The sequence below is a fragment of the Diadema setosum genome, chromosome 15 (assembly GCF_964275005.1).
Source record: "Diadema setosum chromosome 15, eeDiaSeto1, whole genome shotgun sequence".
NCBI classification, from domain to species: domain Eukaryota; kingdom Metazoa; phylum Echinodermata; class Echinoidea; order Diadematoida; family Diadematidae; genus Diadema; species Diadema setosum.
The window spans coordinates 33,714,478-33,775,425 of NC_092699.1; the positions used below are offsets into that span (position 1 = coordinate 33,714,478).

Here is a 60,948-nt window from a genome sequence, read left to right on the forward strand (position 1 = left end):
GGTCGTTCTTATATTCAGGTATTCAATTGTTCTTCAAAAATTCCGTCATTTACAGTTACTGCTATTTGTTACCTAAATATATTACTGATATATTGGTGAATTCTATTTTTTACATAAACCTCATGATTTTTTTTTTACGAATAAGTTATATTAATGTTTGTATTGTTTAACTTCTCTTTAAGACACTTTTTAACAGGATTTCTGTACTCTTTATTCTGCACTTTCCTATAGACACTGTTCGCATATGCAATTGGATTATTTCATATACAATCTGTACTGATATTATTTCATACACAATCTGTACTAATGATATTATTTATCGTTTATATAATATATATATTATATATATCATTTATAAATGATATTATTTATAAATCTTATTATTAAACCAAGAGTTTATTTTACTCTTATAATATTCCTAGAGGAAAAAAAGGAATACTTAAAATGTGTCTACAAATCATGTAGTAGTCAACGGGACTTGAACTTTGAATATTCATGAGTTATAGAGAAAACACTGTGTAAATTTGAATATATTTTCATCACTTATAGTACATTATACAGTATAAAAACGTAATTTCAACTGACTAATTGATAACCTTGTTATACAAATAAAGAAGAATGAAAAAAATATTATCAACCATGAATGCAAAATACACTCTTAAAAATATCTAGTCATTTTGTGACTAGATTTTTGGTTCGTATTTTTTCAACTTAAATTCTAGTTATTTTGACTAGAATTCTATCAACTTTCAAGCAAATTTGACTACAATCGAGTCAATCGTTTTTACGCTTTAGCTAGAACCGTCTTGTCAACACTTCTTTGAAACGTGATTGGCTCTTGTCTGCGCGCTGCACGCAAAGAGCTAGATGGCGGCGCGCGCAGGCAGAGAGCAAAAGCGTACTCGATCGCACGATCCGTGAGGAGTGTATGCTGAGCGTATAATTAATGTAACGCATCTATACCCTAGCAAGCGCCACGTACGTACGTTAGTACGTACTAGTACTTGATCAAAATGGAGTTTGTGGATGACAAGCTTTCTGAGTGGGGCCTCGACAATTATTTATCAAAAATTTTGAGGGTAAGTGCTGTATTTATTTTGTAGCATATTTTAAATCGTGTTTAGAAGCTTGTAGTGTTTTGATTCAGTATTATCTAAAATTTAGTAAAAAGATAATTCGCTAAAATTGGGCGAGCTCGGGGAGAGCTGCTGCTGCCTTGGGCCTATCAAGTTGCCTCAAATTGTTCGCGCCTAGCCTAAATGTGTAAAACGTGCTGCATGAACCGTTGCGTTGTTGGGCGGCAATGATTAGCAGCGTAAACATCGGTGAACATTGCACAAAAAAAAAAAAAAAAAAAATCCCCCAAAAATCGGCTTTGTGACAAATGTGGTTTCAAGCAATTGTAAGATATGCTGTTACAATATTGGGAGGTCTTTACTAATTTGGTTAGAGACGATTACGGTGATGTAATCAGATTTACCGCACTTCACCACCTTTCAATTAGCAGAAGGTTCACTTTTCGAATGAATTCACAGACAACCGCGCACTCGCAAGTCACAGGCGAACGAGCCGATCTCCGTCATTTTAGGGGGCTTACTAGTAATTCATTTTGGCTCATCCCTGTCAGTCCCCACCCGTCCTCTTTCCTTCGGTCTAAGATCTATTTGGCACCTAGTTCTAACTGCACTTGGTACAATGGTAGCCGACCGGTGATCTATCTATCGAGTCTCTGTACTGTAGTGTAGACCTAGACCTATCTACCAGTACCAGTAGTACCAGACAAAAGGTCTAGCCTTCATGTAGAAGAACTCTAGTAGATCTATAGTATAAGGATGTAGGTAAAGTACTAGGTCTAGAGGCATTATTGTGAAATAGGTCCTCATTCACTTCTTCGCACGCGTGCACTTGTGTGTAAAGTACCGTACTAGAATCTAGCAGTTAGTCTTGTATAGTTGCTTGATCTTTTCCTGATACGATAAGCTAGAAATATAGTCAAATACACACAGATCTAGATACTTGGTAATTGAACATCTAGTCTAGATCTTCTAACTACAACGTATTCATTTTTGCTAGTCTAAGCCCTTTCAGTCCTCTTCTCATTTGGTCTAGATCTAACTGACACTTGCGCTTGGTACAATGGTAGCCTAGACCTCGGATCTATAGGTCTACTGTAGAAACTACCACCAGTTCCAGACAAAAGGTCTAGCCTTCATATAGAACCCCTAAATAGTGAGAAGCTCTAGAGGCATTATCGTGAAATAGGTCCACACTCATTCACTATGCAAGCGCGCACTTGCGTGTAAAATAGTTTTAGACTTAGTCTAGAATAGCCCGACCAGACGCCGTGCGGAGCCGGTTGAGCGACAGGGCTGTGTGTGTACTATAATTAAGTCTAGAATTAAAAGTCTAATGACACTGACATATCTAAAGGGAAATTCGACAAACTGATGTGGCTCTAAGTACTGTCATGGAACTGGGTTTATAATCCCCAGAAAATGATTGTGTGCCAGTCATGTTATATTATGGTCTCACACTGGCAATATGTACTGTACCCATTAGGAGAATAATGTGATATGGCGGAGGCATACCAGTGGCACAGCGACATTTCTAGTTTTTAAGTTAAACAAAAAAGTATCCTTTAGGACACCTAAATATTGTGCACCTATCAGGATCAAAGTGGTCATAACTTAAAATACATGTATTTCAATTCTATCCCTAAAGATACATTTTCAAAAATGAATTTCCAGAGGATTTCCAAAATGTAATTGAGAATGAGGTAGGATAAGGTGGTAACATCTTATAAATGGATAAATTTGACTTTTGATCCCAAAATGTCTTATTTTGAACATCCTATGTGTTTTCCCTTTGCTCTTACCATGAAATTTTCAATATCTTTTAATAATTAATCATGAAATCCTATTTTTGATGATGCATAAGTTATGATTGGGGTTTGTTAATTTTTATAATGAAAGGCCTACATGTTAACTTCTGATTTTATATATCACAGGTTGATCAAGGCTTTCGGATACTTTTCGAAAGTGAACTCTGCAGATGCCCTCTTCGAAAAATGGCCGAAAATGTCAGCAAGAGTTCTGGAATATGCAGAAAAAAAAAGTGCAGTGGAAGAAGATTCTCAATGTCGAAGATCCACATTCAGGTATCACATATTACCATGAAAATAGCACAATTCTCACGGGAACTTAACCATTTGACTCGTGTATGCATTGTATAGGAGGGACAATGATCTAAGCAGATATTGGGGTCACAATTTTAAAGGTCAAGGTCATTGCGTTTATATATGTGAAAAGGACACTCTTGTGCTAACTATTTATTTGGTGGATCAAACATGAATCATACTTGCATATGAGAGGGACAACGATCATATTAGAGTTGGGATCACAACATTGGCCTATAGATGGGGAATCTGCATGGTTTACGTGCAAACGTAATGTCAATGACCTTCGACCTCGCCCAACGTTGACATTATTTGATCTGTCCGGCAGCCACTATTTGCATAACACACTTGTTATTCACATCACACCCTTCCCGAGCTGCTGCCCCGCCAAAATAGCCCGGGCTTAATCAGGTTAAGTGTTGAGAACCATTAGATCAATATGAAATGGGCCTGACGCAACGTCATTTAAGTAGATTTTATTTTCCACTTTGTGTAATACATTTCAAATTGACACTGTCATATTCCTGATCTGGCAAAGGTGGAGACATAAATTTTGACCCTGTGCAGTCGAGGATTAATCTGTAGTAGTTTTTTTTTTTTTTTTTTTTTTTTTGACGGGGGGGGGGGGGTTGGATCCATTAGAAGAGAAAAATGAATGTGTTCACTCATGCATTAAGTTTCTCTTTGTTTCAAATACCAGGTTAAAAGACCATTGAATGTTCTTTAATTTGATACATAATCTATTGATCTTTTGAAATCCTTGAAAAATATGAATCTTTTCCTGAGTCTTGATAAAGATTTAAAATTAAAAACTCTGATATGAATAAATGAAATAAAACTAATTTTGGTAATAGATTGAGAAAAAATGCAACCCTCTAGAGAATGCAACCTTTATAAGGGATGATTGGAATTGAAATGTGTATCTTCTTTGTCATTTGAATTTTTACAGAGAGAAAGTATTAAAAAGATAATAAAACTCCACGTGCCACATTTCATGAACTTGTTTGCTAATGTTTGTGTTCTCCTTAGATGATGAGAAGAGCAACCTGGCTCTACAGGTTCTTCCTCTGTTGTTTCCAGCTGGGGTGAAGAAACGGGCAGAGAAGTGTACAGCGTGCAACTATGGAAGAGAGCATGCCTGCATTCATCAATGTCGAGAAGGTGATGATAGAAATAGGGATCTAACACTGAAAATAGTGCAATACCCTGTGTTGTGTGAATGGGTCAGTTGACATGCTATGAAATATTTGTCACTTGAGATCTATATTCAGTCAAGTGAACACATTCCTTTTATCCTTTAATTGACATTTAGTTATCCTTTAATTCACCATATAGTCAAATTGCTCTGAAAATGCTTGCTGATTCCTGTTCATTTAGTAAGTAATCGATGGAATTTCTATTAATGATAATGATAAGAATACTAATAACAGTATTACCACTAGTGCTACTACTAATGATAATGATAACAATTACAGTCACCATAATAAAATGTGCTTCGTATGTCCATAGTTTATTGCAGCTGGAATTATCTCACTGTCTGCTTGATATATTGTAAGGCAAGATCAAGTAAATTAAAACCATAAACTGGTGAAGGGCTGAAGATAGAGGTGTGCAGAAGGAAATGTAAAAAAAAAAAAATGATATAAAAGTGGCATGGCAAAATCATGTAGATGAAGGGGGCTTTCATTGGCAATATTTTTTTCCAAATTTAGAAAATGAATGAATCTCCCAATGTTTATGATGATATATCAACAGAATTCATGTTTGATACACTGATTGATGTTTGTGTTTTTATATTGGTTAGATTATTCAAAAGCACTTCTCTTTTATGCCTTGGTTGTGGATCAAAATTTTGAATATTTGTCTTTTATCTGTTTGTTAATCTCTTATTAAAGCTATTAGAGAAATTTCTTTATTTGCTTTTTTACATATAGATGGGACGAACCTGCCTATGTATTTGGAAGGGAAACGAGAACCTCATGTCCTGGTCTTCGGGGGGAGAAAGAATCCGGAGCAGGCATTCGTGGCTGTTGAAGGAGATGCGATCCCTTGCACATCTCTGCTGAAAGCAGTAGATGTATGTTTCAAACTTACTTATGTGTTGGACATCAACTACTGCTGGCAGTGCAGTCATACATAACATATTTGCAAAAGTATGTGTATGGGCTGGGAATGGGTGATGGTCCACCAACATCCTCTGTTGTATTGCTTAATAACTTCGTTGAGCAAGAGTAAAGCCGTAAGGGCTCCACTGTACACCAGCTAGGGCGCTGAATTGAAATGTTCATTGAACAGTAACATCGTATATTGATCTGTTTTTGTAACATATCTATTTCTGAAGATATAGTTGATTTTGTGGATTGTGGCATGTGGAAATTTTCTTTGGGATTGTCCAGGTTTATATGAGCTGGCCATAATAAGGAGGGATGGTCGATTTTGGTGGCCTTATTGTAGAAGCCCTTTTTGTGTTGCCTAGATTAAATAGTGTATATGATGCAAAAGAAAATGACACCAAGATCATAATATTTGGTTGATTCGTTTTCATTCTATGCTTTGTTGGAGTAACAACGTAATTTCAAAGGTCAAAAGTCAAAGGTCGAGTGACAGTGCTAAAATTTCACATTTTTCTTCATATCTTTGAAATGGTTCACGGTATCTTCATGAAACGTAATGCATATACAATGTACATGTGTTGCCTGACATTGCTTCTCTGTGGATGTTTTGGGACATGAAATCAAAGATCAAGGGTCAAAGGTCACCTTAAAATGCTAATATTGCATTATTGAATGCTGAAATTATACTACTTTCTCCATATTCATTCGGAGAAAATATGTATATTCATACATATGAATATACACAAATAAATTAATGCACAATGATTGTGTAGGAAAAGTTTTGGGTCAAGTGAAAATGCTAAAATTTTGCTCATCCATATATTGAAAGTGGCTCTTAAGTACTGTCATGGAACTTAATGTTTAATCACCAGAAATTTATTATGTACCAGTCATGTAACATACGGTCTTACACTGGCAATATGTCCTGCACCTAATGGAGAATAATGTGATATGGCGGAGGCATGCCAGTCGCCATGGCGACATTTTTAGTTAAACATAATTCGAATCTCAAAACCGTCATCTTCCTCAGAAAAATGCTTCATCAAAAAAGGCTTCATCAGCATTGGCAATTTGAGATATGAGCCAAAAAAGATATTTCATTGTTTTATTGTTCAACTTCAGAATCTACAAACCGAATGGAAGTCTGCACAATGATTCAGCATTGTGTATGAGATCAAAGATGGCCGGGTTTGAGCGTACCCAATGAGAACAATCATACTTTTTGACTCTTTTCAAATATTTGATCCCCGTTATCTATACATGTATATACTCGCCAATTGACTGGGCGTGCGAATGCAATGCAGGAGAGCTGTGTGTATGTGGGGCTCCCTGATCAAATCAATCACTCAATATTATCAAATATCAATTATCAAATTGTCTATGTGAACTTTTTATCCGAAACATTTTTTTTTCTTGTAAGCCCATTTCGATCAATTAGATCTCTATCATCATTAACTTGCCATTGTTAAATGTGCTATCAACTGAAAGCCTGATTATTGTAGTTTAAATGATGCCTCGTTTGTTATGATCTAGGAAACTTGAGATATGTGACAAGGTAGAATGTCATGGAAGGCCGAGTGAAAATGAATGTTAATTTTGAGAAAAAAAAAAAAAACGTTCGTGTACATGCCTTGTATTCTACACACATTGTTGATAATGCTGAATTTTCAATTTGCAAAGAGAGAGTCATGAAAGAAAATGAATGAAAAATCATAGATGTTCATGAATCAATGCAATATTCATTGCAAGCTTTATACTCAGTGTTACGAGTAGCATGTTACGATGATTATTGGTTCAGAATAAAATATACATTTGTGTCAGTTAAATGTTACACAATTTGTCATTGCATTCATAATTGATTTGTGACTGATGTGTGATTGGTGAGATTGAAAAGATGTTCTGGTCATTTTGAATAGAAACTAGTTGAATTTGACTAGATTCATGAATCACAACACTGACTACATATCTAGTCAAATAACTGATCAGTATATTCTAATCATCTTTTACTAGAAACCGGTCAAACCAACTAGATTTTCTAGTCATAAACATTGACTAGATTTCTACTCAAAATCTGTGACTAGTTTTTTCTAGTAAAAATGACTAGAACAGAGTAAGTGCCCCTGGGATCCTATAATCTAGTCAAATACGACGAGATTCTAGTCATATCTGACTAGGTATTTTTTAGAGTGTATGCTGAAATATCTATTAAAACAGTAATATCTCTGAATCAATGTTAACACATGCAGCAGTAAAAGTATCATATTTTTCACCCAATACTGTTGTTCTGTGACGCCGTTTTTCTATCATACATGTCATTATAGGCGTACATGTACCAATACTACAGATTAACTTCATCTTCTTGCAGTCATGACAGCACAAGTTAGATACAGATGTATATCTGAAGAAGATAGAGAAAGAATTCTAAGAACATCTAATGATCATAACCTTGACTTCCTAGAACTGGCCGACGCACTGGAAATAAAGCGCTCAACGGCCAGATAAATTGTGGCCACATGCACATCTTCGAACTGGGAGACTCACAAAGTACACTGAAATAGAAAACTGTTGCCCAAATCCCTAAAATGAATACGAATATGAAGTGTAATGATGCTTAGAGAAAAAAAAAACCTTTGTTAGAAAAACAAAGAAAAAAAAAACCCCAAGCATAAACATGTACGTTAAATTGACTGCAAAAGATGTTAGAATGGATGCCCAAAAATGAACTCGAATAAACGAGCGCAACGTAGACGTGATCACGTGATTATTTCATTCTGAATTAAATGAACGAATAACGAAATTGTGCTTGTTCTACGAATTTCAATGGAAAAGTGTTAATTAGAATGAGATTAAAGGTAATTTGAATACTCCAAAATGGATTTGAATAAAGAGATCATAAATTTGAAATACGGAAAATGTCATCTAGGGTCAATTTTGCTAAATTAATTGTAGCAATGAGAAATTAGACTAACAAATGTGCGAAATTGGCCGGGAAAACCTATATTAGCTTTATTCGAGATCAATAGAATTTGCTTTAAAAAAGAGTTGAAATCAGATGTAAAATTATATTGGTCAAAACTATGTTCGCACACATTTGCATAAGAAATGTGTTCATGCAATCTGTTTGAATAAAAAATCATCACATTCGGGTAAAGGCATCATAGAGTATCATAACAGAAATTGCCTGTACAAAATAGACATATAATTCTTTACAGACAGTGTCAAAATGAATCTGACATTGGTGATAGAGTATAGTTTGTTTTGGTGTCAATAGAGGGAGCTGGTGATCTGGAGACAAATATTTTGGAATAATAATTTAAATACGATTTGAATAGTATGTGACAGGAATATATGGTTAGGGTGTGAGTGTGAAGTGAGTGAGCAGTGAGAGTGAACAGTTGCATTTGAGGCTTGCTGGCGAGAAGGTGCGCAGACGGGTTGACAAGCCAAGAACAGGGCCTGAGCATCATTGCATTTAATTCGGCTGCGTCGCTTGGTGCATTCCCCGTAGACACCGCTGGCCGTCATTCAAAAAGGAAAAGGAACCGAGAAGCTGTAAGTTTGCAGAATTTGGTATTATTACTCAATTTAGCACCCGGTAGGAAAGAAATCCTTTTTTTTTAATCGATTAGAATAGTAATAAAGAAATGTTAATGTTAAAGAGTATAAAGTAAATACACCATGTGAGGTTCTTGAAATATAGCTTGAAAAGATGCTTGTTTTTGTGTACGTAATGAGCCAAAACATTTAAGCCAGAAGGAGGACTGGCTTGGTAGCGAGAGGGTTAGGTTATCTGTATTACGTCAAAAATGAGATCGTTTGAGTGAAAGAAATGGCAATTAGATTTTAATCCTGAACGATGAGTTTTGTTGCTGGTGTAATTGCTACGACATTTTTTCTGATAATTGTCATAATCATGATATTAGTAATATTATCGATTTGTGTTGATACACATATCTACGCCAAGGACGATATGTATGAGGATCGATAAAGCGTAGCTGTGAATCGATTCAGACACAGAAGTTAATGGTAAGCGAAAGTATGTTTTCTCTGAAATTCGGATATGAATGTTAAATCGACGAGAGATAAGTGTAAAGAGCATATATGCAAGATTAGTAAAAGCAGCTAGAAAAGAGTGAGCTTTTACGGGAGAGATTTGTATTGTTTGGTAGACTAATTCTATCGCTGGGTGGTGATAACTATCCCATTAATGGTGTGAATTTGTAACTAATCGCAGAGATTCATTCAATTAAGTATAGCTGTGCTTGTGCATTTTATTGTGTGGCAATTTATTGCAACAGAACCGAAATGTGCCATAAACTTTTATATTTTTTTTTGTAAGAAAGGTCAAAATGAACAGGAAAGAAGAAAGTAAATGTGATAATAAGCTGAGGATGTTTGGATATATTTGTACCTTAACACAGTCCTGCAATGGTGAGCACAAATGTTGTATTATAGGAGTTGAGGATTAAAAGTCGGGTAGAAATGTATTTTGACAAGGGATTGTTGTTATATTTGTAGCCGTCCGTATCCAGGCACTGAGTATCCGGACTTGTCCGAGGACGTATCCGGAGTCGGATACCGCCCAGTCTTTGAGTCACCGAGTAATCCCACGCCCAACTGTGGACAGAACCAGGCAGACACACGCGAACCGGACAATACCCACGGCAATCGACAGTGTGTATCCGGCCACGCCGTGCTGCCACACCCGTATACACTTCACACCGCGACGGACTGCAGGAACAGGCGTCAGCCACCTCGCGTGAACCGCGTATCCGACGCCAGGATCCGGCTTCGCCTGAGCAACACTGTACAGGCATCGCGCGGTTATCGACAACGTGAAAGTGCCTTTGATAATGTAGGGACTTTATTCATAGGGGGGTTTTCATACGTAGAAATGCATATGCTTATATAGGGACTTAGCAGAAAGGAGGATAATATAACAATTTGTTTATATATATATATAAAATTTTGTTTTGTATTTTTCTTCCCGATAAACATTTTTCTTTCGGGGACTCTGTGTTGATATTCGGAAAACATTTTACATTGCTCCGACTTTGGTTGAATAAAAAGGTCGGATGACCCAAATGAGTTGAAACGATAATTCCCTGTATTCAGTATTATTGCGGTCGTCTTCCGAGGAACCCTTTGACAATAATTGGCGACCACGAAGGGACCTTTCGAAATAATTCTAAATTGTTAGAGGGGGTATCGGATAGATGACACTATTGTCTCGATGGTTGTAATTAATCTCTCCCAGTTGATAGTAATTTAATTACTGCTGCGAGTATATATTTGTAATTGTAGCCTGATAATCCAGTGTATAATTTTGTGGATATTTTGATTGTGTTTCAGCTTCCACTTAGTTCTTCTTCCGGCCTGTGCCCACGGGGAAAGCACCGTCATTCACGCGCTCGTCTGCTTTTGGAAGTGCCGGGTATATGTTCTGCCGGTGAGGCTCTGTTGGTAAGTCAACCCTGTGCGAGAGTAAGAGAGTGATTGTGATGGATCTAGAAAAGTTAGCCAAGGTAGGGCAGACCTTAGGGTTAGAGGGGACAGAGTTGCAAGAGTTTATTAAGGCGGAACAGGACAAGGCGAGAGAGGCACGAGTGGAAGAGCGACAGAGGATGAAGGAAGAGAAGGAACTGACTGAACTGAAACTTAAGTTAGAACAGGCTAGGTTAGAAGAGGGAGGTAGTAACCGAGTTCAAATAAATACAGTTAGGGCTCCAAAACTTCCAGCATTTCAGTGTGGGAAAGATAATCTAGATGTGTATTTACACAGGTTTGAACGGTACGCTAATGCTCAGCACTGGCCACGTGATGTGTGGACCGTTCATTTGAGTGCTCTTTTGACAGGTAAAGCATTAGACACATACTCGAGACTGGATGACGACGAGGCACAAGACTACGACCGAGTAAAGGCCGCAGTACTCAAGCGCTACTCTCTCACTAGCGACGGCTTCAGACGGAAATTCCGTGGGGCAAAGCCGGAAACGGGAGAGACAGCAGCGCAGTTCGTGATACGGATACGGAGCTATCTCGAGAAATGGTTGGAACTATCCGGCCACCAGCCAACCTTCGAGGAGATGGTGCAACTGGTGCTCATCGAGCAGTTCTACAACGTCTGCTCCAAGGATATGGAGACGTTCATTAAAGAGAGACAGCCGACTGACATAGACGACTTCGTGGATATCGCCGACAGGTTCATTGAGGCCCGCTCGGGATGGCATCTCGGAGGGCAGACGGGTGGTAAGTCCGGAGGTCACATTAAACCTGAATCTCGTGCTAACACTTCCACAGGTGATGCTCGACCCCAACCGGGAGGAGCAACGACTCCCCGCCCGGACGGATGCTTCATCTGCGGAAAGAAGGGGCATATCGCCAGGTATTGCAGAAGCCGAGAGACCAGGAAAGAAAAGGCTGCAGTCGGAATCCATGGTGGACAGAAACCGGATCAGAACCGGACAGCTGACGGCAAGAAGCCCGACAACCGCACTCCAGAAATGCGAACCGGAGCAAAAGCTGGTCGACCGGATGAGACAGATGTTAGCCCGGTATCGACTCGTAGCAGCGGTTCAGAGGGTAAGCGTCAAATGTCAGAGCACGGTAACGCATGCCTCGTAATCGATTCATGTTTTTCTTGTGCAGAGCCAAGTCCGGATATCCGGATAGCGGATTCGGATCTGCCTCTGATGAGTGTTGCGTGTAGAGAGCAGCCAGTTAGAGCCATGCCTGTGAGGAAAGGCATAGTAAAGGGAACGCACGTGGACGTACTACGTGACAGCGGTTGTTCGACAGCGGTGGTGCGCACGGAATTGGTGAGAGCGGATCAGATGACCGGATCGCAACGGACATGCATCCTGATCGACGGCTCCGAGAAGCAGTTCCCAGTCGCCACAGTCATGATCGATTCTCCCTTCTTCGTTGGTGAGTTAGAAGTACTGTGCATGAATAACCCTGTGTACGATGTTATTCTGGGCAATGTTGCAGGTGTTCGTGAGCCTAACGACCCGGATAGCAGCTGGCAGGCGGATAGTGGGCTAGCCGTGGAGACTAGGGCACAGCGCAGGGAGGCAGCCAAACCTCAACGAGCGATGAAAGTGCCACGGCAGGCAGACATTGCCACAGCCGACGAGTTTCGTCGTGAGCAGAGCAACGATGAATCGTTGGAGAAAATTCGACAACAAGCGGAGAGTAGTGAGGTGAAGACGAGCCGAAATGGGAATCAGTCACGCTTCATTGCGAAAAAGGGCTTGCTGTATCGCGAGTTTAAAGCAGGATGCGGCGAGCGGCAGGAAGTCTCGAACCAACTGGTGGTTCCTCGCAAATATCGACGTCAGATTCTGAGTCTAGCACACGAGTCGATACTCGGAGGCCATCTCGGCGCACACAAGACAACGGAGCGGATTTTGCACAACTTCTTTTGGCCCGGCATTGGAGCAGACACAGTCAGGTACTGCAGATCTTGCGATGTGTGTCAGCGTTCTTTGCAGAAAGGGAAGGTGAGCAAAGTCCCCCTCGGAACCACGCCTTTGATAGACGAACCTTTTCATCGCGTGGCAGTAGACCTTGTGGGTCCGATCGTGCCGGTGACGTCACGCGGGAACAGATACATACTGACACTCATGGACTACGCCACTCGTTATCCTGAAGCAGTACCCCTTAGAAACATCGACACCACGTCAGTCGCGGAAGCATTGTTCACGATTTTCTCACGAGTAGGCTTCCCGCATGAGATGTTAACGGATCGCGGAACGCAGTTCATGTCCGACGTAATGAAGGAGGTGAGTAGACTGATGTCCATCCGCCACATCACCACTACTCCGTACCACCCGGCCTGTAATGGTCTAGTGGAAAAGTTCAACGGGACCATGAAACAGATGTTGAAGAAAATGTGCGAAGAGCGTCCCCAGGATTGGGATCGGTACATTGACGCGTTGTTGTTTGCCTATACAGAGAGGCTCCACAGGCGAGTACGGGATTTGCGCCATTTGAACTCCTGTACGGACGAGCCGTACGCGGACCTCTGATGATTGTGAAGGAGCTATGGACCGACGACAACCCAGAGCCAGAAACAAAATCGACATATCAGTATGTCATGGATCTCAGGGAGAAACTGGAGGACACATGTAAAATGGTGCATGAACATCTGAAACAGTCCCATGACAGGTACCGAGAGCAGTACAACAGGAAGGCGAGACCCAGGTCATTCAAAGTCGGAGATGAGGTACTATTGCTGCTACCAACCGACCACAACAAGCTCTTAATGCACTGGAAGGGCCCCTTTAAGGTAGTAGCCAAGATTGGAAAGCTCGACTATCGGATCGACCTCGGGACGAGGACGACGACGTTTCATGCCAACCTGCTCAAGCAGTATCATCGCCGCCACGACGAAGATGCAGCAGGACTGGTAAGCCACGACGTCGCTGGCGTATCCGTCATCGAGGAAGACGAGAAAGACGAGGACGTCGACGACCTCGGCCCCGAACCCACGTCGAATGAGCACCTCATCCAGACGCCAACCCTCAGGCAGACGCAGACGGTAGCCGACGTAAAGTTAGGCAGCACTCTGTCTGACGAACAGAGCCGACAGTTGAGGAGACTGATCGGAAACTTTCCCGATGTCCTGACTGATCTGCCTGGCGTGACGAATCTAGGCTGCCACGACATCGAGTTAACGGATCCACGACCGATCAAGTCCCGGCCTTACCCGCTTCCGCATGCTCTCCGTAGAGTAGTCGACGACGAGGTAAAGGAAATGCTCGATCTCGGAGTGATCGAAAACTTTGGCGATGCGTCGAGGGAAGCTCGCCAACGGTCGAGTGATGAGGGGGGCTCTCGCTCTGCAGCCGTTCCGTTATCGGATCGAAGCTATCAAGGGAAAGGAGAACGTTGGAGCCGACTACATGAGTCGCATCCAGCAGTAGCACTGATCAGTAAGGAGTCAGGTAAACAGTGACAAGGAAGGAAAGGTGTAACAGAGAAATGTTGAGAAATGTCCAAACCAGCGTTTTTTTATTTATACACAGCGTACGTAGAACGATAATGTCACACGGGCAATCTAATTTCACCAAAATATTTTCTGAAAAAGGGGGTAAATTGTCAAAATGAATCTGACATTGGTGATAGAGTATAGTTTGTTTTGGTGTCAATAGAGGGAGCTGGTGATCTGGAGACAAATATTTTGGAATAATAATTTAAATACGATTTGAATAGTATGTGACAGGAATGTATGGTTAGGGTGTGAGTGTGAAGTGAGTGAGCAGTGAGAGTGAACAGTTGCATTTGAGGCTTGCTGGCGAGAAGGTGCGCAGACGGGTTGACAAGCCAAGAACAGGGCCTGAGCATCATTGCATTTAATTCGGCTGCGTCGCTTGGTGCATTCCCCGTAGACACCGCTGGCCGTCACTCAAAAAGGAAAAGGAACCGAGAAGCTGTAAGTTTGCAGAATTTGGTATTATTACTCAATTTAGCACCCGGTAGGAAAGAAATCCTTTTTTTTAATCGATTAGAATAGTAATAAAGAAATGTTAATGTTAAAGAATATAAAGTAAATACACCATGTGAGGTTCTTGAAATATAGCTTGAAATGATGCTTGTTTTTGTGTACGTAATGAGCCAAAATATTTAAGCCAGAAGGAGGACTGGCTTGGTAGCGAGAGGGTTAGGTTATCTGTATTACGTCAAAAATGAGATCGTTTGAGTGAAAGAAATGGCAATTAGATTTTAATCCTGAACGATGAGTTTTGTTGCTGGTGTAATTGCTACGACATTTTTTCTGATAATTGTCATAATCATGATATTAGTAATATTATCAATTTGTGTTGATACACATATCTACGCCAAGGACGATATGTATGAGGATCGATAAAGCGTAGCTGTGAATCGATTCAGACACAGAAGTTAATGGTAAGCGAAAGTATGTTTTCTCTGAAATTCGGATATGAATGTTAAATCGACGAGAGATAAGTGTAAAGAGCATATATGCAAGATTAGTAAAAGCAGCTAGAAAAGAGTGAGCTTTTACGGGAGAGATTTGTATTGTTTGGTAGACTAATTCTATCGCTGGGTGGTGATAACTATCCCATTAATGGTGTGAATTTGTAACTACTCGCAGAGATTCGTTCAGTTAAGTATAGCTGTGCTTGTGCATTTAATTGTGTGGCAATTTATTGCAACAGAACCGAAATGTGCCATAAACTTTTATATTTTTTTTTGTAAGAAAGGTCAAAATGAACAGGAAAGAAGAAAGTAAATGTGATAATAAGCTGAGGATGTTTGGACATATTTGTACCTTAACACAGTCCTGCAATGGTGAGCACAAATGTTGTATTATAGGAGTTGAGGATTAAAAGTCGGGTAGAAATGTATTTTGAAAAGGGATTTGGGGCGGACAGTGTTATTGTCGTCAGGTCGTCTCATTCACAATGGTAACGGACAATGATAGCCACATTCCACACATTGTGAACGTTACTACTTCTATGGCAAGCCGAATTCTCGCTAATTTTGGTGTTTCTGAGAGTGCAAAATGATCACATTTTGAAAATTGCAAGAGTTGACAAAAAGGGTCCTAAAACCATGATGCATGAACCAAAATTAAAGAATTTGGTGTTATTCCTTTGGAAAAAGAATGGCCTTTCTAATAGTATGCAAAATAATGACATATTTGCTACAATATTGCTGAAATTAAAAATCATAGGCGTTCCGTTCTTTTTGCGCCACCCTGTATTATTCAATTACCTTATTTCCTAAGTTTCCTGAAACAAAAAATAAAGTTGCATGATTAAAAGGCAGAAAAGGCAAACAAATATAGTGTTGAGTCTATATTCGGGTAATGCCATTTATGATACTGATATGAAAATACTTTTACTACCAATGTAGTGTTCCAGTTGAGAAGCCTCGACACAGTTTTGACATCTCCCTTTGCAGCGGCGTTGAAAATCATGTTTGAAGTCGTTGCTGCAGCCATGTCACGGAAATTCACTATCAACAAGTCCCAGATGGCCAAGAAGATGCTTCATTACATAAGCTATCGGTCCTGAAATACAAAATCAAATAAAAAAGATCGCCAATATCTACATCCATCAACAAAACCGTAGCAAGACTATGGGAGGTTTTTGAAAGTATAATTCATAATAAGATTTATCTTCATCATTCATTATTTTTTCAGTGCATACACCTAGTAGGTCCATGCTAAATGGTAGTCTGAAAACCTTTCTAACTTTATCACTTGTTTTCCTATGTGTCGGAAGAAATTGAGGATAATGATGCAAATGATGAATGCTAGGAATTGAATATGCAAATTTCTGAATTATTGGGACAAGCTGGCATTCTAGATTGCACTTCATAATAGAGAACTTTAGGATGATAATTGATAATGAGCACAGCCTGACCCTGTCATAAGTACGCTGTTAAAGTACAAGTCCACCTTCATAAACATAAGGATTGAGAGAATGTAGCAATATTAGTAGAACACATCATTGAAAGTTTGAGGAAAATCGGACAATCCGTTCAAAAGTTATGAATTTTTGAAGTTTTTGTGCAGTAACCGCTGGATGAGAAGACTACTGCAGTGTATGAATAACTTAGATGTCACATGCGTACAATATAAGGAAAATATAAAGAGATTTTCACAAAATTTCATCTTTTGAAAAAAGTACACATTCCCTTGACTCGTTACCGACATATTGTTATGGGTAATATTATTCCCCCTGCCCTTAGAAAGAGGCAAGTCAAGTGCTCTTTTATTATGCGAAAAAAAGTGAAAATATGTTAAATTTTCTTTACATTTTCTTTATACTGTTGTACGCATATGACTCATAAGCTATAGCAGTCTCCTCATACAGCGGTTCCAACACAAAAATTTGAAAAATTCATAACTTTTGCATCGATTGTCCAATTTTCCTCAAACTTTCACTGATGTGTTCTACTAACATTGCTGCATTCTCTCAATCCTTATGTTTATGAAGGTGAACTTGTCCTTTAAGATACAGTAAGATGAAAAGCATCATGGCACCTCTGCTTCTTGCACACACGCTCTGAATTAGAACGTCGTATGGAGACTTCCAGAAGGAAAGACTGCGCGTGAAGAATCTAACAGGAATTAGACTTACCGCCTCCACTCAAATACTTATGAGGGTCTGAAGCTGCGAGATGGGGAAAGCAACCAATAATTTGATGCATACCTTAGGATTATAATAATGGTAGGGTTTAGGACAAATTCTTCATTATAAGAGTATAGACTATTGTTTCTGTTTCACTTCTTAATAATTCATAAATATCAATTGTGAAAATGCTTTTCGGCCTACTGACGGATCATATTTAAATTGGTTGTGTTACTGTTGAGAGAGAGCGTCCGCAGGACGTTCACTTCTAGTAAGAACGAAGAACCAAGAACAAAAATGATAGGAAGATTTTGACAGACACAAAAGGTGAAACTTAAATAGCAGATTGAATAAAGACAAAAGAGACATGAAAATTGTTAGCAGAGAGAGTTAGATGATACACAGGATAGGGAGGATCAGAGTATAAAGTGATAGAAAGACTATCCATTTGCGTAGTCGAGTTCTACAAAATTTGGAACTGTTTCAACAAACCGTTTCTGCGATACAAAACGAAGGGAAATGGCATGTGTGTGTGTGTGTGTGGGTGTGGGTGTGTGGATTTTGATGTGTGTGTATGTGGGGAGTATCCAAAGTTGCTACCGCTGGTAGCGTATATCACCTACAAAAAGGGAGGTTTTCACAAATTCTATAGGTGATAACGCTGATAGAGGTGTATCAGCTGTAACGGGATATGAAACTCTTTAGAGGTCGTCCATGAGTGCCCCCTTTCAAAAAGGGATAGTGAGAAATAAAAGCAGGTAGCTGCTAGTAGGGAAAAAAAATTATCACAACCTTGTACAGCTAAATTTCGACTCTCATTTCTACGACCAAAGAATGGACAATAAAGGATGCCAATGATATGGGTGCACGTAACGAGACCAACACCCAAGAGACATATATACAGCCCACGAGTCATGCAGCCCACGAGTCATACATCTCACAAATCATACAGCCCACTAGTTGTACAGCCCACGAGTTCGAAATCAAGTAAAATGAGCCCACGAGTTACACAGCCTATGAGATGGACACTACGCACAAAAGGCCCACGAGATCGACACTAGGCAAAGGAGGCCCATGAAACCGACAGGATGAACAGCGCCACCTACAGACCAAATGATTTTATAGAATCTCCAGACAATGGTATAAGGAACATAAATTGTATAAGGAAGATAAATGAGGGATGGTAAAGGAGTCAGTTGCCCTCCCTCACCCCCTGAACTAGTTCAAGATCTTTGATAGTGTTTGCATGTGTAAAAGTTTGTGAAAAAAAAATAAACACAATCCAGTAAAAGTGCATCAGATGTTTCAACATTAACTTCGAAATTGCCAAAACATCCTCATTTCCCTTTCGGCAATACACCTACTTAGAAAAAAAAATAAAATGATGTGGACATTCACATCTACCAAGTAGAAAAATACCCAACTGTGACATGAAGTTTACAAGAAAATATTTCGCATAATGGTCAATGTTGCAGTGCACAATTGCTTTATATGATATAAAGGGGATTAGTCATCTGCAAAAGTGTCGATTTTTATAGTATAAATTCACAGAAAATAATGTTATCGTCCATTAAGGTGGTGTTAAGGATTCGGAGAAAGAAGATGCATCCATGAAAGCAGGTATTCTATTTCATGAAAACTGTACCATTTTGAGGAACATAATTTTACAAACACGTAAGCCAGTAGAGGTGAATCGCTGCGACATAAAACGGTTTAATCTGTTAAATGTCATACATCGTAGCTACAGAGAAAATTGAACTCCAAGCAGCTTGGTATAAGCATGCGGATAGAATATCTAATAAGGCCTATTAAACTAGTGAAGCGAGAAGAAAAGGGCGAAAAAATACATCCTGTCCACCGTCTACAATATGTAGATATTGGGAAAGACTATCAGAAATGGCACAATGGCATCCAAAATTAAATCCTTCATCGTTCTTGTCCTCTATCATTTTTTCATATATATATATATATATATATATATATATATACATATATATATATATATATTTTTTTTTTTTTGGGGGGGGGGTTCCCATGAGGAGGACAATTTTATTAAAGAAAAGGAAAAATAAGTAACAATGTCGCCCCCCGTAGCGTGACAGAACTGTCCCTAAAAGCATCGCGTGTAGAAATACATACTTGCTGTCATTGATATGTAGATGCTGCTGTTCAATAATCTCTCGCTCGACAGCCAATTGAACGACCCGCCGCCATCAGCAAAGTGGTCGAGAAGTCGAGCATTCGCGAGGGTACCACACGTTTCTGGTAGTCAACCTCTTTCGTGCGCGTGCGCCACTGTTCAATTGGTCCCGTTTTCATTTGTACGCACTGAATGGTGAGGGCTTAACTCTATTACATAATAGAACCTCGACACCGTAGATCGAAAAACTCATAACAGGGTTGGCCAAACTCTGTAATAGAAGGCTCTGTGTCGAACTCGTGAGCCTAATTCTTAACCCAGTGTCGGTTTCGTGGGATATCTTTGCTTAATGTCGGTCTCGTGACTCTCTTTTGCGTATCGTCGGTCTCGTGAGCCTTTGTTGTGTAGTGTCGGTCTGACTCGTGGGAATTCTTTGAATAGTGTCGGTCTCGTGAGCCTTTTGTATGAAGTATCGAACTCATGGGTTGTCTGACTCGTGAGATGCATAACTCATGGCCTGTATGACTCATGGACCTAGTTTTCATGCCCGTCTCGTGGACCGTATGTATCTTGGGTGTCGGTTTCATGGGATGACCCCGTCCAGTAAAATGACTAGATTTAGCAATATAGTTCATGATATACTTTACCTGGATGACCGAGAACTTTCACAGATAACAAGGGAGAAAATTATGGATTACAGTAATGCAACCCTCAATTGTGAGAGGGACAAATACGTGTTGAGTATGGTATTGAATTTTTTTTTTAAGATTAAAGTTGGTGTAATTGAATAGGTTATTGATTTTCACTTTGAAATCGTGAAATCCTATTCTTCAAAGCGAATTAAATGTATCTGCAAATATTGCAATTTGAAGTAATTTGATTTAATAAAAGAAAACCCAAGGGAGCGAATAGTTTAAAATATCATCATTACAGCATTACAGCATTCAGTCGACATTACTATTTATGAGGGAAGTGAGGCAGCGCTTGAGAAAATTATGTGAACAAATCCTAGAAAGAAGAATACCATTAAGCCCCCTTCATATATTTACCACTGGGAGAGCGTGCGAACATCATGTCATCATACATTATACTAAAATTATACAATCATATTTATTTCCTTTCCCTTTTTTGTACTCTTTATTTTTTGTTCTGCTTCTTGTATGGGGAAGAATATCTAGGGACGTGGGGGGGGGGGGTATTTTGTACAATCTAACCCCCACCTCGTGGCACGTCGACTAAGGCGCAATTCAAGTAGAACTAAGTATAATGGTATGCTGTTGATCAGAGTATTCGCATATCATACTTCATGCTTGGCATTACGAAAATACACAAAATGATATGTATCTCTTGATCATGAAAAAAAAATCCGCCTGAAATAGGAAATATCAGACCTACCTGCCTCCTCCGATGATGTAATGGTTCGCTAAATTTGTCGATTACACTTTTCGTGCTGAGTAAACACACTATTACGTATGTAAACTGTAAGAATACATACAGTGTATGAACGTATGGCCAAATTCACGCATATAAACATAATGGGTTTAGATATTATTCTATCCAGGTGCGCAACATCTATTACCATGTCTACATCGCAACCAATGATGAGTATCGGATTTTCCTTGGTAACTTCCCGTTTGGAGAAGTCACGGTCTTTCCAGCGTAATTATTGTGCCTAGGAGGAAACCTAAACGCCTGCGCTAATGATCCGAGTTTTCCGCCAATTGTGTTGCTTTGACTAGGTTCAGTTTTGATTATCCAGACGGATAGCATCCAAGGCTACAATCAAACCCGCTATACTGCATTACAGAACTGTTATACGGACGGTTATGATGCCAAGTAAAGGTTAGATGTCCAATACATTCAAACTTGATATTCTTTTCCTGAAACATCAAGTGCCTTGTCAACTAAGTACCGGGCTATAGTATTGAATTAAAAAAAAAATAGATACCCTCGAAAAGCATTTTCTCAATCCTCCTACGAAACGATGTCCTTAATTAAATTGACAAAACTTTAGATTGTTTCACACTGTCTTGTGCGCCATATTCGACTTTCCAATAGCAGTGAGGTGGGAAATTTTTACATATTGTCCATAATTGTTTCCTCATATACAACCTATATGAGGAAACAATAATGGACAATATGTAAAAAAAAATGAAAAAGTGGTCCTGATTTTCTTTCCTTTTCTTTTTTTTTTTTTGGTTGTTGCAGTGTACTTAAGACTATTGAATCTGATAAACTTCCAAATTATGTTTATATTTAAAGGAACCGAACTTTTTCAATGTTACACCAATAGAAACTTCCGGTTAGGCTGCCCAAGTCTGTTTATACAGTCATGTCATGCTCGAAAGTAAGTCTTTTGAGCGACCGTATAACCACCCCCAGGTGATCGGAACTACTAATAAAATGATAAAAGAAGAAAATAGTAATCAATGATTTAATCTGATAAATCTTTTGATAAGGATGTTCTGTGTTACGACACACATAGATAGTTACAACATGATAAATGAATGACCATGTACTTAGATAATTATGAATAAAGCTGGCAAATTACTCCATTTGCCAGCTCACGAGCGATATGTGACATCACAAACAAAAAGTCGCCAGACATGAAATTTTAGTTAAGAGCATATTCTAAAAGAGCAGGGTGTGTACAGTTCTGGTCGAGGTGAGGACTTGGCTTTTAACGTTTTGCAAGATATTCAGAAACCACAGAAACCAGATGTCAAAGAGCATGCAATTCTAAAGGGTGTCAAAAGTTTATTTGATGAAAATCGGTTTTGAAATGGCTGAGATATCCAAAAACAAGGTGAAACAAAGATATCCTAATAAAGTTGTGGCCTGTCGCCTTTTATTATCATCACTTTTTTGGATATCTCAGCCATTTCAAAACCAATTTTCATCAAATACACGTTGAATCATTCTTGAAATTACATGTTCTTTCATATTTCATAAGTGGGTTCTCATTATCTCACTTAGAAATGTTCAAAACACGAATCCCTTACCTCAACCAGTACTGTACAGCCCCTTTAAGCTTTATAATGATGTATAACTCAAATCAAATGGACTCTCCTAACCTATCTAAATATTGGAAAGAAAGCACACACTCAGGAAAAGTGTGAACTGAGAAAAGAGGCTCTGAAGTACAGTGTCTATTCAAGCGCTTAATCTTTACCAAGCCGTGCTGGCTGTGCAATGAATGTGACAAAAGAAAGGATGTAAACCACTGGAGTTACAACAATGAAAGGATTATCCGATTAAATTCAAATTGAGCATGCCTTGTGAACACATTCTGTTCATAATTAATGCCAACTTTCAAAGCAGTAGCACTATCCTTTCAAAAGTTATTAGAGTTGAAGGTGAAGAGTGTGTACTGGGTCTTTCATAAATGAAAAGGGGACTCTCAAGACGCACCTAATCACGCTATCCTACCAAAAAAAAAAAATATGTGAGATAAACTGCTTAAAAACACACTTTCCTGCCCGTTTTATGATCCAAAATTTTAGCATAATGTGGAAGACTACTTGCCCTTTCAGAAAATATGAAAAAGTCAAGATCGGCTAGGTTGACCCATTTTACCTATTTTCAGTCCTCACACAAAATCAGTGTGTGAGACTGTTCGTTTTGTGATGGACGGTCACATATGGTTCTTAGATTGAGTCACCATTTCATGCTGCATACTTGTAAATAGGTCTTGAATATTTATACAAATGGAATCAAATAATCTATTTGCCCAAATGCCCCCCAAAAGTTGTCTCAATACCAAGCTGCAGAGGTTTTTTTTTTTAAATATTAGTTTCTTATTTCTAGCCTTTCACTTGTCGCTCCTCTAGTTCTTTTTCTTTGTCTTACTTGTTGCTTTTTAAATATCCTTATGCAATGGCTGACGTCACTTGAGCTAGTAACCTAACTTCACGAAACTCTTTATCCCGATGACTTATGCATGACGCCATTAAGAGCAATATTATGATTTTGTGATAATCTCGGGTGATCCTGATCATATTCATATGCTTATCTTCATATATTTTACTTTCGTATATTGATTTTTCCTCTATAATCGATCTCCCTCTATTATATACACTACGAAAAAAAGGTTAAACTTCGCACCTTCACACAAAGCCCAACATATTATTATTATTATTATTATTTAGCGTGTATCGAGTTTAGTCTCCTGAGAACTAACAAGTAACTTATTATCAACGTTCGAGTCCAAAGTATGGCTCGTTATATGACGAATAATTCCGACAAACTGTGTTTATCGCCTAAAAAGTTAATTTTTCGAAACTCTGCTTATCGAGTGAAAAACCAGGGTTATCACGTTAGACATAGTTTGCGCTTGATAAACAAAGTTTATCGATAAAAAAGTTTATCGATAAACAGTTTTTCGCTTGATAAACAGATTTTTATCCCTAAACAAACATTTTCGCTCGATAAACAGAGTTTTTTTGATTAACTGAATTTATCGAAAAACTAAGTGTAACAATAAACTCTGTTTATCAAGCGAAAAAAAGTTTATCGATAATCATGTTTATGTCAGCTTTGGCGAAAGGGGGCGCTAGTACGGCATAGGCTGTAGTGTCTTTTTAAGCACTGATAAGCTGGATTAGGACGTGATGCTAAGCACGCACTATACATGAGGGTTTATGACGTAACAAAGGCTTCTATATTGGGAAATCGGGCGACTTTCAGCACACTATAAACACTTTCAGCATGGTGCCTAAGTACGAATGGGTGGAAATCACTGATATCTCTATGGAAGAACAAGATCAGTTGTGGAAATGAGCTGCATGCTTGGCGGAGGTCTGCGCTCTCAGAGTGCTTCTCTAGGTATTTACATAATTTACAACTGTTAATTCCGTGATTCCCTTCTGAACATTTTTTTTTTATAAGTGATATTATGCTATACGTCTCATACATTTAATACTGTCATATTCACAGTGTATGCATATACTTTGAATTAATTTGTAAGACAGTATACTGACTTATACGTCGTGTAATGTTAATTTCTAAATGTATGTATTCTTTTGTCATGTGTGATTTGGAAAAAAGGCAGAAATAAAACCAAAGACAGTAGCCATGATATAAAAAAAAAGAATAAGATCATGGGCGTACATACTCGAGCAGGATCGAACCTCCTGATCTCTGGATAGGCGTCATCTCCACTAGACCACCGAGCTTCCGCCCGACAGCAAGTGTTGGTTCTAATTTAATTTTTGTTTTGTTTTTTCATGGCTACTACTAAAACACTAATCAATTCAGTACTTATTTACGTCGATGCAGGACAATTTGTCAATCAGTTGCAATGCAAACATCTCGAAGGAAGAATTTCATAAATTTGAATTATCATAAAAAAGTTGAAAATTTGAAGACCCGTCTCAACCGAAGCTATACCATCTCTAGCTGCTTTTACTACATTTGAATATGAATTTAGAAAATATTCTCTTTTCATACAATGTATAATGTGACCGTGAATCACAAAACAAAGAAAATGTCGTACCCCTTGATTTTACGTGAGGACTCAAGAAAGGTGAAATGGGTCAATCGAGTCAATTTTGAGTTTTCTATATTTGCTGAAGGAGCTATTTTTCTTCTACATTATTCTTAAGTTTGGGATCATAAAATGAATGGGGAAGTGGATCTTCCCCGTTTTTCTACAACCCCTTTTGAGGTAGAGTATTGTGATCAGGTTTTTCTTAGAGGCCCCCTTTCATTCTTGAAAGTCCTTAGCACCCTCTTCACTTTCAACAGTAATAACTTTTAAAAGGATGATGCTACTGCTCTGAAAGTTGGTATTAATTATGGTCAGAATGTGGGAATATATATGTATATATAGACTATTTCAATTTCAGCTTAATCTGATAATCCCTTAATTGTTGGTGCTACAGTGGTTAACATCATGTTTTGTGCCATTTATGGCTTTGGGAGCACGGCTTTATTTTTAGGGAAGATTATAAAGCATTTGAATAGACCCCGTACTTCAGAGCCTCTTTCTCAGTTCACACTTTCCAGAGTGTGTGCTTTCTTTCCAACATTTATATAGGTTGGGAGAATCCATTTGAATTGAGTTATACATTGTTTTAAAACTCAAGAGTCTGCTCTTTCAGAATCTGCCCTTAACCTCTCTCGTCTTGTTCTTGGTTGTTTTTTAAATCCATAGTGTCAGCATCTGTCACATTATAAATGCCAGTGTCTTACAGGGGATGGTTAGTATACTAATCAGTGGGAATCAGTGGGAATTTGGGGGGATGATTCAATCCTTCAAGAGTATAATTATTATCTATCTATTGTTGTGTAAAAATCATTTGCTTCAGAATGGTCTCGTATTCAAGTAAAGTGTAGTTTAATGTTTCCAGGTTAGCATGCCTGTTCAGTGAAACAATAAACAATACATGCAATCAATCGGCCGGTTAACGATCGTCCTGTCACTGTACAGACATGCTAACCTGGAAACATTAAACTGCACATTTACCTGAATATGAGACCATTCTGAAGCAAATAATTTTCACAAAAGAATAGATATATAATGTAGTATTAAAGGATTTGACAATCATCCCCCAGCATCCCCACTGATTCCCACTGGGTCAGTTACTAGCCATCCCCTTTAATTGATATTGGAGACGGCCTGGACGCAGATAAGACACAATCAACAACGTTACAGTGGGTAAGCCTACATACGGCCATGGCCGTGTGGTGTCAGATATTTTGGTCAGGGCGTGTTCTCAGACACCTCCCCCCCCCCCGTATTTATTGTATTTAGTAATTGCTTCCTTTTGTTTTTCCGTTGTATTCGAAAATAGTTACTGAATATAATAATTTTCGTTTAATCTGTTATGCATGTATTAATTTCGGATGATATTTTGTATCATGATAAAATCTGTGTATTCAATTTCTGTAATATATTTATATGTATCTGTTGGAAATGAAAAAAAGATGAATGAATGAATGTTTATTATATAAGCTTTATGATGTCTCAAGTGACCCACATCTTACAAGCTTTGCCTTTCAGTGGGCCAATTTTTTTCATTTTGATATCTGGCCCTACTTTTCTTTCAATCCTCCAAATTATTATACTATTCTTGGTTATTCACAGAAATCGTATATTATTCATGTTGCTTTTTTTAAAATACAAAATGATAAAAGTGATTTTATGATGTATACTTTGTATTTTGTTACGGTTTTTGCGGACGAATGGAAATTTTAATGATAGTTGAACTAAACTGAAGTGATTCAAAAGAAAACACACGAAAGTTGATGGACAATCCACTAAAACCTGGAAACAGCAGACACGTGGGGGTGTTCAGACCTGTGAAATGCGAAATGATTATACATAAACGTGAGAGACATATGAGTTGATTCTGGAGACAGCCTGAACGCAGATAAGGCACAATCAACGACGTTACAGTGGGTGAACACGGCCATGGCCGTGTGGTGTCAGATATTGTTGTCAGAGCGTTTTATCAGATATTCTGACAAAAAGCTTTAAGCTTCTGAAATCCTTGCATCTGATTGGCTGAGAGCAAACTCTTCAGAAAAAAAAACCTGATAAAACGCTTGATGGAATGCCCTCTGGAGTCTTCTATAGTCTGCGCAGGTGGGATTTCCCCCTCACCACAGACAACCCCAGTTTTCCTGTTACCGCAGAACTTTTCCGCGTAAAATCCTGTATCCAAGCAGTCATTTTATGTCGTATACTGCACACTTGGATAAGATGCGCTCGAGATCCGTGATATTGGAGTGCGTGAGGTTGGTTCAACGTCATTTTTGACTTGTAGTTTGGAGGAATCAGTCTTTGCATATTGAAGAGAACTTTAATCGACGCTTTTAGCGAGCTATATTACACCCTTGACAGAAACAGGTATGTTCTTACTATTTTCTATTTCACGCGATAATTTTACATGAGGTATATACACAGGGAATACACTGTGCATGAATTATTGTAGGTGTCCATCTTACAAACTATAAGCTCCTGTGTAGACCCTTCCACTCTGTTTTATTGGTATTTATTACAGTCTATCCTTATTTTTTCTCCTTCGGCATTAGAATGTAATGATTATTGCACATCCACTTAAACATCTTGTGGAATATGAATTAATGAAATAATAAAAAAAAAACATGTAGAATACTACTTCTCTACGCTCAGAAGGTTGCTCGTGCAGGTATCTAAAATAAGACCGTAAAATATTACTATCATCTTTACAAGATTTGAAGGATTATAAATTGAGGTTTGTGGTATGACACACGTGTGTTGCAATTCCATGTTTATATTTATTTTCCTGTATCAAGACGAAATGTCCCTTTCCGTCGGGACCCGAGTGGTGCGTGGCCCAGACTGGCAATGGGGCGATCAAGATGAGGGAGAGGGCCACGTCGGTACCGTCGTCAGTGTCGGCGAAAGCATGTCTAATCCCGATCCGAAGCTCGTCGTCGTCCTCTGGGACATGAGGAAACGTGCCAAGTACCGAGCAGGCTTCAACAACAAGTACGACCTGCTAACCTTCGACAATGCTACCACAGGTAGGCCGTATGAGGGAGGGGCGGGGGGGGGGGGGATGGGCGAACTTAATGACTTCTACCACTAGTTTTCATAATACGCCGGCGAATACCCATTTTAGACCGACTGTACTCTTTGGTATACATTGTATAGAGCTACCTTATAAAATGCATCTTAAAGAGAAATTGGAAAGTTAAACGTTTATGTCTTTATTCAATGTCTTCTCTTTTTTTAAGAGGAAAGGTTCGTGGTTCCAGGATTATCATCACAAAATACGATTTGCATGCTCAGATCTACTAAATCTCACGAATGCGGCGTGAGTCTCATTACCCAGCAACCCATCTCACCCAACGGCGTTAATCCGTACTGAGGAGTGGGGGGGGGGGATGATCGGCGATAGTCACCATCACCACGATTATAAGCCCATAACCGACCGGCGCAGCCCTGGGGGGGGGGGGGGGGGAGCTTGGTCCCCTCCCCCCTCACACACACACACACACATACACACACACACACTTTACAGGGATCGAATGTCCCACTCTTGCATGCAAAGTGGGATGGAAGTGGCAGCAAAAATATGAAGACTTTTTGTTCTTGTTCTTGTTTTTGTTTGTTTGTTTGTTGGGTTTTTTTGCTTGTCAGCCGACTTTCGGCGTAAAATCAGACCTTAAAAGTATGAAGACTTTTTGTTCTTGTTTCTCTTGTCTTTTGATGTTCTTTCTTCTTGACTGACAGGCGATTTTGACAACCCCCCCCCCCCTTTCATAAACGTAGCGCAGCCCTGAATAATGCCCAGATAAATTCAATAAATTGGTAATATGGATATCCATTTCTTTGTATGTAATAACGTAGTAGATATTTTCCCGTAGCTATTGATATTATTGTATTCTTCAATATTCTTGATTTAAGTCAATAAAGCAAGAGCTACCAAGTCTCACGCATTCTGCTTGAGACTCAAGCATTTAGGGGCCATCTCACGATCTCACGCATGACACCCATTTTTCTCACGCATCGGGCGAAGTCTGCAACTTGGGCCTATAATAATGAGCATAGCTCAAAAGATTAAAGTAATACTTACAAATGAAGGTATATTTCCCTTTTGTCTTTCAAAATAAGTAAAAATAGTCACGTAAGTATGCACCTGATCGCACCATTAAGAGCTAAAAATTGAAAAATCTCCCTACCGTGGGAGGCCATAGGGGGGAAAAACCCCTCCCACACCCTCGCTCGCGCGCACATTCGCATGCCGAGATGCCGAGTCATGAAAATCTCACTCATAATTTTTTTTTTAACTTGGCATCCCTGTAAAGCAATCATCCCAGGGGCATCGTTCCGTTTTAATGATGATGGGTGTGAGAGGGACTTGGATTTTGAATATCTGTGCGAGGGAGCGGAGCGACCTGGCGAAGGGGGGGGGGCAGTGGGAGGGGATATCTCCCCTCCCACATGAGGAAGATTTTGCATTTTCAGACCTGAATTCAGCGATCTGGGGCACACTTTTGGTGAAGTTTGGGATTTTTTTTCCAATCAAAAACAGGTAAGAAAAAGAAATATTCATAGATAATTGAATAACTACATCGTGGTATTTCAACCCTTGCTCCGCTTTTGCCCTGTGCGACATCACTGCGAAGGCCTACTAACTAGTGGGGCATATCACCGGCGTAGTAGGATTTGATCTTAGGGGAGCGGTTAGATGCGAGGGAGCGAAGCGAGCGAGGGGGAGGGTGTGGGAGGGGGACTTCTCCCTGCCACAGTGAGAACTTTTTGCATATTGATTTTGTAAATGGTGCAATTTGATGCATTTTTTACGTGTTTTATCGACTTGAAACAGTCCCATATGTTTAAGGTAGCAGTACATTTTATGTAGATTATTATTGAACAATTTTGCCTATAAAATGGTATCATTTAAATAAACTTCTTGTACTAATTCTTACACTGAAGATCATGAACGCGACCGAGCCCGAGCGAGCGGAGCGAGCCGGGGGGGGGGGGGGGGGAGGAGTGGGGAGGGGATGGGGAGGGGATGGGAGGAGGGTGTCCCCTTTCCCATGATGAGAACTTTTTGCTTTTTGATGTTGTGCATGGTGCAATTTATGCATGTTTTTCCGCGTTTTGTCGACTTGAACCAGTTTCACTTGTATAAGGTTGCAATATATTTTGATGTCGATGATTATTTTACAATTTCGGTATAGAATGGTATCATTGAAATAAAGCGAGGGGGGTGGAGGGGGAGGGTGTCGGAGGAGGTGTTCCCCCTTCCACGGTGAGAACTTTTTGCATTTTGATGTTGTACATGGTGCAATATGTTGCATGTTTTTGCGCGTTTTGTCGACTTGAAACAGTCCCTCTTGTTTAAGGTAGAAATATGTTTCAATGTCGATTATTTTAAAAATTTGGCTATAAAATGGTATCATTTGAATTAACTTCTTGTATTAATTCTTACACTGAATATCACGAACGCAACCGAACCCGAGCGAGCGGAGTGGGCGAGGGAGGGTGTGGGAGGGGGTGTTCCACCTCCCAAGGTGAGAACTTTTTGCATTTTGATGTTGTAAATGGTGCAATTCGATGCATGTTTTTACGTGTTTTATCGACTTGAAACAGTCCCACTTGTTTATGGTAGCAGAATATTTTGATGTCGATTATTATTAAACAATTTGCCTTAAATGGTATCCTTTAAATAAAATTATTGTATTAATTCTTCCACTGAATGTCATGAACGCGACCGAGCCCGAGCGATGTTCCCCTTCCCCACGGTGAGACCTTTTTGCATTTTGATGTTGTAAATGGTGTAATTTTATGCATGTTTGGGTGTTTTATCGACTTGAAACAGTCCCACTTGATTAAGGTAGCAGAATATTTTGATGTAGATTACAATGAACAATTTGCCTATAAAATGGTATCATGAATTTTAAATAAACTCATTGTAATAATTTTTACGATGAATAATTATCACGAACGCTGTCTGTTAAGCAATTCAAACAGAAAAAGCAAGCACGCGAGGGTGTTGATAAGGGGCATTTCTCCTCCCACACGAAGATGATTTTGCATTTTCAGACCTGAAATTCAGCGATCTGGTGCAAGCTTTTGGTGCAATACTTGGAATTTTTTTACAGCGCCCCCCCCCCCCCAAAAAAAAAATGACTGCAGAAATAAATAAGGCTTTTTCAGGGAAGTGAAATCATGGAATTTACCTCTTATTCCGAGTGTGCACCATCTTTGTGTTATATGAACAAAGTCTAATGAGGTAGATCTTAGGGGGAGGGAGTGGGAGGGGGAACACAAGCCGAAGTTTTTGCGTTTTGGGAACTGAAATAAAGCACAATTTTTCTGGAAAATTCGGAAATTGTCATTCCCAAAAGTATACTAAGTCTATAGAGGAGACTAATCAATGGGAGGGTGGCAAGATACATGTACGTCTCCCATATTCGAGGGAGCGTTTTTTGCAGTTTCAGAACTGAAATTCAACAATCTGGTGCACACTTTTGTTGGAATATGTGGAAATTTGTCAATCAGAGAAGGTGGGAGGGGATAAGCCCTATTCCCTATTCCCCCTTCCTACACGAGGGAGATTCTGTATTTTCTGATTGCATTTAAACGTTTTGGTGCACACAATTTGTGGCATAATTGAAAAACTGTCTATGTTCAAAGTGTAAGCACAGTCTACTTGTATGCGTAGGGGGGGGGGGGGGGGGGCGGGTGAACAGGGAGAAGGCGTGGGCGAGTGCTAACACCACCCTTCCAGTTTTCTATCAAAAAACGCAAGAAAATTTTCCTCATTTCGGGAATCATTGGGGATCATATTGATATCTTTGTCTCTGCCGCGCTCCCCGTCCTCCAGGATCGACGCCCTGCATACGAGGGTGCTTTTGCATTTTTAGAATTCAGATGAAAATATCTCGTAAACACATTTATGATGTAATCTGAGAAAATTTAAATCCCAGAAGTGTATACCATTTTTTTTTTTTTTTTTTTTGGGGGGGGGGGGAAACCCTCCGTTAATTGAAAGTATCTAGATATCTCCTCCCACCCACGGAACATTTGCATTTTTTTAAACTGAAGTAACAGACCTGGTGCACACTTGAGATGAAACATTTTAAAATCTGTCAATCTAAAGTGTATTAAGTAGAAAGGACTGAACGGGGAAGGTATGGAAGGGGTATAAATCCTATCCTCCTCATACGCGAGGGAGATTTTGTATTTTCAGAATTGAAATTCAGCCATCTTTGGGTGAAATATTTAGACAGTTTTCTATCAAAAAATAAAAACATTTCAACATCTCGGGAGTTACGAGGAGGAGCAAAATGATATGTTTGTCCCCAATACTTTTATGGGGGAACCATCCCCCTCGCCCTCCATCGACGCCTCTGCATAATGAGGGAGCTTTGGTAAGTCACGGAAAGATCTGCTGCACACTCTGTGATAGAATAAAGCAATACGTCAATCTCAAAAGTGTGCAAAGCCTATATCGAAAGGGACCCAGTAGCGGAGCTTTTGAATATCTATAATTGCAATTCAACGATCCGGTGCATAGTTCTGGCGGTAATTGGACAATATTTTCCATAAAGAAAGTTCGAGATTTGTCCTCATCTCGGGAATTGCTTAGGGGACAAATGATTTGTCTGCCCCAACATTTCCGTAGGGGCGGGGCAAATGCCCCTTTGCCCCATCATCGTTTCAGGAATGATTCAGGAAATGGAGGGGGGGGGTTCAATTATGGTGGTGTAGTTTTTGTTATTGTTTGTTTGTTTTCGTACATAATAATATGCAGATGGTCCCGAGTTGCTCGCGTCACAGCATGTTTACATGTAAGCCTAATAAAGTATTGACGTTGTCAAAGTCTGGACCATACCTAAGACTTTCTACGCGAGCGAGCGAAGCGAACGAGCGCTTGAGAAAATTATGTATAATTATATTATCCTGCAAGATAGAATACTGTTCAGCTTTGTTACTTGTCTGAAGGCGGGCGTACGAACGTCATGCTATATGCCAAAATTGATACAATGACATTTCTGCTTCCTCCATTTTTTCCCTCAAATTTCAGGGGGGGGGGATGATTGTACAGACCATCCCCCCCCTCCTCCATTTCAGGGGGATATATCCCCCCCCCCCGCATTTACGCCCATGATCTCACCCTCATCCGCCCAGCAATGATATTCTCACGCCTCCAAGAAAACAAGAAAAAGAAAACAAAAAAGCACGCAGCAGGTATAGATCAATAATAAACATAATTATAAGAAGCCCGCTTATTCTGAACTGAGTAATATTTTCTTTCTTTCTTTCTTTCTTTCTGTCATTCACGCTCATTTGACCAAAATTTTGGCAAACGATGCTCAAATCATGTCTTGCAGAACCATCTTCCATAAGAAACTGATGACAATAAATTATGCAGGAAGGGTTGTATTATAAGTGAGCGCCAAATTACAAATCAATTTCTACTTCCAAAATGGAGAGGCTCAATACAGGGGGGGGGGGGAGGAGGGGACATCCGCTTCACCCGCCCCCACCACCCATTGCCCACGGTTGCTTCCCTAAATAGCATATTTTTTTCACTCCCAGCCATTTGAGAAACTTGACATCTTTGCATGATTTTATAATTGTGCCCATGTCAGTGAAAGAGTTGTGGTTTGATGGAATCGTTTTGTCCCCTATAAATACCACGTGTTGCAAATTGTTCCAACATTGCTTTTCGTCGAAACTTATAGGAGAAGCTTTAAGATTTCATTATCTTCTTTCCTTATTTAGTCCGAAATAGATGACAATTTGATCATTACGCATACCCGATTTTACCTATCTATAAGTTAACTTGACCTTTTTTTTTTTTTTTTTTGGTGGAATTGCCTTTGAATTAGGTCTACCTTACGGTGTTAGTCATGACTCTATTCATTATCCGCTGGGTAAATATTCAGTATGTACTAGTGTTTCAAAAAATTCTTGCAGAAGTAAGTATTGACGAATATAAGGTCTAATTCTGAACGCGCCCTTGACATCTGTCTTCAATGCACCGCCGAGAACTTCACCACAACACGTGCCATAATCGGACAATTAAGTCTCTGTTTTCTCGCTTTTGATCGTTGCAGGAGTCAAACACATTGGCGTTACCTGTGGTGACTGCAGAGAAGCAGATATTCCTGGGATGCGCTGGGTGTGCAGCACTTGCAAAGACTATGACTTGTGCACCAAATGTTACATGGCTGGGAAGCATGACGTCAGACATCAGTTTCTTCGAATCATCGCTCCAAAGTCTGTCGGGTCAGTGCACTTTATTTATAGTAGTACCTTTCTTGGTGACAATAGTTCCGTGCACATTCAGACATGTAAGCAATAATGGCGGACCTGATTTCCAGACAGTATTGAACTGAATCCGGAATCAGTATCCCCCATGCAGAGACACACGAAGTATATATTGATACAGGCACCTAATTGTCCCTCGGATAGGACATAAAATGGAGGTCCCGTGTATGAAAGAGTAACAACTCATGCACGTAAAAGATCCCGCTTCATTCATTCATCGCAAAGAGCAGGGTGTTTAACCCGGTGAAGTGGTCCCACCTCACATCCAACCGGATCCCATGTAGCTGAATATGGGCTATCCAGCCATCTTCTCCGATGAAAAATGAACAAACAAACAAATTAACAATGATGCCTAGAAAACCAGAAGTGTATAGCACATGCAGATAACCCACATGCAAAACAGTATGGTTTATGTGTAGTCAGCTGGCAGTAATTTTCCGAATCTAAAATTAATAATCGTACATGCAAAGTATACACATTTGGGTATATCATTGCCAACCTTCTTGCAGACAAATTTGCAGTAGAGTTGCAAATATGAAATGAACATTTTAATCTGAATTTTGTCGAGAGTCTTTTCATTTTTCCATTTTTCCACCGAATAGACACATAATGCCCGAGAGGGCGAACAGCATAAAAGTTTGGGGAAGAGGGTTGTTTCCCGGAGCGACAGTGAGCAGAGGATTGGATTGGAAGTGGGCGGAGCAAGACGGTAGGAATAAAGTGATTTCTTGACAAACGTACTTCAATTTCCTCTGATAGAATAATAATTTTGCATTCAGATGATGATATTCTCATGCATCCGAATTATCATTCTCAGCATTCATAAAGAGTCTTTCACATAAAGGGGGGGGGGGTGATTGTCTTAAAAGATGGTTAAAGAAAATCAAAACAACTAATCGTTTAAAGGGATGGTACGGTATTGGTGGAGAGGAGAATTGGGCTTTTAACTTTTTTTGCGAGATACCAATAAAACACTTCTGAAATAGTGCAGAGCATACCATTTTAAGAGGAATTCAAAGTTTATTTGATGAAAATCGGGTTTAGAATGACGGAAAATCCAAGAACAAAGTAAAACAAAGCGATCGTAATAAAATGTGGGTCCCATACTTTATTAGAATGGCTCTGTTTTTGATATCTCAGCCATTTCAAAACCATTTTTCATCAAATAAACGTTGAATTCCTCATGGAATAATATGCTCTGGCATATTTCATAAGAGGTTTCCCATTATCTTACCAAAAAAAAAAAAAAAAATTAGAAGCCTGACATTAGGTCTCAACCAAAACTACGACCCATTTAAAGTATAAATATACGTATATAATATGTATACATACATATGTGTATATGTGTTGGTATATATACATATATATCATAATATAATGCATTTTTCCACTTGTATGCTTAATTGATTATGTGACCGTGCATCACAAAACCAACAAAATGTCGCATTCCTTGAATTTACGTGAGGATTTAAAAAATAAACAAAACTGGTCAACTAAAACAGTCTTAAGTTTTTCATATTTTCTGAAAATCATTTGCACACTCTTCGTTTTCCCCTCGAATAACTTTTAAAGAGATATTGCTACTGCTTTGAAAGTCGGCATTACCTCATGGACAGATTTGTTAAGAGAGTATGCAGCAGCTCGATTTCAATTTAACTTGATAATCCCTTCATTGGGTTTTTTGCTACGGTGGGTTACATTATTTTTTTGGTCTTATTCATGAAAATAAATCAAGGTCGTTGGGTTATATCCTGTTTTTTGTCCCATTCCACTAAATCAATCTTGAGTTTTTCATATTTTCTGAAAATCCTTTGCACACTCTTCTTTTTTTCCCTTCTATAACTTAAAAAAAAAATAATGCTACTGTTTTGAAAGTCGGCATTACCTCATGGACAGAATGTGTTAACAGAGCATGCACGATTTCAGCTTAACCTGGTATAATCCCTTCATTGTTGATGCTACGGTGGGTTACATCCTGTTTTTTTTTTTTTTTTTTTTGGTCCTATTCATGAAAATAAATCAATGTTGGTGGGTTACATCCTGTTTTTTGTCCTATTCAAGTAAAACAATCTTGACTTTTTCATATTTTCTGAAAATCCGTTGCACACTCTTCTTTTTCCCCTCTAATAACTTTTAAGAAGATATTGCTTCTCTCTAAAAAAAATCGAGGAACATATAAAGGGAGGGGGGAAATGATTGTCTAAAAAGATGGTCAAAAACCCCCCCAAATAATCGTTTAAAGGGATGGTAAGGTATTGGTGGAGAGGAGAATTGGGCTCTTAACTTTTTGCGAGATACCAAGAAAACACTTCTGAAATAGTACAGAGCATGCCATTTTAACCCGTTCCATACTAAATTCTGAAATAGACTTAATACACGGGCCACCAGGTTCCCGTTATGGAATAGGTTATTAAAGAGGAATTCGAAGTTTATTTGATGAAAATCGGGTTTAAAATGACAGAAAAATCCAAAAACACAGAAAAAACAAAGCGATCGTAATAAAATGTGGGTCCCATACTTTATTAGCCCTTTCAAAAGCAATTGTCTTCAAATAAACGTTCAATTCCTCATAGAATAACATGCTCTGTCATATTTCATAAGAGGTTTCCCATTATCCCACCAAAAAATTTAGAAACCTGACATTAGGTCACAGACAAAACTATACCGATCCCTTTAAAGTATAGTATACAAATATTCAATGTTTATGAGTGCAATGGTTCCGAATATTACATGAGCGTGCAAGTTTAACCGTTCTATTCAACGACGCGAAGCGGAGTTGAATATAACGGTTAAACTTGCTCCGAATGTAATATTCGGTACCGTCGCACGAATGATAAACATTGAATATTTGTTTTATACAACACATGATATCGAAATATTTAGGCCTGGTCTAGAGTCAAGACCAAAATAGATCTGCGTTAAGCCTATCTGGGTGGATGACTATGCGAAGGTCTAACAGTTACCCCTTACGTTAGGCCTACGTAACGTACTACTACCACGTACTGGCTCTAGGTCTTAAAAAAAGGTCTAAATAAACCCTTTAGGTATAGCTAGGCCTAGAGAATTTGCTTACCTCTAGAGTCTAACTCTAAGCATACTATATTTGACCACTTTCTTATATAGGGCCTATATGCTGCTTCACACACTTCACTCATGATTAGCAATGCGCTGACGAGATCCTCATCAGAGACGAGAACAAAGCTCGGGTGAGAAGAGGTACGTAGGCTGTAGCCGTGATAATCTAACATACACTAGGCCTACTCATTATTCGCATGTGAAAACAGACTTGCACGCCACACGGCCTCAGAGCCTGCCTCGCCTCCGCCGAATCCTGGCCGTGGACTGGTGTTACCGGTTGCGTGCTGGCGCAGCGTAAACCCTATGCATCAATGCCAGCTAGCTGTACGATACACATTCGAGTTCAGTGTGTCCTAGGGTCTATTGCACTGCCAGCTCGCTTGTACCGTTCAATAGTCGACTATTGCACTGCCATTGGTGGTGAGCGTTGGATAGCCGATTCCTCTGAATGTCATGTGACCCGCATTCATCAAATCAGATGGCAAGATTCAATACGTGTGTTGTATAGTATCTACATACGTGTGTGTATGTGTGTGGGTATAAACATACATAATGCATTTTTTTTTTCACTTGTATGCTTATAAATGATTATGTGACCGTGCATCACAAAACCCAAAAAAGTCGCACCCCATGAATTTACGTGACGACTAAAAAAAAATGTGAAACGGGTCAACTTAGACAGTCTTGAGTTTTTCATATTTTCTGAAAATCTTTTGCACACTCTTCGTTTTTCCTTCTAATAACTTTTAAAAAGATATTGCTACTGGTTTGGAAGTCGGCATTACCTCATGGACAGATGTGTTAACAGAGTAAGCTCGATTTCAGCTTAACTTGATAATCTCTTCAATGTTGTTGCTACGGTGGGTTACATCTTTTTTCATCATTTTTTTTTTTTTTGTTCTATTCATCGCACAGCTAGCACGCATTGGTAAAGAGTATTAAAGCGCTTGAATAGACCCTGCACGTCAGAGTCTCTCTTTTTTTCAGTTCACATATTTCCAAAGCGTGTGCTTTCTTTTCTATATTTAGATAGGTTAGGAGAGTCAATTTGAATTCAAGTATACACCACTATGAAGGTTATAGTTTAAATCCAGGGGTTGTTTCATCAATTTAGTCAGCGCTGACAATTTCAGTAAAATCCTTGGTTTTGATTGGCTGAAAAGCTCTGGTCACTGACTGTTACGATGGTAATTGTCAGTGACTGACAACTTGTCAGCGCTGACAACCTTCTTGAAACGGTGCCCATGTCTCCACTTGCCGAAGACTAATAGGCAACAAATATTTTTCAACTCTGTTTTACGGAAGGTCAATAAATTACACACGTTCCACCATCAATTATAATGAGGCACCAGCAAAGGGTTTCCACAATGAAAATACAGCCACAAACAGTGTAAGCGTACAAGCAATACCGTCACTACTTCTAAAAAATAATAAAACAAATCACCAAAAGGTAAGCAAGCTTGTTGTCCTGGTAATGCATTGTCTTTACTTATCACAAAGACACATACAAACACACGCAAACTCTCACACACACAACTATCATATTATATATATATATATATATATATATATATAGTATATTATATCATATATGATAATTTCAACAAGTTAAGATGTAGTTTTTTATATCCAAATTTCGGTACGCTGAATAAAAACATGCTTTTATTCATATTTTGTACTATGAGGAGCGGTCTCTTTAAATTCAAAATAACGAACTATCATTGACGATACCCATGAAAGGTATAAAATTGAAAAGAAAAAAAAAAACCTACAGAGTTTTTTTTTTTGTAGAGTAGTTATTCCATCTTTACAGTAAACCTAATAAAAGTTGATAAACGTGCACGCGCATGTGTATACGTGTGTTTTCAAGAATGTGAGATTTACTGAGCGTGTGTGTGTGTGCGCCCCACGCTTTTTGTGTGTTTTTAGAATAGCACATGATTGGTATTTTGTCTCCTCAAAAAAACTTGTTAAAATAACGCGCAACAGGTGGAGACGGCAACACTGGTGTCGCATTGAAACAAGTGAATTGGGCGAACACTGGGCGCAGCGCAATATGGGTCCGATGGGACTCCGGTGGATCTTACGAGTACCGTATTGGGCACGACGGGAAAGTGGATTTGAAGTGCCTAAAAGCAGGGGTTGGTGGGCCGTACTACAAGGAACACCTCCCGAGATTTGGTAAATATCTAATTTTTATCACACGTCAAAAGTTTCTATAATGTTGGATAGCCGACAAGGCATTGAACATTACTGTTTATACGAAAACTCACAAAATTATATCTTCCTCTTTTTCTGTGTTTCGTTTCTATAATTTTTCATATATCATTATGTAAAAGGCATTAAAGGGAAATTAAAGGGATCGTATAGTTTTGGTTGAGACCTAATTTCAGGTTTCTAACATTTTTTGGTGAGATAGTGAGAAACCTCTTATGAAATATGAAAGATCATGTGATTCCACGAGGAATTCAACGTTTATTTGATGAATATTGGTTTTGAAATGGCTGAGATATCCAAAATAGAGAAATTCTAATACAGTGTGGGAACCACACTTTATTACGATCGCTTTATTTTACTTTGTTTTGGGATGTTTCAGTCATTCCAAACCCGATTTTCATCAAATAAACTTTGAATTCCTCTTAAAATGGTATGCTCTGTACTGTTTCATAAGTGTTTTCTTAGTATCGTGCAAAAGCTTATAAGCCCAATTATTATCTCCACCAATACTGTACTATCCCTTTAACCCCCAAAATACATGCTGGTTGAGTAAATGGAGCAATAGAAATAAAATACATCTGCGACAGTTTGAGGAAAATCGGACAATCCGTTCAAAAGTTATGAATTTTTGAAGTTTTGGTTAGAGGCCGCTGGATCAGAAGACTCATATCTTTCTCTAAAAAACAAAAAACAAAAACAAAAAACCAAAACAAAAGAAAAAAACCGAGTGAAGATATTCACTCTTGAGGGAGTGAAAACAAAAAAGAGTGAATTTAGAGTGAAATTGGAGTGAATTTTGAGTGAAAATTCATTTTCACTCATTTTAGAATGACCTCAGGGATCACTCGAAGATTTTGGAGTGATCCCTCACGTAACTCTAAAACGAGTGAAAATTAACATTTTCGCTCAAAATTCACTCCAATTTCACTCTAAATTCACTATTTTTTTATTCACTCCTTCAAGAGAGAATATTTTCACTCGATTTTCTTTAGAGAGTACGGATCATGACATCACATGATACAAATGGACTACTATACAAAGAAAATCAAGCATTTTTTTCCATTTTTCTAGCATAGTGAAAGAGCACTATACATACCTCTTTCAGAAAGCAGGGGGAATAATATTACCCTGGCTTGACATAATGTCAGTAACAGGTCCAGGGAAGTGAACTTTTCATATGAAATGATATTTTGTGGATTTTTAAAATATTTTATTTATATCCTAGTCCATACTAATGTGATGTCATGATCCGTAGTAGTCTTCTGATCAAGTGGTCTCATCACCAATATTTCAAAAATTCATAACTTTTCAACGGATTGTCTGATCTTCTTCAAACTTTCACTGATGTGTTCTACTGACCTTGCTGCATTCGCTCATTTTTGGGATTAATATACTTTGGGGTTAATTCCCCTCTAAGTGTGTATCTTTGCATTCGTATACTCATTAATGTGTTACATGCCTTCCAAAATAATTTTGTTATACTTTTTTTTTGCGTTATTTGGTCTTGCTTTTAAGGAATGCAGTTTAGCATGAAAATTCTAAACAAACAAAACGAAACAATTTTAAGATGTATTTATTGATTTTCATGTCTGTTTCATCTAGCGGACATTTTTTTTTTCAATTACATAAATATTTATTGCTCAAAACACTGACGAACATATTTCACGGAAACACAAGGAGCTTAGCATGTACGTGGTTGTAATAAAGGTTTTTGATGCATTTGCTACAAAGAAATACACCCAACACAGCACATCATGAAATATTTCAAAATCCGAAGAGCATTTACAGTGATATATGCCTTGGAAAAACAAACTTAAGAATTCAGGACGATTTGCGTGGATACTTTATGTGCATCTTATGAGAAGTCCGTGCAACATGTTGATGTTTAAACGCTGGTAGGTAAATGAATAGCATTTTAAGACACAGCACTCTACCTCTACTATTGTAGTCTAAATGCAAGAGAGATGTTAACACTATAGATGATGTCCAATAAAACAAAATCTACTCATTTATATGACCCCCTATCTATCTTTTAATCCATTCAACATTCTTATAGATATAAAAATAAGAGTCTGTTAGACTAACACATACGATGATATATGAAAGACTAATTGAAAGAGAGAAAACATGTATTAATCTTTATTCTTTCTATGATTGAATTACGCTCTTTATACTGCCAGGAGAGGATACTATCTTGGAGGAGGGGGACAGAGTCATTGTAAATCTCAACAAGGAGCTCGTACAACAATTGCAAGTGAACAACGGAGAATGGAACCCAGAGATGGAAAAGGTAGGTAGACACAGAGTCTCTTTACCAATGCATGTACACATAATACACACAATATTATTGACTGCCAATTGCATTAGTTAGCAAAGCCGAGAGAAAGAGCGAGAAGGAAAGACTTTCTCTGTATGGTATAAATACACTACATGTCATACATATTATATATAATAATTTAATTCAATTTCTAACAATCTCTCTATAAAATATACATTGTATATTTAGTATGTTGGTACATTTAATATGTTATCATGTATGCACACACTCATTAGATGACGATGTAGGGTAATAATACGTTGTAGTCTAACAGTGTTATTTATTCAAACCAAATTTTCGACGCATATTATGTGTACACACGTCTTCTTTAGAATCAACGTGAATAACAAATTAAATATACGTCAAAATTTGTGTTTGAATGAATAGCACTGTCGGACTAAAATGCATTGCTATACCCTACTTCGTCATCTTTTCTGTACTGGTACCAATATCCGGACTACAAACATCATAATTTATATACATGTATATATATGTAAATATATATATTGTATAGTAACACTCTGTATAGGGATGCACATACACTTCTATCGCTTTGATTATAGAAGCATGTAATAATAAGGACCCCGCCATACTGCGTTGCTTCTGCAAATACTCCACCGGTGGGCCTACAGTTTGTGTCTCTTAAAACAGAAAAAAGAAAACGCTGACTTCCTCATGATTTCAAATTAATAAAAACAAAGTTGAATCATGCACTACTGTAATTCTGATTCTCTCTTATTAGTCTGTTTATATTTAATCTTTATAAGTCTCCCCCTTTTTTAAACTGCTTAAATATCGTCTAAGAATTACAGAGAAAAATTAGGAGTAATTAAATAGACCTCCCATCTTGAAAGTAAAAGGCAATGCAAACACACATTTTCTGGGAAATATATCTTATTCGTGAATGTCAAGTACCTCCGGAAAGTTGGGAGATTGGTGCACATCTACTCAACTGGTCAAGTCAGAATCAAGTATTCCGACAGCAAGACATGGACATTTTCTCCTGCTTGCGTCACAAAGGTATTCTTTAATATTTTTATATGATTATGATAACTACGGTATTCTATCTGCCCTGAAGAATTCATTCATTACCTTTCCTCTCACTATTTATGGCACTTTATGCTAAACACTTGATAGTTAACTCTTTGAAATATTTGTGACTTAATGTATAATTCTCTAAGATAGAAAAATCATGTGATTTTTTACCATTTTTTTTTCTTTGAGCAGCAAGCTCCCCATGTATTTAGGTGCAAACGAAGAAATCGTGTTTGTTTTAAGCAGCAAATATTGTAGTACTATAATGACATTCCAGTGACTCCGAAAAAAATATGTATTTCAGTGCTTGTGATCTCGAAATAACCATCTTGGTGACGTTAGTGACTCTCCAAATCATAGAAAATCTAGAACTGAATAGTTTCAATGTACTGTAACGGTGGATGCCAGGGGAGTGAGAGATGGATCATGCACGATAAGCAGTGATAAGGAACATTATTGCTCAGGTTTTCACGGTTGTATTCTTTAATTCCAGGAAAGACCAACGAAACTCTTAATTTAGTCAATACATTTCCCTTACTCAGTTGCTTCTTTCAAAATGATGAAATCGCAAGATAATAATAGTAATTATAATCATTTGCAGAGCTTAAAGGTCCTGTTTACCTTTGGGAGCAGTGATTTTAAAAAAAAGATGTTTAAGATATCACTATTGATGCTTATGTGTAGGTCAATTGTATCACAAAACATCCGACCATGTATTTTTTTTTTGCAATAAAACCCAAACTGTAAGTATTTTTCTCTTTAAACCATAATTGTAGACGGTTTAGTCTGAAAACATTTTTATTATAACTATTGGTCACATTTTGCATATTTAACAATATTTAACATAAATTATACTGGTTCAAAATTTTGCATTGGTTGTCTCTATCCCTAACTCACATTTTAGAATTATTTTGAAGCTCTAAAGCTGGGTTTTTGTTTCATCTGCAAATGGTAAATTATGTTTTTAAATAGCGCATGACACATAATGTCCCTATGCGCTCAATAAATGGGAAGATTATACAAAAACATGAAATTCCAATTAGAATACCGAGCTTCATGTTTGCTTATTCTTCTTTCTCACCCTACTTCTTACGAGCATGTCCTCCTCATTCTGTCACTATACAAGTAACAAATACATAAACGAAAATAGAATTTTTATTTTAATTCAACAAAATTTGTTTATTTTATGAAAATCCTTTTTCTTCATATGTTTACTTTGTATTTCACTTTTTTTCAAAAGACAGGCATTGTTTGAATCTAGCTTTTATTCAAGCTTAATTCATTATCATATCCTGGTGTGAGGAACGTCAAGTGTTAACCTTTAGCATGCAGACGAGGAAATTGTGATGCATGCTTCAATATTTTGTGTATGGTGTGTGTGTGTGTGTGTGTGTGTGTGTGCATGTGTGTGTGTGTTTTTTTTTTTCGTTCCTAGTTACCAACCTTCAAAGCTGGGGACAAAGTTCGCATCCTGTCGGATCAAGCAACGGTCGTGGCGCTACAAGAATCCCACGGTGGCTGGGTGGAACGAATGTCAGGCGTAAGAACCTATATAAGATGTTTATTGGCTGTTTAACAAAACATTGATAGAACATGAATGTCATGCATGACTATTATAAGATTCCCTTATTCCAGGTATTTAGCATTAACATAAGGAATGAAAATAAGCAGAAAAATGAAGTAAGTGATAAGATTACGCAACGCTATATGCTGATGTCTCGTGTATCATTCCAATGGTTAAACGTTTTGTACATCAAATTTGCGTGAAAGTTTTTAATTCTTCTCTCTCATCTTTCTATCTGGATTTGCTTGTTTTGTTTTTGTTTGTTTGTTTGTTGCTTTTTTTTTTTGCTTTTTTTTTAAAGCTGAAATGGACTAAACTACGATATCAGCTGACATGAATTGTTCAACTCTCAGTGTTTGTTGAGTTGGATAATGCAATAAGAGTAGTTAAGCCAGTTTAATTTGCTCCTTGTGTCAAAGCATTCGACCTAGCTGCGGCTGAAAAATAAACAGTAGTAATACGGATTTTGATTATTGCCACTCTTTTGCCAAGCACATGAACTATACGTTTGTGCATTACCCGATTTGATGTTCTGTTACAATGGTTCCTCTGGTCTTGGGAAGAGAAAGTATAATTCCTCTTCTTGTAAAATTACGAGTAAGTTGCAGAAAGTAAGAAGCAAAATGAAATAAGATAGATAGTGACCAGTCTGACCCTCATCATTACGCACAGGCCATTGGAATGGACGGGCGAGTTCTGTTCTCAAATGCCGACGGTGACGTGAAAGTGAACGTTGGGGGTAACTTTTGGACCTTTCACCCAGACTGCTTAATTCCTGTTGAACAAGAACATGGAGTAGATGGGTTCTTCGAACAGGCTGGTGAAGGTATTGTAAATTCACCCAGTAATTCGAAAAAGTGAGGAGGAGGACTAAACTAGATTAAGGTTACAAGTCAAATAAATTGCTTAAAGCTTCAAACAATGTAACCCAAAAGGCAAAACTGTGAAAGACGAAGGGTTTCGAAAAGTTTTGACTTATATATTACTCCTATGCTCTGTACAGCTAGTTTTGTCGATGTTCGAATGCATATCTCTTTAAGTGCCGTGTCTTTTAACATTTATGTAAGTCTTACTTCTTTCCGACATTGCTACAGACCAATTAAGATACAATACAGTATCCCCATTGTAACACAAAATAGCTGCTTTGAATCAGAGGTTATAGACAGGGGGAATGACGGACCGTGTAAGATCAGGATTAAGGTATTGTGATTACTAGTATACTCAGTTGTGTTGCAGGAGAATTCTTGATTATAATAAATGATAAAACGTCAAAAAACATATTTGTTATAATGGCAGACTTTTGATACATCTCGCACCCAATGATTATGCACTTCAAAAGATCTTTGTTTATTAACAGGATTTTAACTTATCTTTTAACTATATGTATCGTTTGTTTCATGATAATCATGTTAAATAATTTGCCTTTGTACGGGTAGTCGAGGTACTTGTGGATAGATCTGTAGATAAACTCTCGGCAATTCGGATAGTTTTTAATCGATTTCCCTGAAGTTTATTGTCGATTTTGTCATTATTCTATTTTAAGTTTTATTGTTATTTTCTTTAGAGACGGTTGTTCATCTCCTAAAGCAACTTCAAGACCCATTCGAACTTGCTAATCGTGAGGTATTCCGTGGCCGGACTGCTGCAGCGATATCAAAGAAGATGCTTTGTGCCGCCTCAGAGGGGGATGTCGGAGTATTGCACGAGCTTATTGCCCGGGACGAGAGTTTTGTAATACAGGCTTTTTCTTCAAACAACCATGATAAGGTGGAGAAAAGAGGTAGTAGAAAAAACAACAACAATAACATAGAAATCAAGAACCTAGGCAAGCCAGGTGGAGACAGGTAGTCAGTAAAAACAAACAGACAAACAAACAAAAAAATAACAAAAACTATAGAATCCAAGAGTATATGGGGCTTAGCTGAGCCAGGGTAGAATATACATGCAAACCTTCAAACAACACATAAGGCTTTTTCTGTTTCATCCTGTCAGTATCATCACGTACTGTGCCTTAAGTTCACTACATCTGGCACCGAATGTTCATCAGATGATTATATCAAACCCTAGGGTGTACCTGAATTACAGCTCTCCATCGTATATAGGCCAATTACCTATCCTCTCTACTCCTTTTACCAGTGAGTTAAAAGAGCATATCGTTTTCCTGCTCTGACAGATGTTCAGATCCAACTAATTTTCCTTTCAAATCTACTTTCCTTTTCACCTCTAATGTAACTCCACCCTCATTTTATGCAGTGGTTAAACTGGTTCCAATTGGCTTTCCCCTTTGATTGCATGTTCCTTATCTTTCCAACTATCTCTCCCCTTTTGAATACATATTCTTTCCTGCCTGCTCTCCCTTTCAGTGTTAGCTATTCTACCCTGGCTCAGCTAAGCCTCATATACTCTTGGATTCTATGGTTTTTGTTTGTTTGTTTGTTCGTTTGTCTGTTTGTTTTTACTGACTACCTGTCTCCACCTGGCTTGCCTAGGTTCTTGATTTCTATGTTATTGTTGTTGTTTTTTCTACTGCCTCTTTTCTCCACCTTGTTTGACTAGACAAAGGAGTCCCACGTATTCCGCAGTCACACCCTCAGTCACATTCATGACACCCACCTCCTAGAAATGGAAAATGTTAGCTATTCGTTTTCTAAAGCTGATCTTCAATACACAAACATACATATTAAAATAATGTTACGAATTATACAAAACATGTCTTGTATCGACTTTTCTTCAATGGAAATAAATAAATGCAGTAAAACACAATAAATGCATTGAATTGAATGTCTTTTCAGCAAATAGTTGCATAAGGCTTTGTCTTTACATCGGACATTTATTTTATTCAGAAGTCTTGCTTTAATAGTCCATTTTTTTTAATCGCAAGGTAAATGCTGCCGTCAAGGGTAACACACCTCTCCACGTGGCGAGCTACAGAGGTCATCTTGCGGTTGTCGAACTCTTGGTAAGAAATGGCGCCAAACTTGATGAGAAGGACGAAGACGGGGACACGGCACTTTGCAACGCGGTCTATCAGTGAGTTTGTCGTGCGGGTATTTTACTGTTTATGAATTGACAATTCGTTTTTGTGAGAATCTTTGTCAGTATTTACCCAATGGTGAATTACTGTTATCCCTTGCGCTAAATATAAGATTGTGAGAGTGAATTGTCAACAGTCAAATAATATGATTACTCCACAGATATTAGATTAGCATATTTTATGCATGATTTTGTCCTTATTTTGTTGTGTGTCACAGGAATGAAACCGAAATAGTCGAATACTTGTTAAAGAAAGGAGCAAAGACAAACATTGCTAACAACGATGCGAAAAGTGCACTACACATTGCTGTCCCCAAGAATCGCACCGACTGCGTCGAGCTACTTCTCCAGTACGGCTGTGATCCAAACTTGCAGGTTATTTTTCTTCTTTAGGTTTTTAATACACAGAAATAATATGAAAACTAAAAGTGGTCTACAGTTCTAATGAATAAGCGAAACCTTCGTGATAGTTTTTACGAAAGGTTGTACTTTAATGACATACTTTTTTTGAATAAAGTATGTCATGTTATATATTCTACAATATATTAACGTTTACTAATGTTGTAGAATATGTCGTAGATTTTATGACACAGCTGTTTTTTGAAATATTATGCTGAGGCATAATAGGTAACAATAGGCATTTGAAAAACAAACTACAAAGAAATTATATGTTCACTAATTGCACTGAATTGTTTGCAATGCACAGGACAAAGCAGGTGACACCGCTCTCCATGACGCCATTCGGAAGAAAACGAACGAAATAGCTGAGCTTCTTATCAGTGATGAGAAAAGCGACCTTACGATCACGAACAAGGTCAGGTACAACCCTCTCCACCTTGCTGCATGCCTGGATAACGCACAGTAGGTTTGCCAGTTCCTTACAAATAGTAACCCTCTACGTCTCTCTGTCTCTCTCTCACACACACACACACACACACACACACACACACACACACACACAAATAAGGGGCGAATGATGCCGACCCAGTGAGATACTGCAACATTGTGTACTTCTTTGTGTCCTTGCACTGCCTCTTAACAATCAGGCATTATGAGTAGAGTGAAATAGAAATTATACATAACATAATAATATGGGAAGGGGGTCGACTTGGAGAACCACTATATATATATATATATATATATATATATATATATATATTTGGTGGTCATAACGGTTCCATCCTTCTGAAATCATACATTTTATGTTCCTATGTTTTGATGAAGAATTATCTTTCTGGTTTCTCTCTCCTCATTTTCATCTGTTTTCTCTTCTAATATCTTTCTCTTCTGTATCTTTTTTACTATACAATGTATGATTACTATAGGTCCTCAATTGTTGTACAGTCTTTTCATTTCACTATATTCTATTTACCTTATTCTCTGTTACAAAAAGAAGTGAAACACATGTTTTGTTGAAAAATGAAATAAACTTTGAATTGAATTGAATTGAATTGAATATATTATTTTCTTATTGCACTCTTACTTTTTTATGATTTATTCATTTTCCCTATTTCTCTTTCCTCTTGGTCATGTTGGTTGTCCTATTTCACCCTTCCTTTTGAAAATTGGTAGTCTGAATGACATAATCTATATAATATAAATTATGTAAATCGACTTAAAACAGATAATGTTTCTATAAGAAAGATGATTGAATCTTTCATCGAAACATATGTAGTGAAAGTGACTGTATAATAAGTTTTTGGAATATTAATACTCAAAGATGATTTTAAACTGTTTCTATTAGCAGGATAGAAAAAGAATCGTACAGTCACGTGACAACATATATAATATCATTATGGATATCGTATGATAACATTGATGCTTATATTTGTTTTTGGGTGTATTTCTACACAAAGCTTTATGGCGAGTGGTTTTTTTTTTCTTTCTTTTGAAGGAGAACGTTTGTATAAGTTGTGCTATATGTTTATGTAGTGTGTCAATCCAATCATCAAAGTAATACACTAATTTAACTGTCGAAGTTGTAGCAAGTAGATTTCAAATTCATGAAATTCTTCCGTCGAGGTGTTTTTCATTGCAACTGATTGACAAATTGCCCTATATCGACGTAATTGCCCTACGTCAATGTAGGGGAATTTGTAAATCAGTTGCAATGAAAAACACCTCGACGGAAGAATTTCATAAATTTGAATAATAACGCAGTACCCGCTGCATGCTATAAGGATTAAAACCAACACTTGCTGTCGGGCGAAAGCTCGGTGGTCTAGTGGAGATGACGCCTGTCTGGAGATCAGGAGGTCGTAGGTTCGAATCCTGCTCTAGTATGTACGCCCATGATTTTTTATCATGGCTACTACTAAAACATGATCAATTCAGTGCTTATGTACGTCGATGTAGTGCAAATTGTCAATTAGTTGCAATTAGTATATTATTGCAAAGTTTACATTATAGACGATGGTGGGGGAATTCGTCTGGTATCTTTAACTTATTACCACGTTACACCGTAAATATCCTGAAATAATACTGCCCATTCACTGAGAAATCCCATCCCATTTTCGTTTGCCTCTACTTTGAGATAAAAACCATCATTTTCTCTAGGAATAATACTTTATTGTCAAAACATTCGATATTCTGAGTGTTTGACTTAACCTAGCTCAGAATTGGTGATTTTTATGATGTGAAAGTAACTATGAACGCGCTCTCGTTTTTTCAGAGTCACAAGCAAGATTCTTGCTAAGAATTCCTCCCTGGTTGATATTCGGAAAGAAGATGGATACTCAGCTCTACACCTCGCGGCCAAATACGGTTATCGCAACATTGTCAAGATCCTGGTCACAGAGGTACAAATACATGTGTATGTCCATTATCGCAAACATCCATTTATAAGTGCAATTACATCTCATTTCAATTATTTTTTTTTCACATTTTCAACAACAACAAACAACGTCAAACATGCTTCCTTTTTCAAATATTTAAATGATCTCCTAAATTTTTTGCATGATCAGACAACAAACTTTGAACAGAGTCATGCAATGAATGTTGTATTAAACATAGGATAATGAAAAAGCTTTTGGAAATGGAGGGGACTGGCGAAACGCTAAACTTGTACATTGCAGTCCCCTCAGAAAAAAGAACAAATTCACAGCAACCCTTGTTGCTCATCAAAAAAGAATGAGAACAAAAGTGCGTTCTGAATATGCCGCATTCAGAATAAAAAAGAGTAAATAACGAATGAATGAGGGGAGGGGAGCTTGACATTGAGAACAAAGGAAATACAAGGTATTGCTGAAAAATACATAACAAAATGAGGCTTTTTCCCCAAAGGGTTGCTCTCTTTTTAGAAGTGTACTACAGGCGTTTGATTTAAAAAAAAAAATGATTCTGACATCTTACCTGCGATCTATTACTTTCAATCGCAGGGAAACAAACAAATTTATGTTAGAAGCATGATTGTGTCGCAACACCAGCGTCGCGCATCCTGCTCACATGTACTGCGCTGTGTACAGATTTGCCATAATTGTTCACATTGGAGAGCTTGCACCAATGTATATTGACATCGACTGGCGTAGACGACTTTGCTTTTCTTTCCCTTGGGTACCTTATCCATTGGATGTACAAGGCTCTGTTTTAGTGTGTTACCCGGTTTAAAGTATAAAACGGGAATAGGGTAGCCTGAAAGGTAGAAAGGATCCATTTGATTTTCTCAGAACAAGCTCTGACGTAGGGCACCGGGACACCTATGTATGCCTCGGCGCTGCTCTGCTGGACATCGGACAACGATACAGCCGTCTTCTCCCATCTGAAGAGAGCTAAATACATCTTCAAAGATAAAGATGGGAGGTTACCCTTTAATAAAAGTGGGGAATGCGGCACAACCTCTCACGACATGTAAACCCATGTAATCTGGAAAATTCCTCGATGATTGAATCCGAACAATAACACCGACAGTGCGTCTGTGTCGATCAGCAACGACATTTTTCTGCCCCCCGAATCAGACGAACTGAAGCAGAGTCCAGAATCGGACATGACGCCGTCCTCGGAATTTAAATCATTTTTTTTTTTTCGGATGCAATAAATTGATTTTCATCTTTACTGATTGAATACGTATTTTTCTATAAATCAAAGGGGCAATGCACCATCGATCTATACAACGACGAGCATCAGACTGCCCTCGTTCTCGCTATTCTCTATGGTCATCCCCTTGTCGTAGAGGCCCTCGTCGACCACGGCGCTGATGTTAACACCTGTGATGGCGATGGCGACACGTGTTTGCACCTGGCTATCATGAAACACCGGCAAGGCCAGGAGGTACCTGATACGCAGGTTGTCAAGAAGGCGAGTGCTACCTATATTATGAAATCTCACTCAGCTCCCCCCCCCCCCCACACACACACAGTATTGACACACACACGCACAACCAATTACCTCGTTGAGGACGGACTGATTTTGCTACAACACGCATTTTCCATATAGACACCTGCCCGAGTGTATTCGGAACTCGTCCATAACGGACAAGCACTCCATGCCCATGTCAATAATATCAGTTTTCAACTTCTTACTGGCGGTATGCGACAACACAAAAAGAGTACTGTTATGTAGGAGCATGATCCTATAGATGTTATATCAGTTTCTGAGTCTATATCGTTCCGAGTCAATGTCATTCCATCGTGTTGTCATCTAATAAACCTTAATTTATCGCAAGGTAATGATGGTCTCAACTGGAGACGGGTTGGCGGATGGAAGGCAGATAGTTACTAGCTTGTCTTGATTTTCTGCGTGTCAGACTCTATTGAAATTTACCGAATAATGATTAACCCTTGTTTTGTGTATTCTTCATGAACTGTGAAGGGTAATTTTACGGCAAGTGATGGTAGAATACTCGAGTAATCACTAGCTGACTGTGCGTAAAACGTGTAAAAGTGGGATCATCCATTAATATCGATTTGATGCTTTGAAGATTTATTGTTCATTGTCTAAGTTAACTCTTGTATCTCATGAAATCCCTCAACCCCCTGTGTGCCACACCAATTACCTGTCTATAGGTATGTGTCGTGTGAGAAATATGTGTACATTACCTATTTTGGCACAGAAAGAGATAATCATCGTGAGCAGTATAAGCACAAAACAATGGGTGAAAATCAACCAGTTTACTTTAATGAAAACTATGATGAACGCAGTGCTAATTTGGGGTTTTGCTCTGGTTTTCAACTGTAGTTTCTTATTACGTATAGAAGCAATGGGATCACAACGCCACTGACTGCTTTGATGTGTTACCTGGTGCAGCAGGGCTCCGATATCGAGAAAACGAACTTAAGGATGCGCACCCCTCTCTCCTATCTAAAAGAAGTAGCAATTCAAAAAGTCTTGGAGCACATCGCTCTTAAAAGGGAAAGGTAATGATACATCCTGTTTTGTTTTGTTTTTTATCAATTTGTTTTTGTAATATATGCTTTTTAGCAGTGTACCTTTCTCAGGCACTCTCATTTCACCGTCGTTGTGACTTTTTGTAAAGACAGGCACTTACAGTGGCGTACATCATGGAATATCCATATTAATTGTAGGTCTACACAATGGTGTCTGCAGTGATTCTGCTGGGGAGATGGGTGCCTCGCAATGCAGCTCCCCCTTGCCACATACAGGTATAGTACGGCGTATCGACGGCGGATGCCTATCCCTGCTCATCCGGGAGACATCCCTGAGGATCCCCAGTACACCCCTGGGCATCCCTAGTAGCCGCGTGGCGGATACGGCGAAGCCGTGGCCACGCCGCGAAAATTTCAAACATGTTTGAAATATCCGGGAGTTTGCTCCCGGAAAGACACACCCGTAGCACAGCCGACGGACAGCCGACGGACATACGCCTACACCCGGCGGCTAATCCGGCGCATACGTGAACAGCCGTGGCAGACACGTGGCGTGTGAAGTCGTCGGATCCACCACAGCTCCATGCCGGGTGTGCAGGGATGCGTCACAGATAGTCGGCGGACAGTCGCCGTATTAGCTGTCCTTTCCAACGAGTCCCGTCACAGCCGGGCCTAACCCCTACTTGTCTGCACCGAATTCGGCGTATCACCCGCCTGATAGCCGCTGGGCAGTCGGCGGACATCCTGCACGCCCGGCGACTCACCCGTGCACTGCATTTTCCCTGTCCCATCCGCCAGCAATCTGCCAAATTACGTTCCGTCTCGCATCCGAGGTATTATACCTCTATGTGGGAAGGCCGCTTTTAAACAGTGATACCTGCTACTGAATATTCCCGATCCAGTTTCGAAGAGTAGGCCAACACAGGGGAAAAATTGCTGAATAAAGTCTTGACTCGATAAAGTCCGAAAATATGATCTGAAAGAACATTCTGTGCCAAGAACAAATAAGCAGAAAAGAAACGGTAACACCTTTTCAATGATACATCCAAGAATCCGGATCCTCTGAACCATCAACACTTAAAACAACAACAACAACAACAACAACAACAACAACAACAACAACAACAACAACAACAAAAACGTTGTCTTTACCAGAATAGCAACTGCCCGTGAGCTCTGCCACTTCATTCTGCCGTTATGATCACTAGCTGTAATATTATAGACAAGCACATGGTGTACTTTGCTCTGTACAATGCTTGTCATGCCCTATCAAACATGCAATACCGATATCCTACCGGCTGTATCGGTAGACCGATATAACTGCTGAATGAATATGAATCAATATTCTTTTCAATTATGGAATAGAAAGAATTGGTATTCTCCCCACAGATACATAAAATATGTATTAACAAAACAATTTGTTCTCTCTCTGAAGACCCGAATCGTACGACAGTTCCATGATAGAAGTGGGAGAAGCTGCAGGAGGCGGCGGCGGAGGAGACGAAGAGTTTAACAACCAAAAAGAGGAAGGCTTCCCGTCTTCTACGGTTCAAGCCAAACATGGTAAGCTTGCATTAATATCCAGCGATTTTGCAAAAATTATACAATGCTAAAGATGCCAGTGTCTTGACATCAATGATGTCAAGCCTTCATAGTTTGCAAATGCGCATATTGTAGAGTCATATTGTAGAGGGGTATGGTATAGAAAGTGAAATCTCAATGAAGACTGAACTCAGACTCAACAAAAGTTTCAAGTGCTTGTTTGAATCATACAATGCTATATATACTCTTTATAAAAATACATTGCTATAGTTTGTTGAGGATTGATGAAAAGTGCTCGATGCTGTAAAGCAGAGCATATAGGCGTACCCGTCTAAAAGAAAAAAAAAATGAAGTGAAAAGCATGTACCATCAAAGAAAGCTTCCACATGATTTTAATAGTTTTTGTTACCCCATAGTAACGCCGCGTCATTATATATATATATATATATATATATATATATATATATATATATGTATATATATATATATATATATATATATTGTGGCGCCACATAAACACAGAAGCACATCACTTTGAAAGTCAGTCTGCCTGAAGATCGCCACAGCGTGAAACTGCAAGTAGCGGACAAGACGCCAAAGCACAGGTACGCCTATTATATATATATATATATATATATATATATATATATATATGTATATATATATATATATATATATATATGATATATATATTTATAAACAATATATATATATATATATATATATATATATATATATTATGCTACGTTGAAAATGACACGGCGTTCTTATAGTGTAACGAAAACTATTAAAATCATGTGGAAGCTTTCTTTAATGGCACATGCTTTTCACTTCATTTTCCTCCAACACACACCAATGCCGTCATAAACCCACATTATTGCTGATAAAAAAATAAACATGCTGGTGAGAATTGAAAGAGAGAGAGGATGGGGGATTTAAGAAGTTGTTATTGTTGTTGTTTTTGATGTTGCAATATCTTTCATACCCGACTCCATACGTTATCTCCATCCAAAGACGAATCATTTACAGGCGTCCATATCATTGAAGATCCGGACGAGGATTTGGAGCAGGGAGAAGTGATAGGCCGGGGAGGCTATGGAGAGGTGCGCACTGGGCGATGGAGAGGTACGGAAGTGGCCATCAAAATCATGTGCTCTGAGGGAAATCGAATGGATGACGTAGAGTCTGAAGTGTCCATTCACAAGTGAGTTCTAGTGAAAGCAAAGTACACAATGGTCACAACAGTGACGAGGTCTAGGAAAGAACTATCGCGGAGGTTAAAGGCACAAGCACCAGAGATTCACGAGGAGTGTGTTGGATGGCGTGATTATCACCGCCATCTGGTTCTCCCAATAGGCCTATAGTACGTCTTGACAATGTTCAGACTGCAGTTTCACTTCAATGGCAAAAAACAAACAAACAAAACAAACAAGCAAAAACAAAAGCAAAAACAAAATTACATGTTTGTTACAAATATTGTTGGTGTTTACTTTCCTTGAACTAGGTTTCATCTGGGAGGATGACTACATTGAGAGAGTAGGTATTCGGTGATTTGAGCATTTTTGCACCATTCTCCGTTAATCCCTTGGACCACATTCTTCAAATAATCCCTAACTAAACTGGTAACATCCATATTCATAATGCCTTAAGCTACTTTTAAATTATGGGGAAAATTGTGACATTTGAACACTTTCCCTTGTAACCTTTGACATGTTTGACGCCACGGACAAAATAGCCGAATCATTGTGTAGTAATGCATTGGCATGGTATAACGAGTTTTATTATTAAGTTTATGCATTGAGTAATCTACAATGTAAGGAGAAAATGTGTAATTTCAGTATTACATAGTAGAATTTGAGCATTTTCACCTGTCCTTTGACCCTTGACCTTTGACCCCATGACCTTAAAATTCCCAAGAGAATCATTGAAAGGCAGTACATACATATGCATTGATAATCTGCCCTGCCTTGTCATGTCTGATAAAAGTCGATTCCATCTGGATGGGCGTGTAACGACCCTTAATGTAATCATCTGGGCAACAACTGGCAACTGCTTTTAGAGCATTTCGACACAGACTTAAAAAAATGTATTGATATTGGGGGTGAAAAGAGGAGAATTGGAGGGTTTGAATTTCAACGGAGTTGATACAGTTCACAATAGTTTTTTTTATTTCATTTTCAATTTATATTGATTTATCTTTAGTACATACTAATAGCAAAAGCCACTCAATTCAAGATAGGAAAATAAAGACACAATAAATTTAACTGTCAGTTCTTTAACGCAATCCCAAGATAAGTGTAAATACAACAAAGTTTGGTAAACTGTCAATTCTTTAATTCCTAGAAAAATTACAAAAATAGGTCATAAACAAAATAATTTGACTTTACTTCCAATATCTAATTTCGAATACTGCAAATAGCATGATGATATTTTGGTCATCTAAAGAAGGCTGGTGAATGTAATTAATTTCTTTAAATACCTTTTTTTTTTTTATTCTACTGCAACATACTGGAGCAACATCATCATCATCACTATCATCATCGTCATCACCAGTAATATCATTATCGTCGTCGTTATCATCATTAGGGAGCTTTAGATTTTAGACGCGCGGACGTTCAAAGAGAAAAAAACATGATCTGAGTGTGCGCAGTAACTTGATCCGCGCTACTGCGCACGCTCAGATCGTGTTTTTTTCTCTTTGAACGTGCGCGCGTCTAAAATCTAAAGCTCCCTATTATCATCAAGGACAACACCAATATTCCTATCCTTTGAATGACTTAAGTCACTTCGCTTTACTTTGAATGCTTCAAAATGCATTAAAATAACGCCTCAGTGAAATAACTTTTTACAGTTAATACCAGATGATGAATAAAGACTAGCTGTGATAGTGGAATGCCTAGCTGATAAATGGTACAGCATTCACATCCTGGTCATTTTCCATTGTCTGGATGCTAACCACACATACCCATACACACCAATTGACCCTGGTGCAAAGTAAAAATTTTGTACAAAGGGTTGAAAATCTGAACCCTAATATAAAATTCAATCTGAATTTAATGAAATTGGCTAATCATTCATTTTGAAGGGATGGTACATAATTGCGTTGCTTTTAACTTTTTGCAAGATACTAGGAAAACAACTTCTGAAATTTTAAAGAGCATGCAATTGTGAGAGGAATTTAAAGTTGTGCTTTCTTTTTGAAACTCGGTTCTGAAATGGCTGAGATATCCAAAAACAAAATAAACGAAGCGATCTTAATAAAAGGTAGGCTCCATAATCTTTTATTAGGATCGCTTTATTTTGGATATCTCAGCCATTTCAAAACTATTATTGTCATTCAAGAAATTTTGAACTCCTCTTAGAATCATACACTCTTTCATATTTTATAAGAAGTATAATTATCATTTTCTCACAAAATGGAAACCTGAAGCCCTATCTCAACCAAATCTATACTATTCGTTTAAAATTACCTCCAACAAAAGTTTTCACTATTCAGCTATTTCTCATATCAATGTCGGTGGTATCTGATATATAGTTTTTGAACTATTAAGGATCAAAAGTTGGATTTTGTTTTTGTAACGCCTAGTATCTACGTTGAATAAAATCATTTTTTGTTGACCTTGTTAAGTGGTAGTATCTATAGATTACTTGATTTTGTTTACTGATTGTCTCCCCCCCCCAAAAAAAAAAAAAAGAGAGGAAAAAACAAACAAACAAATAAACACATCTTCAGCACGATTTTACTTGCATCGTACTGTTTTGATATGTCTTTTCCTCCCCAGACGGGCCATTCATCCCAACATCGTTCAGCTGATGGCGGTCGGTCACAAACTAAACCAGGCTGTTCTTGTGATGCAGCTAATCCGTGGGAAGAACCTCATGAAAGTGATATTTGACGTAAGTGGTCATGAGCCATGCCATCAAAGGCATTCCCACCATAGCCTTTTGAATATTTAGAAAGGAGAAGAGATGCACCTAAAGTTCATTAGTCTGTGTATAGGCCTAATGTTTATGTATTTTGTCTAGTTGTCATCTACATCCACAAATTGATACCACGTTGAACGCTTCCTCCCCGCAGGACGGTAACCCGCTCTCCTTCGAGCAGAAGGTCCGAGTGTCCCGCGACCTCTCGTCGGCTGTGACGTATCTTCATCACTGCAAAATCCTTCATCTCGACATAAAGCCAGGCAATGTCATTGTGAGTACAATCCTTAGACCTTATTGACTTCCTGGTGAATACCTGTGTACACTGTCGCAGTATACTCGTGAACCTATAAGGAAACTGTCAGTAGGCCCTATCTGGTAATAGTTATGTGGGCCTATATACCTGTATAAAGTATATATATTTATATATATATATAATTATATTATTATTTTTTTTTTTAAGCTTAGAGTTTGATAGGGTCTAAAGTCGGAAATGTGATATACAATTGAGATATTCCGTATCTTTGCTACAGGATGACAAAATATAGCCCTACTTCCCCGTTTGGAGATGGTGCACATTATGCCAGTGAATGCGATTTAGAGGGAAGATATCACCATGTCATTTTGGAAAGGCATTGTATACGTTATGAACAATGTTATTACCCTTAATACCCCATGAAAACGGCATTGAAAATCTTTTCGCTTTCTCTGATTGTTTGCTTTTATTATTTAAATCCCATGATCCTTCCATTGCAGCTGGAGGCTGCGACCTCCAGACCTTACCTGTGTGACCTCGGTCTAGCTCACATCAAGAGCTGCTCCTCCCTGAGTACTACATTCGTTGATGCGCGCGGAACGCCCAGCTATATGCCTCCGGAGGCACTCTGCACGGATAAGAGAGGGACCATAAAAGCGACATCGGCCAGTGATGTGTGGTCTCTAGCTGGTACTCTTCTGGAGCTGTTCACTGGCAAATATTTGTGGCCTCGAATGAATCTCTTTGCTCTTACTTGGAAATTTGCGAGTGGTGACGTAACCCCTCCAGGAGTACAAAGCAAAGATCTGGACGATCGAGTCAGGGCTATGATCTCACCATGCTTCCAGAAAGATCCAAAGGATAGACCCACGGCTGACATATTGATGCAGGGATTCAGCGGACTAGCTTAACCAGATAATGGCTATGCTTGCCCTGCTGGAAAGAACACAGTGTCCCACAGTGTAAAACGCAATTTGAAACACAGTGTGTACATATTGTGAACACATTGTCAACACAGTGTGAAATTTTTTCACTCTATTAAATTCGAGCCTTTCAACAATGTGAACACAATTCATTGTGATTCACCAATTTACAGAGTAAAACAGAACATCACTATGTGAATGCTCTGAGAAAATCAAAACCACAGTGTGAAAAAATCTTCACTTCACACTGTGAAATTCGAGCATTTTCACATAGTGAACATAATGTGTTCACATGTGACACTGTGTTCTTTCCAATACATATATACTGTTAAATTTGTGGTTGTATTTGCATATAGGTCATGTTTGTAGAATAATATTTAGTTGGCTGTACGGAAATGAAGGTGATTGATATTCGCTCTTTAAAAAAAAGAATAAAAAAAAATAAAAAATCAAATTTCATACTTCGTCGAGACCAAGCAGTCACCTTCATTGACATTGTAGTGCAGTCCAAGGCCTACTAGACCGATCTATTTTACTTTTAAAAAGTCACAATGTTCATGACCACTTTACTATGACGAAATCGAAAGCGACATATTGGATGTGTGTACTTCTCTTGTGTTGGAGTTTTCATTATGCCTCCGCCACGAAGTGGTGCCGGAGGCATTATGTTTTCGGGTTGTCCGTCCGTCCGTCCTTCCATCCGTCCGTCCGTCCTTCCGTCCGTCCGTAATGAATTTTGTGGACAAGGTAACTATCAACACTTGTTGAGGTATCCCAATGAAAGTTGGCATGTATGTGTATTAGGGGGTGAAGTTGTGCCTATCAACTTTTGGGTGCACATGCTCAAGGTCAAAGGTCAAAAGGTCAAGGTCAGATACATAAAATTTCACTATTTCCACCATATCTAGTGAATGCCAGAAGATATTTTCTTGAAACTTAGTGTATACATGTCTTACTCAATTAAGATTCTCTGGTGAAAGTTTGGGTCATGAGCTCAGAGGTCAAATGTCAAAAGGTCAGGGTCAAATACATAAAATTTCACTATTTCCACCATATCTATTGAATGCCTGAAGATATTTTCTTGAAACTTAGTGTATACATGCATTACCCAATTAAGATCCTCTGGTGAAAGTTTGGGTCATGAGGTCAAAGATCAAAGGTCAAAAGGTCAGGGTCAAATACATAAAATTTCACTATTTCCACCATATCTATTGAATGCCTGAAGATATTCTCTTGAAACTTAGTGTGTACATGTATTACCCAATTAAGATTCTCTGGTGAAAGTTTGGGTTATGAGGTCAAAGGTCAAAGGTCGAAAGGTCAAGTAAAAAATATTAAAACTTCTTTTTTTTTCTCATTACCTTGGAAAATTGTTCAAGATATCTTCATGGAACATAGTTTATGCATGTACTGACTGGAAGTG

The 60,948-nt window shown here is 38.5% G+C and overlaps 2 protein-coding genes across 2 annotated transcripts; both read left to right on the plus strand.

The window, feature by feature from the left end:
- The first annotated feature begins 7,385 nt into the window (after window positions 1-7,385).
- LOC140238701 (uncharacterized) lies at window positions 7,386-13,319 on the plus strand. Its single transcript, XM_072318601.1, has 3 exons — window positions 7,386-7,399; window positions 9,808-10,124; window positions 11,146-13,319. The coding sequence occupies exons 1-3, from the start codon at window positions 7,386-7,388 to the stop codon at window positions 13,317-13,319; spliced, it is 2,505 nt and encodes an 834-aa protein (XP_072174702.1).
- A 14,499-nt stretch (window positions 13,320-27,818) lies between these two features.
- On the plus strand, window positions 27,819-59,513 carry LOC140238702 (uncharacterized). Its single transcript, XM_072318602.1, has 20 exons — window positions 27,819-28,044; window positions 34,102-34,273; window positions 34,918-35,024; window positions 39,383-39,574; window positions 41,791-41,900; window positions 42,840-42,947; window positions 44,398-44,502; window positions 45,199-45,352; window positions 46,091-46,257; window positions 47,408-47,556; window positions 47,778-47,934; window positions 48,266-48,420; window positions 50,231-50,357; window positions 51,643-51,852; window positions 52,732-52,910; window positions 54,316-54,443; window positions 55,437-55,626; window positions 58,205-58,319; window positions 58,501-58,620; window positions 59,103-59,513. The coding sequence occupies exons 1-20, from the start codon at window positions 27,819-27,821 to the stop codon at window positions 59,511-59,513; spliced, it is 3,282 nt and encodes a 1,093-aa protein (XP_072174703.1).
- The last annotated feature ends 1,435 nt before the right edge of the window (window positions 59,514-60,948 follow it).

Excerpts from the sequence above, each read along its gene's own strand:
- LOC140238701 (XM_072318601.1), top strand. Across the intron at positions 10,125-11,145 it reads ATCGCGCGGTTATCGACAAC|GTAAAGCATTAGACACATAC; the intron begins GTGAAAGTGCCT and ends CTCTTTTGACAG.
- LOC140238702 (XM_072318602.1), top strand. The coding sequence starts at position 27,819 with ATGTCCCTTTCCGTCGGGACCCGAGTGGTGCGTGGCCCAGACTGGCAA. Across the intron at positions 28,045-34,101 it reads CTTCGACAATGCTACCACAG|GAGTCAAACACATTGGCGTT; the intron begins GTAGGCCGTATG and ends TGATCGTTGCAG. Across the intron at positions 51,853-52,731 it reads ATACGCAGGTTGTCAAGAAG|TTTCTTATTACGTATAGAAG; the intron begins GCGAGTGCTACC and ends TTTCAACTGTAG.